Raw genomic sequence first — 72,089 nt, forward strand, 5'->3', positions numbered from 1 at the left:
ATGGAAGCTTGATCTATGTGTTGTTTTATGAACTTCTGGTACATTGCTTCTTCTGCCTCCAGCTATTCCTGAAAATGAAACTACATATTTGGTGGACACTAAAGAAACACTTTGTGATCTAGCTAGGATAGGTGACATAATCTCTTCAACTGGTCCTCAGATTCTACACTTAAAATATAAGAATTTTAGGACATGATTTAAACTACATCCCCAAACCTAAGATTCTATTGTTTCCTCAAATTCGAATGAGTTGACTCCTTTAGCAGTTATTTCAACTGTTTTGGAAGTGTACTAAAGTAAATATGTTTCCATTTTTAATGTATCAATACTGTCAATATTTTATTACATCTAAACACAGAAAGCAAATAAAGAAAATTATTTGTCCAAGTCATTTGCATGGCATTTTAATATATGTAGTTGCACACATTTTCCAGTTCACTTTACCATGTGTCCATACTTTGAAACCAAGAACTTCATCTTTACTTTCTCTATAACAAAAAAATTCTGATTAGTAGTCAAAGTTGAAATTCTTTTATTTTCAATAAATAAAGTCAGAGTTCTTCAATATTATTTCTTTAATCATCAACTTCAAATATTCTTCTGTAATTACTTTAAAAAAAATCACACAAAACTTATCAAATTCAGAGCTCTAAAGACTTATTACCTCTCAAAGGTTGTCAAAAACAAAGAAAAAAGCTAATGGGGGGAAAATATTCTATCACCAAGACAGAATATTCTATCACCAAGAAGGTGCCAGTAGAGAAAAGCTAACTACACATAATATTGTCACATTTCCAACTCCTCCCTTAAACAAGATGAGATAATATTTTAGGCAACACAATGTAAATGGGAAGTAGGACGAGTGGTGATCAACTTTAAAGTTTCTTTTGTTGTTGTTATTTTCTACTTTCTTCATAATCAATAATCAGTTTAAATGAGGTTGTCTTTTTTGCTTTTTTCTACAAAAATGTCTAAGAAAGTATCTTTAAACTTCTCTGTTTTATCTCATCATCCATTAGCACTTAGGTATGGCATATAATTTGAAATTCCAACTCATATCTTCCTTTTATTTCCTGAGATTTCAAGTTTTATCATCTCATTTTTATGATCTTCTATTAGTTACAACTTATACAAAATAGATGTTGTCAAAAAACAGTAAGGTCCATAGGTTACTCATCACAAAAAATTTGTCCCCTGAAAAATTAAGGCTAGTGGGTAATCGTGTAAACTCCATCATTTCCCAAGTGTTCTGATAGTGACTTATTCTGGAATTTGGAAATAATCCACACAGTAGTAAATTAAACATTTTATATTAAGGATATATCACTTCTTTAGTGGTTGCCTAGACAGTACAATACTAAATCTCAATTTATTAAGTTTGAATATATTCTACTTATCTATCACTGCATAAAAAACTGTCTCAAACTTAGTGGTTTAACACAGCAGTGATATTTCTTAAATTCTGTGGATTTACTGGTTGGTTCTGCTTGTCACACTGGGGCTAATTAATTCAGCTTCCCTCACCTGGTACATGGACAATGGCAGAAGTTTCACAAGGTTCCCACTTACATGTCTGAAGTCTTTGTGCTTGCTTTTTGCCAGGGTGCCTCAGTTTCCCTCAGTGCAGCCTCTCATCTCCCAGTAGGCTTGAGAGGGTTTCTTCACAGCAGGGTTATCTCAGAGTCCCAGGAGGGTGAGAAAGGAAACTCAGGGCCTTATAAAGGCTGGATTTGCACTCACACAAGGTTATCTCCACAACATTCTATTGGTCAAAGCAAGACCTAATGCCAAGTAGGTTATTGTTACAGCATCTAGCCAACGCTGACCAGTATAGATATTTTGACTTATAGTCCAGTACTACCAAACAAAAACATATGGTGACAGAAATGACAGGTTAAAAGAAACTGATGCATTGGAGAGACTTGTTAGCCAAATATTTGAAAAAAACTATAGCCGATGATAATTTGAAAGGCAGAGTACATGTCTACCAGCTCAAGGGGGAATGTTTGGAAAGAATCATAATAATTATAGTGTGTGTTGTTTATGACTAGCTGACTTTAGTGATGTATCATCAGAAAGAAACCAAGGAAGAGGACTGGCTGGTTTGCAAACAAAAATGAAATAAAATAGAATTGAGAAAGTTGGAGCCCTGAAGGTTTTGAAAAGCTGACAGTTTCTATACCCAAAAAGCATGAAATAAGAGTTTAAAAAAGCCTTTGAGCAACAGGGTTTATTAAAACTAAGTGTTGCAGCAAAGATCAGATGGAGAGTGGCCTCTCCACCTAAGCTGGAAGATATCACAGTAGGCTTCATTAAGTTAAAAGAGATTTCTAGAGGTGAAAAAGCAGAGACATAAATCAGCCTTGAGAATTATGCGTAGAAGACACTTTGGGTATGGTTACTGGAACACAGAGCTAACTGGAAGTTAAAAAAGATTAGGACTGTACTACTTTTCAAAGGAATTTATTTCTAAAGATACTATATGCTTAAAACAAAGTTTTTGTCTATTGTCTATTCATGCCTATTACGGGTTGAATTGTGTCCTCCTAACATTCATATGTCCTAATCCCTAGTACCTCAAAATGTGGCCTTATTTAGAAATCAGGTCATTTAAAGTCATTGCAGAGGCAAGGAGTTAAGATGAGGTCATACTGGGTGCCTATTCCAATAAAACTGTTGTCCTAGGGAAAATGTGGACACAGAGACACACATAACAGGGAGAATGCCATGTCAAGATGAAGGTAGGTATCTACAACCAATGAACACCAAAGACTGCCAACAAACCAGAAAAAGCTAGAGGAAAGGCATGGAACAGATGCTCCCTTACCACTCTCAGAAGGAATCAACTCTGCCAGCACCCTTATCGCAGACCTCTGGCCTCCAGAACTATGAGACAATAAATTTCTATTGTTTAAACCAACCAGTTTGTGTGGTATTTTATTACAGCAGCCCTAGCAAACTAATATGATGCCTTAAACATACATGCACACACACAAAACAAAGCAAGCAAAAATCAACACACTCTCAGTTCACCATAAATCCAAATATCATCAAGAATCTCCACTTAGTTCCATGTGTGGGGAACATACATGATTCCGACCCAAAGAAATTACCAAATTGTTATGGACAAATAATTGTTATATGCCCCGTCCTTATTTTTATGAAAAGCAAATTTCTATTACTGTTATCCTATCACTGCTTGATTTTTTTTTTTTAATAGTGAAGCAGATAACTTGTCTTTTTAGTTCACAGGCTGCCAAGGGACCATATTGGGACCTGATGCCCATCATCCACAAATCTTGGATTTTTGGGGCTGGATACATTATTAGTTGAGGCTTTGAATCTCTCTCATGAGGAGGTGTTCTATGTGTGGAAATATGTGAAATCCATTTTGGTGAACAGAAGAGTGGATTTTTCAGACACTGCTTCTATTCTCTAATATTCTTATTTCCTTATTCTTACAAGGCACTGATAGATTATATTTTTCAGCTTTACTTACAAAAAGGTGCATAATAAAATGTTAACAGAAGTGATATGTGTCACTTTCAGATTGGCTTATGAAAACCTCCCTTGCACGGCTCTGCTTGTCTTTCTCCATTTACATATTGAGTGGAGAGGATTCTGAGGGCTAGTGTGAACAATCTCCCTGGTGTGCCTGGGACTGTTCCAGTATCGGTAATGAAATTTTGTGACCCAGGAACATCCTTCAGTCCTGGGCAAACTGGGACATTTGATCACCCTGCAAAGGATACTGATTAAAGATCTCTCAAAAGCAAAAGAGGAAAGAAAGGCAGCTTTAATCATCTGTCAGGACCAGAGAATATATCAGTAGTTAGACTGTACGAGTCAAGTAGGAACCGCCAACCTCTTTTGTCGTCTTCTTCCTATTCCCTGCCCTTTTCCAGAAAAGATCAAAAACTTGTTAAACAAGCTTAGGTAGGAAAAGGAAAACCACCAAAATGAAAAGAAAAGGAATCCAAGCAAGCCTTTCCCTCATCAGCAGTTCCAGGCAAAATCATGCCTTATCTACCACTGAAGAGGAATATTTAGCACTTGAGAATGAGGAGGAATTGGCCTACATTTTCTCTAGAGAAGTACAAGCCCACTAAGCAGGTTTGAAGAGACCAGGCAAAAAAGTTAAATCACTTAATAATAACATTCCACAAGGTTTTTTTCCCCTAAGAACTTGTTTTGAAAAATACATAAATATAATTTTATAGAAACTAGAGTCCTTGTTCTCTGGCCATAGGATCAAATGATCAATTTTTAAATACCTGCTGTGACTATCTGTAACAAGAAACAAGCAGAAATTAACAAATTTTCCCAGTTTCATCAAAAAAAAAAAGTCTATGGCAAACTATATAAAGACTCAATATACAAGTGAACAAAGCATTTTCTAAAATATCTCACTATTCCCTTTGGAAAAGATGAAAAAAACATGTGAATTAGCTGAATTATAATGTGGATATAATTCATAGCCAGTTTTATAACCATACCTAAAGTGTTGAGCAATAAAAAAATAGCAACCTGGAGAGAAAACATTAGCAGAATAACATAGAACATTTTTGTAGATGTACTTTTGAATATTTCTGTATGTTATTTAGATGAAAATATACATGGCAGGACCATCAAATAGGGACAATAGAGCAGTTCTGAATAATATAGCTAGTATGCTAGATCTACATACCCTCCATCAGGCAGGGATAATCTCCAAAAATGTATAATTTATTTGGAAGAAAAGTAAAGTTATACATTTGGGTTTAAACATTTTAGTTCATGAGGACAACAAAATATTTTTAGTGAGCCATAATAAAAATAAAACTTATTTTGTGCTAACTATGTGGAAAGTTCTTTGTTAAACATTTTATATATAGTATCATATTCAGTCCTCACAACAACACTATCCAACAGATAATGTTTACCTTCTTTTAATGTTAAGAAATTATGGCTTAGATAAGAAAAAAAACTAGGACAAGCTCCAGATTACAATATTTGGGAAACAGTATTTTGGAGATTTAGTGGCCTAAGAGTTCAATTCACCAGCATTGCCTGTTTCTCCAATATAGCTTTAGGATAAATAATAAGTTGCTCCTTGAAAGAGAAGCACTCAGCTCATACAATTGCAATTGTCCTTATTCTCGCCAAGCCACATCCTCTCTTTGTTGATTACAAAGCCAGAGAAGCAAGCTCTGTTTGCTTCCATAAGTGTATTGAGTCCACAATTAAAAAAAAAAAAAACCTCTTCTTTTGACTCTTGGCTTCGCTACTCAGAGCGCATCTATACAATTGCACATAGTTTCTATCTAAAAGGATGCTGGTCACATGGTTTTAAGTTGAATATGGAAAGAGAGCATGGAGAAAAAATGGGAAGTGGAAATTGAAGAGTGGCATTTCAGGTTTGTGTGTGTGTGTGTGCATGTGTGTGTTTGGTTATTCTAATGCCCATCTTGCCTTTCTGAAATTACAAGCTCAAAGGGCATTCCAAGCTCTGTTGCTCTTAACTTGTTCTTTCATTTTACATTGAGCATTACATAGTTTATGATTAGAGACTATAGGGGGATAAACATTTAGCTTGATTTTATTATATCATTTTAAGCCTCAGGAATGTATAATGTAGTTGATTATGAGCAAAGGAATAAAATACAAAAGTAAGCTTTCATGTCCCCTCTATCTTTCATGAAATATATACTGTCACTTTCTCATTTCTTTATCATCCCAAAGCTGCCACTAAAGATAGCATCATGGAAACGTATTGGGAGAAGTGCTGAAGACTGTGGAATCAACGTTTCTACCTGACATAGTCTTCCAGCTCAGGAAAGCCAGCAAGGACCATGGGTTTGTCACCTGCAAAGTGAACTGAATTTTTTCTTTGACAGCTCTACCTGCTGTAAAATACTTTCTAAAACAGGACCAAAATCAGCCATATTCTACATCCATTCTTTTCCTTAGCTCTGATCTGTAGCACTACACAGCCTAAGCCTAATCTCTCCTGCACAAATTCACCCTTCAAGTACTTGAAGGCAACTATGCAGCTCACATTTATCTTCTTATCAACATAACTATTCCTCAATTGATGTCATTTCCTCCTTTACACACATTTCCTTTATTGATGTCTTTCATAAAATGGAAATAGAATCTAAAAAAGAATGGATACATGTATATGTATAACTAATTCACTTTGCTGTACACCTGAAACTAACACAACACTATAAATCAACTATACTCCAATAAAAATGTTTACAAAATGTGAAATACATAATTCAGTCTAATGGTGACCTCCCTATAAAGTCTGACCAGAGGACATTATAATGTGATTAGTGCATCTTAGATTTTAGCCTTTCAACATTACAGGATCTTTCTGGGACCCAATACACATCATCCCTAACACTTAGCATTCCTGCAACTAACTTTACTTGACATGGAATGAATAACTCTAAATAAATTTTCTTTAAACACATTAATTCAGCTTTATCCTACAATTTAAAATCCTACAGATTTATTAAGAGATTGCTATTGCTATTTCCAGATCTTTGTCATTACTGTTACATCACTTGATGCAAAAACATCAAAAAGAGAAGCTCATCTCACACCAGATGAAAGTCAGAGGTTATATTCTGGTAAAGAATATAATATAAGCAATTTCTGACTGAGAAAATTATATACCATGGAAAAAAATGTTAGAAAATTTTAAAAACATCATATAATCTAATGCAGAGACTGAATCACACTAGTTACATAGTACTCTAGAAATCATTGTTCAAGAACAGTATGCCAATAATCATAAAGCATGAATGCCACAAAAAAACCTGAAAAATTATACTATTGTAAGACATTATATGTCATTTTTTGTTTACATTTTATTTATTTATTTATACAGCAGGTTCTTATTAGCTATCCATTTTATACATATTAGTGTATACATGTCAATCCTAATCTCCCAATTCATCCCACCACCACCACCACCCCCATTTTCCCCCCTTGGTGTCCATACGTTTGTTCTCTACATCTGTGTCTCTATATCTGCCTTGCAAACCAGTTCATCTGTACCATTTTTCTAGATTCCACACATATGGGTTAATACACAATAATTATTTTTCTCTTTCTGACTTACTTCACTCTGTAGGACAGTCTCTAGGTCCATCCACATCTCTACAAATGACCGAATTTCATTCCTTTTTATGGCTGAGTAATATTCCTTTGTATATATGCACCACAGCTTCTTTATCCATTCATCTGTCAATGGGCATTTAGGTTGCTTCCATGACCTGGCTATTGTAAATAGTGCTGCACTGAACACTGGGGTACATGTGTCTTTTTGAATTATGTTTTATTCTGGGTATATGACCAGTAGTGGGATTGCTGGATCATATGGTAATTCTATTTTTAGTTTTTTAAGGAACTTCCATACTGTTCTCCATATTGGCTGTATCAATGTATATTCCCACCAACAGTGCAAGAGGGTTCCCTTTTCTCCACACCCTCTCCAGCATCTGTTGTTTGCGGATTTTCTGATGATGTCCATTCTAACTGGTGTGAGGTGAGACCGCATTGTAGTTTTGATTTGCATTTCTCTAATAATTAGTGATGTTGAGCAACTTTTCATGTGTTTGTTGGCCATCTGTATATCTTCTTTAGAGAAATGTCTATTTAGATCTTTGGCCCATTTTTTGCAACCACTGCGCCACCAGGGAAGCCCTGTTTTTGTTTTAATATTGAGCTGCATGAGCTGTTTATATATTTTGGAGATTAATCCTTTGTCCGTTGATTTGTTTGCAAATATTTTCTCCCATTTTGAGGGTTGTCTTTTCATCTTGTTTATAGTTTCCTTTGCTGTGCAAAAGATTTTAAGTTTCATTAGGTCCCATTTGTTTATTTTTGTTTTTATTTCCATTACTCTAGGAGGTGGGTCAAAAAGGATCTTGCTGTGATTTATGTCAAAGAGAGTTCTTCTTATGTTTTCTTTTTTTTTTTTTTTTTTTTTTTTTTTTGCAGTACGCGGGCCTCTCAATGTTGTCTCCTCTCCCGTTGTGAAGCGCAGGCTCAGCGGCCATGGCTCACGGACCCAGCCGCTCCACGGCACATGGGATCTTCCCGGACCGGGGCACAAACCCGCATCCCCTGCATCGGCAGGCGGACTCTCAACCACTGCACCACCAGGGAAGCCCTATGTTTTCTTCTAAGAGTTTTATAGTGTTCGGTCTTATATTTAGATCTTTAATCCATTTTGAGTTTATTTTTGTGTATGGTGTTTTAATTTCACTCTTTTACTTGTAGCTGTCCAGTTTTCCCAGCACCACTTATTGAAGAGGCTGTCTTTTCTCCATTGTATTTCCTTGCCTCCTTTGTCATAGATTAGTTGACCATAAATGGGTGGGTTTATCTTTGGGCTTTCTATCCTGTTCCATTAATCTATACTCTGTCTTTGTGCCAGTACCATATTCTCTCAATTACCTTTGTAGTACAGTCAGAAGTCAGGGAGTCTGATTCTTCCAGCTCCATTTTTCTTTCCCAAGATTGCTTTGGCTATTTGGGGTCTTTTGTGTCTCCATACAAATTTTAAGATTTTTTGTTCTCGTTCTGTAAAAAATGCCATTGGTAATTTGATAAGGATTGCACTGAATCTGTAGATTGCTTTGGGTAATATAGTCATTATCACAATATTGATTCTTCCAATCCAAGAACATGGTATATCTCTCCATCTGTTTGTATCATCTTGGGTTTCTTTCATTGGTGTCTTATAGTTTTCTGAGTACAGGTCTTTTACCTCCTTAGGTAGGTTTATTCCTAGGTATTTTATTCTTTGGCCTGTTTCCTTAATTTTTCCTTCTGACCTTTCACTGTTAGTGTATAGGAATTCAATAGATTTCTGTGCATTAATTTTGTATCCTGCAATTTTACCAAATTCACTGATTAGTTCTAGTAGTTTTCTGGTGGCATCCTTAAGATTCTCTATGTATAGTATCATGTCATCTGCAAATAGTGACAGCTTTACTTCTTCTTTTCCAATTTGTATTCCTTTAATTTGTTTTTCTTCTCTGATTGCCATGACTAGGACTTCTAAATCTATGTTGAGTAATAGTGGTGAGAGTGGACATCCTTGTCTTGTTCCTGATCTTGGAGGAAATCCTTTTAGTTTTTCACCATTGAGAATGATGTTGGCTGTGGGTTTGTCATATATGGCCTTTATTATGTTGAGGTAGGTTCCCTCTATGTCCACTTTCTGGAGAGGTTTTATCATAAATGGGTGTTGAATTTTGTCAAAAGCTTTTTCTGTATCAATTGAGATGATCATATGGTTTTTATTCATCAATTTGTTAATATGGTGTATCACATTGATTTACATATATTGAAGAATCCTTGCATCCCTGGGATAAATCCCACTTGATCATGGTGTATGATCCATTTACTGTGTTGTAGGATTCTGCTTGCTAATATCTTGTTGAGGATTTTTGCATCTATATTCATCAGTGATATTGGTCTGTAATTTTCCTTTTTTGTAGTATCTCTGTCTGGTTTTGATATCAGGGTGATGGTGGCCTCATAGAATGAGTTTGGGAGTGTTCCTTCCTCTGCAATTTTTTGGAAGAGATTGAGAAGGATGGGTGTTAGCTCTCCTCTAAATGTTTGATAGAATTCACCTGTGAAGCCATCTGGTCCTGGACTTTAGTTTGTTGTAAGAATCTTAATCACAGTTTCAAGTTCATTACTTGTGATAGGTCGGTTCATATTTTCTATTTCTTCCTGATTCAGTCTTGGCAGGTTGTGCATTTCTAAGAATTTGTCCATTTCTTCCAGGTTGTCCATTTTATTGGCATAGAGTTGCTTGTAGTAGTCTCTTAGGATGCTTTGTATTTCTGCAGTGTCTATTGTAACTTCTCCTTTTTCATTTCTAATTTTATTGTTTGGAGTCCTCTCCCTCTTTTTCTTCATGAGTCTGGCTAAAGGTTTATCAATTTTGTTTATCTTCTCAAGAAACCAGCTTTTAGTTTTATTATCTTTACTATTATTTTCTTTGTTTCTATTTCATTTATTTCTGACCTGATCTTTATGATTTCTTTCCTTCTGCTAACTTTGGGTTTTGTTTGTTCTTCTTTCTCTAGTTCCTTCAGGTGTAAGGTTAAATTGTTTGAGTATTTTCTTGTTTCTTGTGGTAGGATTGCATTGCTATAAACTTCCCTCTTAGAACTGCTTTTGCTGTATCCCATAGGTTTTGAGTCATAGTGTTTTCATTGTCATTTGTTTCTAAGTATTTTTTTGATTTCCTCTTTGGTTTCTTCAGTGATCTCGTGGTTATTTAGTAACGTATTATTTAGCCTCCATGTGTTTGTGTTTTTTATGTTTTGTTCCCTGTAATTCACTTCTAATCTCATAGTATTGTGGTTGGAAAACTTGCCTGATATGATTTCAATTTTCTTAAATTTACCAAGGCTTGATCTGTGACCCAAGAAATGATCTATCCTGGAGAATGTTCGTTGTGCACTTGAGAAGAAAGTGTAATCTGCTGGTTTTTGATCGAATGTCCTATGAATATCAATTAAATCTATCTGGTCTATTTTGCCATTTAAAGCTTGTGTTTCCTTATTAATTTTCTGTCTGGATGATCTGTCCATTGGTGTAAGTGAGGTGTTAAAGTCCCCCACTATTATTGTGTTACTGTCAATTTCCTCTTTTATAGCTGTTAGCATATGTCTATATATTGAGGTGCTCCTGTGTTCGATGCATATGTATTTATAATTGTTATATCTTCTTCTTGGATTTATCCCTTGATCACTATGTAGTGTCCTTCCTTGTCTCTTGTAACATTCTTTATTTTAAAGTCTATTTTATCTGATATGAGTATTGCTACTCCAGCTTTCTTTTGATTTCCTTTTGCATGGAATGTATCTTTCCATCCCCTCACTTTCAGTCTCTATGTGTCCCTAGGTCTGAAGTGGGTGTCTTGTAGACAGCATATATATGGGTCTTGTTTTTGTATCCATTCAGTGAGCCTGTGTCTTTTGGTTGGAACATTTAATCCATTTACATTTAAGGTAATTATGAATATGTGTGTTCCCATTTTCTTAATTGTTTTGGGTTTGTTTTTACAGGCCCATTTCTTCCCTTGTGTTTCACACCTAGAGAAGTTCCCTTAGCATTTGTTGCAGCGCTGGTTTGGTGGTGCTGAATTCTCTTAGCTTTTGCTTGTCTGTAAAGCTTTGATTTCTCTGTTGAACCTGAATGAGATCCTTGCTGGGTAGAGCAATCTTGGTTGTAGGTTCTTCCGTTTCATCACTTTAAATATATCGTGCCAATCCCTTCTGGCTTGCAGAGTTTCTGCTGAGAAATCAGCAGCTGTTTACCTTATGGGAGTTCCCTTGTATGTTATTTGTCATTTTTTCCCTTGTGGCTTTCAATATCTTCTTTGTCTTTAATTTTTGTCAATTTGATTACTATTTGCCTAGGTGTGTTTCTCCTTGGGTTTCTCCTGCCTGGGGCTCTCCATTCCTCCTGGATTTGAGTGGCTATTTCCTTTCCTCTGTGGAGGGAATTTGTCAACTATAATCTCTTCAAATATTTTCTCAGATGCTTTCTCTCTCTCTTCTCCTTCTGGGACGTCTATAATGCGATTGTTGGTGCATTTAACGTTGTTGCAGAGGTCTCTTCAGCTGTCTTCATTTCTTTTCATTCTTTATTCTTTTCTGTGACAGTGAATTCCACCATTCTGTCTTCCAGGTCACTTATCCATTCTTCTGCTGCAGTTATTCTGCTATTTATTCCTTCTAGTGTATTTTCCATTTCAGTTATTATATTGTTCATCTCTGTTTGTTTGTCCTTTAGTTCTTCTAGGTCTTTGTTAAATATTTCTTGCAGCTTCTCAATCTTTGCCTCCATTCTTTTTCCAAGTTCCTGGATCATCTTCACTATCATTATTCTGAATTCATTTTCTGGAAGGTTGCCTATCTCCACTTCATTTCATTGTTTTTCTGGGGTTTTATCTTGTTCCTTCATCTGGTACACAGTGCTCTGCCTTTTCGTTTTGTCTATCTTTCTGTGAATGTGGTTTTCATTCCACAGGCTGCAGAACTGTAGTTCTCCTTGCTTCTGCTGTCTGCCCTCTGTTGGATGAGGCTATCTAAGAGGCTTGTACAAGCTTCCTGATGGGAGGTGGGTAGTGGGTAGAGCTGGGTGTTGCTCTGGTGGACAGAGCTCAGTAAAACTTTATTCCACTTGTCTGCTGATGGGTGAAGCTGGGTTCCCTCCCTGTTGGTTGTTTGGCCTGAGGTGACCTAGCACTGGAAGCTACCCGCTCCTTGGTGGGGCCAATGGCGAACTCTGGCAGGGCTCATACCAAGGAGCTCTTCTCAGAACTTCTGCTGCCAGTGTCCTTGTCCCCACAGTGAGCCACAGCCAACACCTGCCTGTGCAGGAGATGCTCCAACACTAGCAGGTAGGTCTGGTTCAGTCTCCTATGGGGTCACTGTACCTTCCCTGGGGTCCTGATGTGCACACTACTTTGTGTGTGCCCTCCAAGAGTGGAATCTCTGTTTCCCCCAGTCCTGTCGAAGTCCTACAGTCAAATCCAGTTAGCCTTCAAAGTCTGATTCTCTGGGAATTCCTCCTCCCATTGCCGGACCCCCAGGTTGGGAAGCCTGATGTGGGGCTCAGAACTTTCATGCCAGTTGGTGGACTTCTGTGGTATAGTTGTTCTCCAGTTTGTGAGTCACCCACCCAGTGGTTATGGGATTTGATTTTATTGTGATTGTGCCCCTCCTACTGTCTCATTGTGGCTTCTCCTTTGTCTTTGGATGGGGGTGTCATTTCTGGTGAGTTCCAGTGTCTTCCTGTTGATGATTGTTCAGCAGTCAGTTGTGATTCCGGTGCTCTCTCAAGAGGGAGTGAGCACTCGTCCTTCTACTCCGCCATCTTGAACCAATCTCTATATGTCAAGTCTTAACATAAAAGTGTTTAGTAGGATTTCCCTCTTAAAACAGTCATTGTTTCCAACTACAGTTTTTTTTTTTTAAGTGAAAAATTTAAGCTAAACAGGAAAACGTAGTGGAAAAGGCACCACGCCAGAGCAGAGTGTTTGGTTATCATTTGTTCCACTGTCCTGACATTAGGCAGGCATTTAAACTTCCTAAAAATAAGCAATTCCCTTTTTGTATATGAGAATCAACTGTGCTCATTTCTAATCTCTTCTAGACTCAAGTTTCTATTGATCTATTATACTATTTCAGATTAAGAATGTCTCAAACTCTGTTGGGGTTTAAAAGTTGCTGGTTAACATAGTTTAATTTCTAAATTAAAAAAATTATTTTGTCATAAAATTCACATTGAATCATTTTTTTAAAAAATGAAGTACAGTTGATTTACAATATTCTATTAATTTCAGGCATATAACATAGTGTGATTCAATATATTTATAGCTTATAATTCATTTAATGTTATTATAAACTATTGGCTATATTTCTTGTGCTGTATAATATATCCTTGTAGCTTATTTATTTTATACATAGTAGTTTGTACCTCTTAATCCCCTACCCACTTTGCTCCTTTCCTCTTCTGTCTCCCCACTGGTAACCACTTGTTTGTTCTCTATATCTGTAAGCCTGTTTCTGTTTTGTTATATTCATTTGTTTGTTTTATTTTTGAGATTCCACATATAAGTATCATATAGTATTTGTCGTTCTCTGTTTGACTTATTTCACTAAGCATAATACCTTCCAGTTCCGTCCATGTTGTTGAAAATGGCAATTTTTTTTTCTTTTTTATGTCTGAGTAATATTTCATATATATATATGCCACACATCTTTTATTCATTCATCTATTGATGGACACTTGGGTTGCTTCCATATCTTGGTTACTGTAAATAATGCTTCTATGAACACTAGGATGCACGTTTCTTTTTGAATTACTGTTTTTGTATTCTTCAGATATATATCTAGAAGTGGAAATGCTGGATTGTATAGTAGCTTTATTTTTAGTTTTTTGAGGAAACTCCATATCGTTTTCCACAGTGGGTGCACCAATTTACATTCCCACCAACAGTGCACAACGGTTCCCTTTTCTCCACATCCTCATCAAAACTTGTTATTCATAGACTTTTAGATGATGGCCATTCTAACAGCTGTGTGGTTATCTCATTGTGGTTTGGATTTGCATTTCTCTGATGATTGGTGATGTTGAGCATCTTTCAAATAAGCAATTGCATCAAAAAGAATAAAATGCCTAAGAATACATTTAATCAAGGAGGCAGCAGACTTATACTCTGAAAACTGTAACACTGTTGAAGAAAATTGCAGATGACACAAATAAATGGAAAGATATCCCATGTTCATGGATTGGAAGCATTAATATTGTTACAATGTCCATACTACCCAAAGCAATCTATAGATTTAATGTAATCCCAATCAAAATACCCATGACATTTTTCACAGCACTAGAACAAATAATCCTAAAATTTGTATGGGACCACAAAATACCCCAAATAGCCAAAGCAAGCTTGAGATAAAAGAACAAAGCTGGAGCTATCATTCTTCCTGACTTTGGACCATACTACAAAGCTACAGTAATCAAAACAGTATGGTACTGATACAAAAACAGACAGACAAATCAATGGAACAGAATAGAGAGCCCAGAAATAAACCCATGCACCTATGCTCAATTAATCTATGACAAGGGAGGCAAGAATATACAATGAAGAAAAGACATTCTCTTCAATAAGTGGGGCTGGGAACTGGAGAGCTACATGTAAAAGAATGAGATTAGAACATTTCCTCACACCATATACAAAAAACCTCAAAATGGATTAAAGACGTAAATGTAAGACCTGAAAAAATAAAAATCCTAGAAGAGGAGGCAGAACATTCTTTGACATAAATAAGTAGAACATTCTTTAACATAAATAGTTGCAATACTTTTTTGGATCTGTCTCTTAAGGCAAAGGAAACAAAAGTGAAACTAAACAAAAGGGAAGTAATTAAACTTGAAAGCTTTCTCACAACAAAGGAAACCACTGACAAAACAAAATCACATTTGATCCTATTGCACGTTTACCTAGGACAATGCTTAAGCTTTTCTAAATAAAATTATGAGGTCAGAAGAGTATCTGTATTTCCCTGTTTCCAAATCACTGTATAGGAAGACATCATAATTCCTTCAAAAAAAATTAATGCTAGTTTTAAGTGTTTAAATCTAATTTATTTCTCATTTCTCTGTACCTTGAACCTATACAATGCTCTTTACTAATGATCTAGGCATGTGGAATTGTGTCTCCTCTCCTCATGTTCCTGCCAGAGCAGAAAAGGAAAATTTGCCAAAATTTGGAAACACTACTTAGGAGAGAGCTCTTCTTCTCTCTTCACAATTCCTACTTCTTCCTCTTGAAATTGGTAGTGATTAAGCTACTAAAATAAAGGAACAGTTTAAAGATCACCTTTTACTCATGACACAATCCCTTATCTCATCTCCCTGTTTAAGTCAGGGCCTGGTTTCCTATAGGTCATTCATTTTGGCAATGACTTCTCTTATAATAAGCATGGGGGGTGGGGGGTGGGGGGGGAGAGGGCTCTCCTTATAAACAGGTCTTCTTTTTCCAGTTTGTTTGGTTGTAAGTCAAGTACATGGTCCCTGACTGGATCCTTGGCTTTATTCAAATGGAGTGAGTGTGTTGTGGTAGTAAAACAAATCATTAGGTGTTATCCACAAATTTGGAGAACTAGTGGACATTTATCTACAGCTATTAATACAGATTATCCTTTCACCCACTGAAAATCCTCTCTATCTCCATTGGTTAGAACCCATAGGAAAGAAGGAAGATAATTATAATACTATCCCTTACAAACTATAATGTTCTGTTTTTAACCCTGGGATATTTTAGGCTTCTGGGGTACTTTTGATATTCTAAAAGAAGTACATTTTCTATAGCACTTTATGTTTTGCAATAAACCTCCTGTTTAATGGCTTCATATTGGATACTATTTCTCTGCTCTGAGAAGTATCACTGAAGAGATATGAATTACATTGTTATAAATTAACAGATATTTTATACATCATCCAACATTTTAATAACTGGTAAATACAAAATATACTTGTTTAATTTTTTAAGTGAAATGACTTTTAAATATCAGAAGTGGGGCCTTTTAAGAAAAGCATAATAAATTCTCCACTAGTGAAATGTGAAGCCTACCATTCAGTATTAAGAAACATTACCATGAAGGGACTGAATTATGCAGCTGAACAAAGCCCAGAAAGTGAATCAGGCTATCAGAGTGACCTTATTCCAAAAATTCATTTCTAAAAAAATAAGCATTATCTTTCCAAAGCTTAATTGTATTAATAAAAGATCATTGAAAGCATTCAAAAATATTTCCCAGAAAAGAGATTAAAGTCCATTAAATTGGGAAGAAATTGTTCAACGGTCGTTTTTTAAATGACAAATAGCTTTCCTTTTTATATGTAAAACTTTTAAAGTTATTTCTGTCCTTCAATCACATTCTATATTTTCAAAATATTTGGTGATAAACCTGGATGATATTAACCTCACAATATCAACTAAACAGGGGGAATAAGAACATTATATCAAAATCTGAAAATATTTATGTCAGTGATTTATAACATACAAATAATGATTCCTAAGCCCTTTACATAATTTGGTTAGTAAGAAAGGTTTGCAAGATTCTTAGTTTGGCAGAAACTTTGCCTATTTATGAGAGCCCTCAACCTTCCCATCTTGTTAAAAGAAACTTTTTTTTTTTCCAAGAACTTATTTATTTGACACATAACTTAGGGGTGGTGACTTCAAATTCCAACTCTAAGGAGACCCTGATGAGCTTAGGTCAGTCACAATGACTGCATTCCTCTTTGTTAGTGATTGGTTTAGGGATGGACATGTGTACTTAGTTCTGGCCAATACTCAAAGGGAAATTGGTTTTAGGCTTGGGGACTTTCTTGTGAAGACTGCTGTGCACTGGTGTTGGGAAGTGCTACAGCCATTTTGTAACCCTGCAGAGAGCCAGCCTAGGGGCAAAGCCAAAAAGATGCCTGATCCCAGAAATGAAAAGAACCTGGATGCTATATACAATATCAACAATCTTGCTACCTCCCATACCTCAAGACTTCCACTTACTTGAAAACTATGTATTAAATATCTGGTATCTTTGACTTCTGGTTGAAGACATAATACCTGATAAGCTGAGAATATAGCTGATTGTTATTCAACAAGTGTTATCGAACACCAAGTCCATATGCCCAACACAGTGAGTCCAAACAACACCAAACCATTGGAGTTTGGAGCAGAGAAAGGTTTATTGCAGGGCCGTGCAAGGAGACAGGTGGCTTATGCCTTAAAAACCCTCAACTCCCCGAAGGCTTTCAGCAAAGCCCTTTTATAGTAAAGGTGAGGGAGGGCCTAGATTAGTTGTTGCAGACTTCTTGGTGTCAGATCCTTTACACCTGAGGTCAGGTCACAGTCAGGTCACAATGTTCTTGTAAACCTCCACCAAAACAAATGTTATTCTTTGTTCTGACAAGAAAGGGCAAGGTCCCAAGGCTCAACTTTTGCCCCACAAGGTCCAAGCCCTGGCTAAGCAGAGGGGGTCCCTACGAGGGCCGGTTATCCTGCCCTGGAGCGTTCTTCCAGCACCCAGTCTGGGTCTTCCTGCCAGAGCCCAGGCCCGGCTGAAGAGGCAGATCTCAGCTGGTGGCGCCCTCAAGGCCAGGTCCCCAGACTGTCATCACTGAGGGAGCCAGGCACCCAGGACTCAGCAGGCTCCCAAGCTTTTCATTTAAACCGAAGAGAATCATCTGTATAGAATCAACAGGAATACATGTTGTAGCAAATACCAGCCAGGTGAATTTCCAGCTCACAACTGCCCTTCTTTGAGAATAGTCCCAACCACAGAGGTGGACCTGAAATAATGATGTGCAGTGTCCTTGCAACTTAACCCTGACCTCTAACCACCTCCTAGGGGTAGACAACTGATCTAAGTTGCACCAAGTTTTGAAATATGAACCGAGAGACTGAAGCTGGTTGAAGCTCTTACCTTAATGGCAGTGTCCACAGACTCCAGTTGCTGAGGCCTCCATGGACTGAGACCCACAGAGACTGGCGCCACCATTAGGTGGCAGAGGTAAGGATGGGAGAGAGGTTCACTGCTGCTTCAAGGCCTGGGCCCGGCAACTGGGAGGCCATGGCAAGAGCTCTGGAGCTCTGCAGGACACAGCCCTCAGCCTGTCCCCGGGCCCCCCAGCTCACCTGCTGGCCCTGAGGCTGGAGGGTCTGGAGGGTCCAGGGGAGAAGGCTGCGATCCGCCTCTCCCTGCACTCTCTGCCATAGAGACCACTGCCATGTTGACTGTTGGCAGAGCTGGACCTCTAACTGCGGTGCTAAGGGTCTCACACTAAGGGCTGCACGTGGGCTCCACCCTTATTACACAGGAAGGGTTGCAGATGCAACAGCACTGTGTAAGTAATGAATCATTTAAAAGTTAATAAAATAAGAAATAAGGAAAAGAAATTCTTAAAAATATACAATGTGTTTATCAAGTAATATTAATAAAGTAATTTCACCTTGACATCTTCATTAGAAGAATTTTTTTTAAAAAAAGACAGTGGTCAGATTATCTCACCTTCAGTTTCACAAAAATGCTACAGATTTTAACATTGCTTAGTGTAGGTGAGTAAAATTTGCCCCTCCAAAATGTGTCTCTTTGGCATGAGGATTAACTTAGGTTGATTATTTTTTAAAAAAAGGAAGACTCAGGAAGTCTTTCTTTTTAGCTCCTCCTTAGCTGCCTAATTTAGATAGAGGGTCTGTTCCTGGAATAGACCTATCACCAGAAATATCTGCAAAGAATACAAGCTGGGTGTGGTATGGGAAACTGGGCAGGGCCTATAGATCAGAGTCCACTCTGTATCTCATTCTCTCTGTAAGGCCCAGTAAACATTTATTTACCAAACATTTGCTTTTCCATCTCCCTGTGAATTGCCTTCTTCCTTTCTGAAGTCCCAAACCACTACCCACAACATCCTCCTTTGTCTTTAGCTAAAGATTTATTTAAGGTGAGGTGTTCGGCCATTTTGGCGAGTTACTCAGTTCTCCTGGGTCTCTCCCACGTATACATGTCATTAAACTTTTGTTAGATTTTCTCCTGTTAATCTGTCCCATGTCAATTTAATTCTTAGACCAGCCAGAAGACTGATATGGGTAGGGGAAAACTTCTTCCTCCCTGACATTAGTCAAGTTCATTTGACAGTGTCTCAGCTAAATAAAGATTTAGTTGAGAATGAATTACCTAATCCATTAGAGATGTCTAGATAAATGATAGTTATGATTCAGAGTTTTAAAATCTAGACACAATTCTTGAAAATGTTCAGGAATGTTTAATGAATGTTTTATTCATTCATTCATTTATTCATTCTTCACCAATTTATCATTCATGCAGTCATTTCTTAAGTATTCACTGAGGATACTACATATGTAAGACTCAGGATATGAAGTACATTGGCTACACTGGAAAACCTGAAAAAGGCTTTGCTTTCTTTTTTTTTTTTTTTTTTTTTTTTTTTTTTGCTGTACATGGGCCTCTCACTGCTGTGGCCTCTCCCGTTGCGGAGCACAGGCTCCGGACACACAGGCTCCGCGGCCATGGCTCGCGGGCCCAGCCGCTCCGCGGCATGTGGGATCTTCCGGGATCGGGGCACGAACCCGTGTCCCCTGCATCGGCAGGCGGACTCTCAACCACTGCGCCACCAGGGAAGCCCAGGCTTTGCTTTCTTAAAGCTCATAATGTAGAGGGTGAAAGGTGTCACATGATTAATCAAATATGTAATTAATTATTCTAGTTGTGGGAAGCACTAAGATAAAGCTTAGCGTTGTAAGGAAATGGATGATTAGAGTATCTCATCTAATCTGGGTGATGGAAGAAGTCGTCCATGAGCAATGGCTTACCAAGAAGGATGGCTAACTGTGGGAACAGCCTGTCCACAGGGGAGAAACATTTATCAAGACATTATGCAGAACTGTCAGTGCATGGTGATAATAAAAAGTAGACCACACTTTTAGTTGGCTTTATTACTGTTTTAAAACTTCCACATTTTCCACAAATAATAGGTAATTTACTGCCTGCAGCATAGGTAGGCCACTATCACTGTCTTGCCCTTGATAAAAACTGTCCCTGAGGTAGTGACTTATATATAAAATGACATTTTTACAGAACTCTTAACCATGTGAAGTTAGTCAAAACCCAGAATCCATGTCACTCATCTATTCACACCAAAGGGATTCAGTTGAAGAGCTACAAATTTTAAATGTGGATATTGAGACTATTTAATTTCTCATACTCTACTTTTCCCTAATAGTTCCTTCTCTGCTTCTCCATCTCACCCTTTTTCAGGTTGACATAGGTTCAGTGTACAATATGACCATGATGGACATTAAGAGGACACTTGCATATACATACACACACATACACATGCCTGTTCTAATTTGAGGGCAAAATACACACACACACACACATACACACACACAGTCTTTTGAGGAACTGTTCTGAGATGTTAGAGAGATTTCAATTCATTCTGATCTAGAAGCTTCTTATATAAATGTTTGTTTGTGGGATTGGTCCAGTTAGTGACAAACATTAAAACTATAGAGATAAAGGGATGACTGACAATTTCATTTTTATTAAAATCTAGAATAAGGATTATATTCTGCAGAAGAGTTCTTATTTTTGAGACACCTTGCCTTGTCATTTTTGACTTTGACTGACAAAATTTTCTGTATAATACATATTGTTCTTAAGCTAGTGCTAATTTTCTCAAATTTGAATATAAAATTTTAGTTCAAAATATCATTTCCCTTTTTTTGTTAATACAACTTTTAGATCTGCGTCACTCCTACATTTTTAAACTGTGCCTAATTATAGTTTTTAAACATTCCCAAGTTGACAATTAAAAAATATGTAATGGTCAACTATGTTTTTAGTCAGGAACATGAATATTGATGCCAAAAGTAGGACTAATATTTTACATATGTGAAATGAAAGACTGTTTTCGTAAGGCTCTAATGCTAATACATATTAATACAAACAATTTTAAAAGTTTAAGTGTACATGTGCAATCAGAAGGAAAAGCAATCATTTTTATATTGAACAAGAAAATCAGTTTTGTTAAAAAAACTTTATGCAAAATGAATTTTTAGTCCTATTTTTAGCTTTTTTATAATTAGGAGACAATTTAATCAGCACGAGTAAGTCATACTATTAGTGTCAATCTCATTATATATTTGCAAAAAAATGGAGCTAATTATGGAAAGGTGCTAAGTGGAATAGAAATATCTAAGAGTTTTGAGGGTGTTAAAATTTCTTTAAGTGCTAGAAACCTATCTTAAAATCTGTTTTTAAAGATCAACTATGTTTGATAGATCAAATACTGTGTATAAAATAAGCTGCCAGGATATCTTATACAACACAGGGGATATAGACAATATTTTATAATAACTATAAATGGAGTATAACCTTTAAAAATTGTGAAGCACTATATCGTACACCTGTAACTTATATAATATTGTACATCAACCATACCTCAATTAAAAAAAAAGAAGGTAGTCGACAAATACCAACAAATCACAAACCAGTTAAGCACGCAGAGACATGTATAAAACATTCAAATGATATAATCTCTCATTTTGCATGAAACGACCATCATTTCATATATGTATCTTTTGTCTTCACCCTTGGAGACTCTTAGTCATTCGTTTCCTCCTTGGAGTTGATTATATATATCATAGGCATTTTAGTCAGTGAAGAACTAAAATAAATCACACCCCCGAAAGTACAGAGTATGATAGGAGCTAGAATTGACCAACTTCAAATGTCCTTCCATTGGACCATGGCTGCCTCTACAGATTTATCTATTTCTATCAGTTCATCAGGTAATTGCACATAATTCATGACCAAGAAGAGTAAAAGCGTGGAGATACAGGTATAAAGTGAGATTTCTGGACAATGAGTCCTTTGCAGCGAAGCCCTAGGAGCAGAAGAGGCTCCTCCAGCCAGCTGCCAGGGACAAAGGACAGCTGATGGAGGAGACAAAACGCCGAAAATGCCACATCGCTCCTGTCAAAGCTGTTTTGTGAAGGCAGAGGCTTCACTGCTTTGATGCAGAAAGCCTTTCAAAGGGATGCTCTACCCCAGATTCTCTCAAGCTGAGCGTTCATTTTTCAATGGAGTCGTCTGTAAGCTCTGGGCTTGGCAGTCCTTGGAGACTGGGTTCTGTGGGTTTGGGTTGCTCAGTGTGAACTCTGTTCCCCTCTCACCTGGGAAAGAGAGGTCTGCACACACGCTGTGTGGACATTGAGACTTGCCGAGCCGACTCTTTCCCAGACAAGCCCTCCCTAGCTCCCTGTGACGTTTCCTTCAAACATGTTGGGAAGTCGCTAAACAGCTCACTGGCGATGGCTTTTGAAGTCAGTCCTAAGGATAGGTGAGCCTCTTCTCTAGCAGACTTCTAGCACTGTCCTCCTGGGACATCAGCTCCTACGGACCATCCAGTGTCAGGATCAGCAACTCCTATCTTCTGTGATTAACAATGTTGGCTTCAAGGTTGTGAATCTCATCACTTCTACCATGCTCTGGTTGGGAAGCCTTGGCATCTCTCTCTACTGCTGAGAGCCGGAACCAGATGTCTCTCCCTGCATCTCAGTGACACGGTCGTTAACGTCTGGAACTCTTCAGTGGCACCAGTCCCACCACATACTGCCGTGATGAACTCCTCCAAGGCCACGTGATCCCAGAATTGAAAAGGTAGGAAAATGCTCGGTTAAAGTGGCTCATGCCCATGTAACCCCAAAACATTAAAAACCTTGGAATTTTGTAAATTAAAATCACTAATGAAAAAAATTCACTGCATTGTCATTCCCAGTGATTCGTACTAAAGATTCTGTTCCTAACACAGGTGAAAATAAATAAAGATCAACTATGTTTTACTATGGGGTGGGGGGGAAAGGAAGTTTGAACATCCAACCACCTTTACACAAATGTTAAATCTAAAATAGAATTTTAAAATCTTTTCATTTTAAGTATTTGCTAATTGTATTTCTTATATAGTAACTGAACTCCTTCCTCTAAATCAACAGTACCTTTGACATTTCGAACTGGATAATTCTTTGTTATGTGGGACTGTGCATTGTTTAGCAGCAGCCCTAGTCTCTATCGCCAGATGCCAGTAGCACTGCCCCGTCTCACATGTGACAAGAAATATGTCTCTCAACATTGCCAAATGTCTCCTAGAGAGGAAAGTCCCACTTGGCTGAGACTGACTTCCCTAAGTGCTTTGGGGAAAGATAAGAAAAGAGGGGGACACAAACACTTGCCATAACAAGAGACTGACTCTATGTCTTATCTATAAAAAATAGTCGGCGATGAATATTTTAGATTTGTTTTTCTTTTTGTCTTTCAGGCAACGTACAAGTCTCCATAATGAGTATAATTGAAGGAAACCAAGTAGAGCATTAAAAAATGTTGGGATAAGAAGGCTCTGAAGGAATGTTCTAACTTCTGACCTAAAGGCAGAATACTGAATAGGGCTTTAGAAGGAGGTTTAAAGTTCAGCCAAAATTCAGCTAGTTTGGAGAATAGAGGTATTATCTTGCAAGTGGCATTTATTGTTAGGACAATCTGGATTTTAACCAGAGGAATGGCAAGTGATAGTTAGGGACCAAGTGTCAAGAGCAAATGTGGGTAGAAAAGAATAGCTGCAGAGGATAAAGACATCAGAGGGCCACAGTGGAAAGTATTCAAGCCTTCAATCCACTGTCTCAGCATCTCAAGTTAACACTGTGCAGTAATGTAGTCTCCAGAGGCTGCAGTGTATTTTACTGGTAGTAAGTTACAGCTTTGGGTTCTCCTTTCAGTAATATTGATAGCTTCTGTCTGAGCCCTACAATCTCTGCATATTTGGTCCCCTTACTTGCAATTAGTAGATCTGCTAAATACAGAGTAGGCGTTTGTTTTGAAGGAATTCTTTTTTCAATCAATCTGAAAATGGTAATGTGCTAGTAAGATCTACTGGACACCCAGGTGTAATTAATTTTTATTAAATCAAAATTCTGTACTATCCATGACAAGAGGAAGCATGTTTTTATGGTTCACAATTTCGTATATCATCAGCCTGTTTCATAAATAAATGAGTGAATGAATGGAAATATCAGAGCATAGCCCTATTTGTCAGGTCTTCCCACTCTGGGCCACAGAATTTTGGTTCAGGTAGAGTAAACCTAGCCATGTTGTATGTATTAAGAGATATATAGATATAAAACAACATCTGAGAGTTTTTGAAACTTAGAATTTTATCATCATGACAAAAAATTTCTTATGAACAATTGTTAAGGAACAACTGTATCCTTACTCTCCAATCAGGACTACACATTATTTGCTACTCAAGTCACATACAGTAAGTTGAGAGGGATTTGATTTGCTTCTCCTATACTTTTAGGCAATACGATCTTCTGACTTTGAGAACAGGCTCATAACTCAGCCACTTGTTTTTTGTTTGTTTCTTTGAGTACGTTTCCCTTTTTCATTTTACTAGAGATTCTGTATTCTATCACACGATTGTTTTGAGAATCAAATAACATAATGTGATATAATGCAAGTAAAATACTTAGTTCACTGCTTACCATACTGCCAATGGTCATTCAGACATGAACAAATGTTTAGTAACGGTTTAATCTGTTAATACTTTACTATCCATCTGGAAGAATGAAAACAACTGATAATCAGTGCTGCCACACCTGATCATAATCAAAATTGCAGTTTTCTTGCTTGAAATTCTGTAATGCCTCTTCTGCAAGCCCACAGTGTTCTTCTTCCTTAGTGTCTGGGCTGTTTGGTTTCTATTGTCCCCATATTGAGGTTCTTACAATGTTCTCAGTCTTTAGAGCCATAAATGCTAGGTAAATGGTCACTTTATTAACTAAAACTTCGTTTTTGATTTTCAAGGAAAGCTTCACATTATCCAGCTTGTGTTATAAAACCCTCTTGCCTTCCTGGGCTTTGACTATCTGTGAAACACTTGCACAATGCTGCATTACTCACTCTCTCTGCTCTTGTCTGCACCTGCTCTCACACCCAGATGGGCCCCTCCTGTACAGGAGCAATCCCTACTCTGACATCAGGTCAAGAGGCTGATGCTCAGGTATTTCACTGTCTCTCCACATAGCTGCACTGGAATCTCCAAGGCCTTTAATGTCAGCCTAACTATGATGAAGAAAACTCCTCTTCTATACATTATAATTTTACCGATGTCTATATAAGTAAAGACAAGAAGAATGAAAAGCAATTTCATAACTCAGAACAGGTCACTACAGTTCCTTGTACACAGATTCATTTATAAGCATAGTAGGACTCCTGTCATCATGCAGCACAGTACTGACTGGGTCCATGAGAACGGAAATCAGTTTTGGGGGGACTATAGAGCTCAGTATAATATGTTTTCTAGGGAGGGAAAAGGAACTATACTGTCATAGATTTAATTGAAAAGTAGTAGAATCACAGAAATTGTAACATAAACACCACACAAACATCAAAATGATTTTAAAATGCCTCTTTGTATGTTCTACTGATTTTTCATTATTATGACCTTATTCTTAAACCTACTTGGTTGTGATCCTAATTTTCTACTCAATCTTTGTTTAGATCCCACTAGGATAGTGATATAGTGTGATTATTCAGAGGCAAAGGAAAGAGGTTAAGACTCCCTGCTAATGAGAACAAGGGAAGGAAAAAGAAATGTGCCAATCTAAGTGTTCTACCTGTAAACTGAGCTGCTAGACAAAAGGAAATAAATAATGCTTCATCACAAATCTCTTTCTGATGAAAAATAAAAGGGGCTAAAAATAAATATAAAGCAAAACAAACAGAGCAGATATACTGCAGGGAAGCAGTATAAATTTATAATACTGTATCTTTAACAATAATATTATAAATGTTAAAATACCTTCAGATGATTACTTTATACAGCTATAAACAGTATCATTTTCTGAAAAATGTAATTACATTTGTAAGAATCTAAATATGACATACTTCAGAAATACATGTATTAGCTTCATTTTAATTATGGTATTTAATTTATTATATTGTGTATAACTATGAATGGAAAGTTAATTGTAAAACAGTATTATTTATACTTATATGAGAAATAGTAAAATAAATTATTACAAATAGTAACATACTATGAGTCATTTAATAGGTAATGAAAATAAACAATGACATTAGAATTTTATGGCTTCTGAGGGGACCATCAAGATGGCAGAGGAGTAAGACGTGGAGATCACCTTCCTCCCCACAGATACATCAGAAATACATCTACATGTGGAACAACTCCTATAGAACACCTACTGAATGCTGGCAGAAGACCTCAGACCTCCCAAAAGGCAAGAAACTCCCCACGTACCTGGGTAGGGCAAGAGAAAAAAGAAAAAACAGACACAAAAGGATAGGGATGGGACCTGCACCAGTGGGAGGGAGCCGTGAAGGAGGAAAGGTTTCCACACACTAGAAGCCCCTTCTCGGGCAGAGACTGCGGGTGGCAGAGGGGGAAAGCTTCAGGGCTGCGGAGGAGAGCGCAGCCACAGGGTGTGGAGGGCAAAGCGGAGAGATTCCCGCACAGAGGATCGGTGCTGACCAACACTCACCAGCCCGAGAGGCTTGTCTGCTTGGCCGCCGGGGTGGGCGGGGGCTGGGAGCTGAGGCTTGGGCTTCGGTCGGATCCAAGGAAGAGGACTGGGGTTGGCGGAGTGAACGCAGCCTGAAGGGGTTAGTGCAGCATGGCTGGCCGGGAGGGAGTCCAGGGAAAAGTCTGGACCTGCTGAAGAGGCAAGAGACTTTTTCTTCCCTCTTTGTTTCCTGGTGCGCAAGGAGACGGGATTAAGAGTGCTGTTTAAAGGAGCTCCAGAGACAGGCGCGAGCCACGGCTATCATCACTGACCCCAGAGACGGGCATGGGACGCTAAGGCTGCTGCTGCTGCCACCAAGAAGCCTGTATGCGAGTGCAGGTCACTATCCACACCTCCCTTCCGGGGAGCCTGTGCAGCCCGCCACTGCCAGGGTCCTGGGATCCAGGGACAACTTACTCGGGAGAATGCACAGCGTGCCTCAGGCTGGTGCAACGTCACACCGGCTTCTGCCGCAGCAGGCTCGCCCTTCCCTCTGCATCCCGCCCTACCCCCGGCCTGAGTGAGCTAGAGACCCCAAATCAGTGGCTCCTTTAACCCCGTCCTGTCTGAGCGAAGACCAGATGCCCTCCGGCGACCTACACACAGAGGCGGGGCCAAATCCAAAGCTGAACCCCAGGAACTGTGCGAACAAAGAAGAGAAAGGGAAATCTCTCCCAGCAGCCTCGGGAGCAGTGGATTAAATCTCCACAATCAACTTGATGTACCCTGCATCTGTGGAATACCTGAATAGACAACGAATCATCCCAAATTGAGGAGGTGGACTTTGAGAGCAAGATTTATTATTTTTTCCCCTTTTCCTCTTTTTGTGAGTGTGTATGTGTATGCTTCTGTGTGAGATTTTGTCTGTATAGCTTTGCTTTCAACATCTGTCCTAGGGATCTATCCATCCTTTTTTTTTTTTTTTACTTAAAATTTTTTTTTCTTAATAAGTATTTTTTTATTTTAATAACTTTATTTTATTTTACCTTACTTTATTTTCTTTTCTTTTATCCTCTTTCTTTCTTTCTTCCTTTCTACTTTTTCTCCCTTTTACTCTGAGCCATGTGGATGAAAGGCTCTTGGTGCTGAAGCCAGGAGTCAGTGCTGTGCCTCTGAGGTGGGAGAGACAACTTCACGACACTGGTCCACAAGAGACCTCCCAGCTCCACATAATATCAAATGGTGAAAATCTCCCAGAGATCTCCATCTCAACACCAGCACCCAGCTTCACTCAACGACCAGCAAGCTACAGTGCTGGACACCCTATGCCAAACAACTAGCAAGACAGGAACACAGCCCCACCCATTAGCAGAGAGGCTGCCTAAAATCATAAGTCCACAGACACACCAAAAGACACCACCAGATGTGGACCTGCCCACCAGAAAGACAAGATCCAGCCTCATCCACCAGAACACAGGCACTAGTCCCCTCCACCAGGAAACCTACACAACCCACTATACCACCCTTAGCCACTGGGAACAGACACCAAAACAACGGGAACTATGAACCTGCAGACTGCAAAAAGGAGACCCCAAACACAGTAAGATAAGGAAAATGAGAAGACAGAAAAACACTCAGCAGGTGAAGGAGCAAGATAAAAACACACCAGACCAAACAAATTAAGAAGAAAAGGCAGTCTACCTGCAAAAGGATTCAGAGAAATGATAGTAGAGATGATCCAAAATCTTGGAAATAGAATAGAGAAAATGCAAGAAACATTTAACAAGGATCTAGAAGAACTAAAGAGGAAACAAGCAACGATGAGCAACACAATAAATGAAATTAAACATACTCTAGAAGGGATCAATAGCAGAATAATGGAGCCAGAAGAATGGATAAGTGACCTGGAAGATAAAGTAGTGGAAATAACTACTGCACAGCTGAATAAAGAAAAAAGAATGAAACGAACTGAGGACAGTCTCAGAGACCTCTGGGACAACATAAAAAGCACCAACATTCGAATTATAGGGGTTCCAGAAGAAGAAGAGAAAAAGAAAGGGGCTGAGAAAATATTTGAAGAGATTATAGTTGAAAACTTCCCTAATATGGGAAAGGAAACAGTCAATCAAATCCAGGAAGCACAGAGAGTCCCATACAGGATACATCCAAGGAGAAACATGCCATGACATATATTCATCAAACTGTCAAAAATTAAATACAAAGAAAACATATTAAAAGCAGCAAGGGAAAAACAACAAATAACACACAAGGGAATCCCCATAAGGTTAATAGCTGATCTTTCAGCAGAAACTCTGCAAGCCAGAAGGGACAGGCAGGACATATTTAAAGTGATGTAGGAGAAAAACCTACAACCAAGATTACTCTACCCAGCAAGGATCTGATTCAGATTTGATGGAGAAATTAAAACCATTACAGACAAGCAAAAGCTGAGAGGGTTCAGCACCACCAAACCAGCTTTACAACAAATGCTAAAGGATCTTCTCTAGGCAAGAAACACAACAGAAGGAAAAGGCCTACAATAACAAACCCAAAACAATTAAGAAAATGGGAATAGGAACATACATATCAATAATTACCTTAAATGTAAATGGATTAAATGCTCCCACCAAAAGACACAGACTGGCTGAATGGATACAAAAACAAGACCCATATATATGCTGTCTACAAGAGACCCATTTCAGATCTAGAGACACATACAGACTGAAAGTGAGGGGATGGAAAAAGATATTCCATGCAAATGGAAATTAAAAGAAAGCTGGAGTAGCAATTCTCATATCAGACAAAATAGACTTTAAAAAATGACTATTAGAAGAGACAAAGAAGGACACTACATAATGATCAAGGGATCGACCCAAGAAGAAAATATAACAATTGTAAATATTTATGCACCCAACATAGGAGCACCTCAATACATAAGGCAAATACTAACAGCCATAAAAGGGGAAATCAACAGTAACACATTCATAGTAGGGGACTTTAACACCCCACTTTCACCAATGAACAGATCATCCAAAATGAAAATAAATAAGGAAACACAGGCTTTAAATGATACATTAAACAAGATGGACTTAATTGATATTTATAGGACATTCCATCCAAAAACAACAGAATACACATTTTTCTCAAGTGCTCATGGAACATTCTCCAGGATAGATCATATCTTGGGTCACAAATCAAGCCTTGGTAAATTTAAGAAAATTGAAAATGTATCACGTATCTTTTCCAACCACAACACTATGAGACTAGATATCAACTACAGGAAAAAATCTGTAAAACATACAAACACATGGAGGCTAAACAATATACTACTTAATAATGAAGTGATCACTGAAGAAATGAAAGAGGAAATAAAAAAATACCTAGAAACAAATGACAATGGAGACACGATGACCCAAAACCTATGGGATGCAGCAAAAGCAGTTCTAAGAGGGAAGTTTATAGCAATACAATCCTACCTTAAGAAACAGGAAACATCTCAAATAAACAACCTGACCTTGCACCTAAAGCAATTAGAGAAAGAACAAAAAAACCCCAATGTTAGCAGAAGGAAAGAAATCATAAAGATCAGATCAGAAATAAATGAAAAAGAAATGAAGGAAACGATAGCAAAGATCAATAAAACTAAAAGCTGCTTCTTTGAGAAGATAAACAAAATTGATAAACCATTAGCCAGACTCATCAAGAAAAAAAGGGAGAAGACACAAATCAATAGATTTAGAAATGAAAAAGGGGAAGTAACAGCTGACACTGCAGAAATACAAAAGATCATGAGAGATTACTACAAGCAACTCTATGCCAATAAAATGGACAACCTGGAAGAAATGGACAAATTCTTAGAAATGCACAACCTGCCAAGACTGAATCAGGAAGAAATAGAAAATATGAAAAGACCAATCACAAGCACTGAAATTGAGACTGTGATTAAAAATCTTCCAACAAACAAAAGCCCAGGACCAGATGGCTTCACAGGCAAATTCTATCAAACATTTAGATAAGAGCTAACACCCATCCTTCTCAAACTCTTCCAAAAACCTGCAGAATAAGGAACACTCCTAAACTCATTCTACAAGGCCACCATCACCCTGATACCAAAACCAGACAAAGATGTCACAAGAAAAGAAAACTACAGGCCAATATCACTGACAAAGTTAGATGCAGAAATCTTCAACAAAATACTAGCAAACAGAATCCAACAGCACATTAAAAGGATCATACACCATGATCAAGTGGGGTTTATCCCAGGAATGCAAGGATTCTTCAATATATGCAAATTAATCAATGTGGTAAACCATATTAACAAATTGAAGGAGAATAACCATAGGATCATCTCAATAGATGGAGAAAAAGCTTTCGACAAAATTCAACACCCATTAATGTAAAAACTCTCCAGAAAGTAGGCATAGGGGGAACTTACCTCAGCATAATAAAGGCCATATATGGCAAACCCACAGCCAACATCGTTCTCAATGGTGAAAAACTGAAACCATTTCCACTAAGATCAGGAACAAGACAAGGTTGCCCCCTCTCACCACTGTTATTCAACATAGTTTTGGAAGTTTTAGCCACAGTATTCAGAGACAAAAAGAAATTAAAGCAATCCAAATCGGAAGAGAAAAAGTAAAACCGTCACTGTTTGCCGATGACATGATACTATAAATAGAGAACCCTAAGGATGCTACCAGAAAACTACTAGAGCTAATCAATGAATTTGGTAAAGTAGCAGGATACAAAATTAATGCACTGAATCCTCTTGCATTTCTCTACACTAATGATGAATAATCTGTAAGAGTAATTGAGGACACACTCCCATTAACCGTTGCAACAAAAAGAATAAAATACCTAGGAATAAACCTACCTAAGGAGACAAAAGACCTGTATGCAGATAACTATAAGACACTGATGAAAGAAATTAAAGATGATACAAACAGATGGAGAGATATACCATGTTCTTGGTTTGGAAGAATCAACATTGTGAAAATGACTATACTACTCAAAGCAATCTACAGAATCAGTGCAATCCCTATCAAATTACCAATGGCATTTTTCACAGAACTAGAACAAAAAATTTGCATGGAAACACAAAAGACCCTGAATAGCCAAAGCAATCTTGAGAAAGAAAAACGGAGCTGGAACAATCAGGCTCCCTGACTTCAGACTATACCACAAAGTTACAGTAATCAAGACAGTATGGTACTGGCACAAAAACAGAAGTATAGATCAATGGAATAGGATAGAAAGCCCAGAGATAAATGCATGCAGATATGGTCACCTTATCTTTGATAAAGGAGGCAAGAATATACAATGGAGAAAAATAGCCTCTTCCATAAGTCATGCTGGGAAAAGTGGACAGCTACATGTAAAACTGTGAAATTAGAACACTCCCTAACACCATACACAAAATAAACTCAAAATGCATTAAGGACCTAAATGTTAGGCCAGATACTATAAAACTCTTAGAGGAAAACATAGGCAGAACACTCTATGACATAAATTACAGCAAGATCCTTTTTGAGCCACCGCCTAGAGAAATGGAAATAAAAACAAAAACAAACAAATGGGATCTAATGAAACTTAAAAGCTTTTGCATAGCAAAGGAAACCATAAACAAGATGAAAAGACAACCCTCAGAATGGGAGAAAATATTTGCAAACGAAGCAACTGACAAAGGATTAATCTCCAAAATATACAAGCAGCTCATGCAGGTCAATATCCAAAAAACAAACAACCCAATCTAAAAATGGGCAGAGGACCTAAATAGACACTTCTCTAAAGAAGATATACAGGTTGGCAACAAACACATGAAAGGATGCTCAACATCACTAATCATTAGAGAAATGCAAATCAAAACTACAATGAGGGCTTCCCTGGTGGCGCAGTGGTTGAGAGTCTGCCTGCCGATGCAGGGCACACGAGTTCGTGCCCCGGTCCGGGAATATCCCACATGCCTCAGAGCGGCTAGGCCCGTGAGCCATGCCTGCTGAGCCTGCACATCCAGAGCCTGTGCTCCGCAACGGGAGAGGCCACAACAGTGAGAGGCCCGCATACCGCAACAACAACAACAACAACAAACTACTGTGAGGTATCACCTCACACCGGTCAGAATGGCCATGATCAAAAAATCTGTAAACTTAAATGCTGGAAAGGGTGTGGAGAATAGGGAACCCTCTTGAACTGTTGGTGGGAATGTAAATTGATACAGCCACTATGGAGAACAGTATGGAGCTTCCTTAAAAAACTAAAACTAGAACTACATTACTACCCAGCAATCCCACTACTGGGCATATACTCTGAGAAAACCATAATTCAAAAGGAGTCATGTACCACAATGTTCATTGCAGCACTATTTACAATAGACAGGACATGGAAGCAACCTAAGTGTCCATCAACAGATGAATGGATAAAGAAGATGTGGCACATATATACAATGGAATATTACTGAGCCATAAAAAGAAATGAAATTGAGTTACTTGTAGTGACCTGGATGGTCCTAGAGACTGTCATACAGAGTGAAGTAAGTCGGAAAGAGAAAAACAAATACTGTATGCTAACACATATATAAGGAATCAAAAAAGAAAAGTGTTTCTGAAGAACCTAGGGGCAAGACAGGAATAAAGATGCAGACGTAGAGAATGGACTTGAGGATACAGGAGGGGCAAGGGTAAGCTGGGACGAAGTGAAAGAGTGTCATGGACATGTAAACACTACCAAATGTAAAATAGATAGCTAGTGGGAAGCAGCCGCATAGCACAGGGAGATCAGCTTGGTGCTTTGTGTCAATCTAGTGGGGTGGGATAGGTAGGGTGGGCGGGAGACGCAAGAGGGAGGAGATATGAGGATCTATGTATATGTATAGCTGATTCACTTTGTTATACAGCAGAAACTCACACACCACTGTAAAGCAATTACACTCCAATAAAGATGTTAAAAACAAATTTTTATGGCTTCTGAAATACATATATGCACATATATTTCTAAATCATCTGCCTGATCATTTTTGTATTTATTCTTGTTTAACCTTTAATCTTTGTTTATTTTCTTTGATCCTCTCCAAAATATCAGTTATCTAATAATGTAATGTAAATAGCTGCATTTTAAAAACAGATTTTACTATAAGGAATACATTTTAAAATCTTGCAATTATTCATATATAAATAAAAAATATTTAAAAATGTTAATTATATTGAGAAATTATATTCCATTTGGTCCCTCAGTTTTAAATGAGTATTATGTGAATATTAATTAAATCCAACTGTTCAGCTGTATTACTCAGTTTTCATTTCCTCTCAAAATTAAGTCTTCATTGGCATTTATCTGACATTTAAGAAAAATTTAAATCACTTTAGCCACTTTCTTTGAATGGGTTACAAAATTAATAGCTATAACAGGATGTGAGTTGGACTGGACACAAAGGTCCAAGAAATATACTTTTGTGATATATTAACTTCACATATGTCAGTGGCCCAAACAATTTCAGGAAGCTTCTGCTTTTGTAGCAGTATGGTATGGTTGCTAAGAGTGATGACTCTGCAATGGGATGGATTTAGGTTTAAAACCACTCTGATGTTTCCGAGATATGTGAACTTGTCAAGTTACTTAATCTTTCTAAGCCTTGGATTTCTTAATCTGTATTGCTAAAAATAGTATCTACTTTGTATGGAAGTTATTAAGCTGGCAGGAGAAAATACACTTCACTTAATTGCTTATTATGATGATATTATAGTATTATTGTGAGGCAAGGGATGGTGGGAATTCTTTCACAATATGACATAAGTGAAATCTCACTGTACATTTTAAATATCTTATAATTTTTGTTTGTCAGTTATACTTGGAGAAGGAGAAGGAGAGAAAGAAAGAAAGAGAGGGAGAGGGAGGGAGGGAGGGAGGAAGAAGAAAAAAAGAGGCATTCTATTTTCAGTAAGATTTTGACACCATTCTGGAGTGCTTGAATGTGAGGGTAATTATGGATTGTGGACTTTTTGGACTGGGTAAATACTTTGGGCATAACTGCTAAATCATGGGCTATGTATCTATATGTAGATTTATAGCTCTACTAAATAATGAGTTGTAGTGAGGTTACAGAAGGCGAGAGAGCTTTTAAACTCTGAAATGGTTAGAGTGATATCCTAAGATAGTTAATATTTTACTAAAAAATTCTGTAATAACAGCATTTTATAGCACTTATTAGTGTGAGATGCCATTGTCAATACTTTCAATATAGTAACTCATTCTGTTTCTACAATAGTTATATGAAGTATCACAATTTTACAGACAAAGAAACTACGGCAGAGGTTAAGGAACTTGCCCAAGGTTACACAGGTAGGATGTGGTGGAATTAGGAACTGAGCCTATAAGACTTAATTTCAGATTTAATTGTACCATATGATTTTTTTTAATTTGTTTTTATTTAACTTTCTCATTTAATATTAAGGGAAAAGCAATTTAAAAACTAATATCAAAATTGTATTTTGAATTATCTACATCTCTATCTATATATCTATCAGACACTTGTAACATATACTGGCTTACTGCATATTTAACCAGTCAACATTTATTAAGCTCTTAATTTTGGTTCCCAAATTTCAGTGATGTATATGGGAAAAGAAAAGTCTGTTGTCCTTATTCTTTGTGAGGTGTAGCTAGTCTAAGATCTTAAATAGTGAACTATAAAGTAAGCAGCTGTGTATGGAAGAAATGGAAAGCCAGTCTTTGCTCTCTAATAATTTTAGAACCTAACATACTTAGGATAAAAACAAATTCTAAAAAATCAAGTGATACAATTAAATTTTAAATTAAATCTAATGGGCTCAATTCCTAATTCCACCACATCCTACCTGTGTAACCTTGGGCAAGTTCCTTAACCTCTGCCGTAGTTTCTTTGTCTGTAAAATTGTGATACTTCATATAACTATTGTAGAAACAATGAGTTATTATAGTGAAAGTATTGACAACAGCATCTCACACTAATAAGTGCTATAAAATGCTTGCGGTTATACAGAATTTTTTAGTAAAATATTAACTATCTTAGGATATCACTCTAACCATTTCAGAGTTTAAAAGCTCTCTCGTCTTCTATAACCTCACTACAACTCATTGCTTAGCAGGGCTTTTGAAAGTATAATGCCAATAACTGCTGACCACTACCTGCATCCTGCCCACCCATAGCAAAACTGGTTAAAACTTATTTCTTCCCATACACTTTGAATGCAAATTCAAACTCCTAATTGTGACATACAGAGAACCCTGTGTGATCAGAGCTCTGACTACCTTCCCAAACTCATCTCTTCCTAGTCTTTAGCTCAGTTTCCAGTAGGTCTCCTGTGTTCCCTAACTGCTTGAAGGCCTTTCAAGCTTTTGAGCCCATGCACTGGCTAGTCCCTGTGCTTTTCCCTGGATTTATACTTGGTTTGAACTCTCACCGTCTTAAGGACTCAGATCAAATGCTGCATCTTCAGAAAGCCTTCCACTGCTCAGCATATTTAAAATTTATCCTGCTTCTCCACTCCTGCCTTGACAAATACACTCAATGTATAGTTTGTTAATATGAGTATGCTTTAGTAAACACTGTATTTGCCAATTCTATAGGTATATTTATATATTTACTTATAGATAAATATTTAGGCCCAGAAGACACTAGCTAAAAACTGCACTCAACATTTTGGTAACCAAGTTGAAAAGATCAGTTAAAATGCCTGAATACTATACTTCAACCAGCGCAGCAGTGAATGAAGGCCACGTAAATTTAAAAAAAAAAGAAAGAAGTAGTACCTGAAGCTTTTTATCTCATTAAATGCATAATTGCTTCAGCAAAATTTAATATTCCCTTCAGCACACTTATAGAGATTTGACTAATGAAAAAGAAGAAAAATAATGAAACAAAACCTTTCCATTTTAACAAATTCCTTAGATGCTTTATAAAATAATCATGAAGATATTGCCCATACATTATTTAATACTTTTTATTTAAGGACTTATCAGATTTATTCTTGATTTAATTATAAGAAAAAAACTATTTTTTCCTTGCAGATGAATGTAAATGATTATTCCTACTTATAAAGAAGGGAGGTTATTTTCTCAACATACCATTATTAGAAAAAGCATAGGGGGACTTGGTATGGTTATCATCCATGGGCTCTAGGAGTGCAGGCTTCAGTAGTTGTGGCTCATAGGCTTCAGTAGTTGTGGCTTGTGGGCTCTAGAGCACAGGCTCAGTAGTTGTGGCACACAGGCTTAGTTGCTCTGTGGCATGTGGGATCTTCCCAGACCAGGGCTGGAACACGTGTCCCCTGCATTGGCGGGCGGATTCTTTTTTTTTTTTTTTTTTGTGGTACGTGGGCCTCTCACTGTTGTGTTCTCTCCCATTGCAGAGCACAGGATCCGGACGTGCAGGCTCAGCGGCCATGGCTCACAGGCCCAGCTGCTCCGCGGCATGTGGGATCTTCCCAGACTGGGGCACGAACCCGTGTCCCCTGAATTGGCAGGCAGACTCTTAACCACTGCGCCACCAGGGAAGCCCGGCAGGCGGATTCTTAACCACTGAGCCACCAGGGAACTTTTTCTGAGGAGATACTCAAGGAAAGAATGTGTAGGATGATGGGTGATGGGAAATAAGAACTTCACTTCCAGGGATTGCTTGAAGTAGAAATAATCAAGACATGTTTGTGGAATGGCAAAGAGAACTATATTTACTACAGAAAATGTTCAGTTAAAGTTGCTAGGAAGTACCATTCTATTTCTTACTATGTCTGCATTTATGATCCTCTACAGTCAAGCTAACATTCACAGTGATGACTCGGGCATTGTGAAATTTTCAGCCATCAAAGAAAGACTGAATTATATTTAGTGAATTACATTTACAAAGAATACCATTATATTTCCAATAGGTTTTCCATTATAAAGTTTAAGGTCTTTTATTAAATATTTAAATTAAAAATTTTAAATTATTTATTTATTTATTTATTTTTAATTTTTTTTTTTGCGGTACGCGGGCCTCTCACTGTTGTGGCCTCTCCCGTCTTGGAGCACAGGCTCTGGACGTGCAGGCCCAGCGGCCATGGCTCACGGGCCCAGCCGCTCCACGGCATGTGGGATCTTTCTGGACCGGGGCAGGAACCCGTGTCCCCTGCATCGGCAGGTGGACTCTCAACCACTGCGCCACCAGGGAAGCCCTTTTTTTTTTTTTTTTTAATAAAATATATTTTTAATTTATCTGAGGAGAATATTCAATGAATTCAATTTGGGGTTGACTAACAATTTTCGTTTAACAGCAATTTTACTCGACTGTGACATCAACAGTAAAGGAACTCAAAACCTAAAATTTTTAAATGCATATGTCTCAGGGTCCATTCAAGTTACCAAAAACTTGCACCTGTATTTTATAAATGAAAATAAATTTTCACCTTCATGATTTTTTTTGGATCCTGAGTAAGGGCATTTCCTTGGAGCGTATAATATCTCCTTAACAGAGATTAAAGAACAAAAGTAACAGATCTAACAGTCACTGTTATTCAAATATTAATTCTTTAAATGTTATCATGTTAAAGACAACCCAGAATTTTAAAAATAAATTTATTTTTGCCATCAATATGCTCAATAAACAGAGGTTGGAAAATTCAAAAAAGTAGAAGGAAGGACATAACCTAAAAGCCCAATGCTCAGAAATAGCCACTTTTAGTTTTATAGTACATTTCCTTCTCAACTTTTGACTCTGTGTATTTTCTGTAATAATTAAGAGCATGCTGTATACACATAAATGTATAAAGATATTTTTCAAAATAATTTCCAGTTTTTGTTTTTACTAAAGTAACACATAGCATTGGAAAATATTAAAAATAAAAAGGTGAAAACCATCATGAACATGTTCACTTAAAATTTAGCACTATTATTACATTGGTGTATATTATTCATATTTTTAAATCCCTATGTTTTTCATAATTGAAAATACACAGTTTATATTGATTTTTAGCATTATCATTACAGGAAAATAAAAAAGTCTTAGAAGATTCTAAAATATTGTTGCCACAAGTTATTCATTAAACATTTCTAATTTTAAAATTGGTGAATTATCAAAACACATTTTGGATGCAGAAACATCTTCTTAATCTCAAAGGCAATGATTTTAGCTTATGTTCTTTATCATTATTCTGAGTTTGGTGAAAATTTTATTAGTAAATCATTACATATATTCTTGGAAGGTAATTAATTTTTAAATATATTTACCTACACAAGTGGTTGAAATACAAAAATAAGTGAAAAAGATGCATGATCACTCTATTTGTTCCTGGCATAGAAACAGTCATAACACAATTTCAGCAAGATTTAAGTTCTCCAAAATGTAGATAACTGTGCCTCTTCAGCACTGGGAGTATCTTTGTGTCTCTATACACTCACATGCCTTGAAATCTAGTTGGGAAATTCATCTAAAGACTTGGTGAACTTCCACGTGAACCTTCACTACAGAAGGACACGCTGCTTGTCAAAGTGTTGTGGCCAAGCATTAGGTCAAATTTGCAAAATTTGCCTGCATTTTTATTCTACATTTCACAGATTCTGATAGCACAATAAATCAATACCAGTCATAGCACATTTTTCAGTTTGATTCGGAGCATTTGATTTTTCTATAATTATTTTTAAAATTTCAGACAAATTATATTTATTTACCTCAAAAATCAGTTTTCATTCCTACATAAAAAGTGTAGCATAGTTATATAAAATTATGACATGGTGTGATAAGTCATGTTTCCTTTAAAATATATAAACTAAATGTAGATTTTAACACTAAGCTTTATATTTTGATTAGAATGAAGTTTTTATAATAAGCATCTAAATAAGTCATACACCTTTTTACAAAGAAATAAGGCCTGGATTATATATTGTATGTATCCTGATGAATTTATATTGCCCTAAGGGTCCATCATTTTACTCATAACTGATTATGGAATATGATATGGAATTACCCTAGAATTTCAAATGGGATGATTGGGAAATTTGCAACCACTTAGCTCACAATCCATAGTTTGTGAGCTATATTTTAAAGGCTATTAATACCCCAGTTACTTAGGTTTATGGTATATTAAGTTTTAACTTACTTAAAAGTAAAACAAGAAAAAAGAGAAACATTTATTTTAATTACAAAAGAGCTAAATTGTATTTGTATTCATTTTCTATCATTTTAAGGCCAAAAGAATATTTCATGAGGAAAATATTCAAATTACCATAAGCTTACATATTTTGTTTATAGCTATAAATTACACATCATCTACAAGCAAACTGCATTTTAAACATTAATTAAAAACTGCAGACTTACAGTGGATGGCAAAAAGGGCTTCAAGTTAATTTAGCTGTTTAATTCAATCTGACTGACTTAATTATACTGCCATACTTGGTTGAAACAGAAATACTCTTTCTTTCTTTTGATGAATTTAAAATATATGAAACTTCACTATTCTTTCCTGAAATAATGGCACAATTCACAGATTTTAAACATTATTGACATTGTATGTAAAGATGCAGAATGATCTAATTTATTTGCTAAATTCCACCATGGATTAATTTCACTTACATTTAGAAGCAATTTTCTGCAGGCTATGAATTAAGGGCTATTTGTAGCCCAGAGAAGGTCTGTGCTGTGGCATAATGAATATAAAAATTAGCAATGTTTGTATCCATATATATTTTTTAAAATTTGTTCATGTTCATTTCTGTTCCATTTATTGGCCAGGCTGAGAGGCTCTATGCAGAAACATATTTTATCCTAGGCTGGACCCTCTCCATAGTATGGCCAAGCATTTTAGGTTGCTTACCCCCATCTTTTCTTACCTTTCCGTAAACCAAGTTTCATTACCTTAACCACCAATGATACTTTTTAACTTATCTCAGAGACAAAGTATCCAATGTATCCTAGGCTGGCCATGCTTGTGTGCCAATTATGTTTCATGAAGGAATTAATGCATTACATTCATTATTACTGATAACTTTTCTGGTTCAAAGCAGAGGTCAATGGGAAAATACCTGAAATTTGGTACTGTTAAGCTTCACTCCAAACTCCATCAGAGACAGCTGTTTAAGCTTTCCAGCTCAGAGAGTCACATTGGAATCAGATCAATACTACATTTTAATGAGCATCACATCTTCATGACACTAGACAGGGAAGTCAACACTTATAATCAGGACTTGCATGTAGAGAACTCTGTTCACCTGGATCACCCTCTATTAGCATGGCTAGAATCACAGAGCCTTAAAGAGAGAAGAAAATTTAAAGATTTCTTCTCACAGGGGAAAACAGGAAAACTCAAAATTTCACCATAGTGAATGTCCCTAAGTCATGTAGCTTGTTAGTGGCAGACAATAGGAATAAAAACTGCTTAGGGCTTCCCTGGTGGCACAGTGGTTGAGAGTCCACCTGCCGGTGTAGGGGACACGGGTTCATGCCCCGGTCTGGGAAGATCCCACATGCCGCGGAGCGGGTGGGCCCGTGAGCCATGGCCACTGAGCCTGCGCGTCCGGAGTCTGTGCTCCGCAAAGGGAGAGGCCACAACAGTGAGAGGCCCGTGTACCACAAAAATAAATAAATAAAAATAAAAAATGATACTCATATGCAAGGATTTAGAGGAGTTAATCACAGAGGTTAATTCCATCGTTCTTACATGAGTGTCTCTAATCAGATGACTTTAAACACATTCTCCTTCCCATTCTGAACGATCCATAAGTTATTTACTCATCAGATAAGCTCTGCCATGAATCCAATGAGAAATGCCATAAAAGCACCATTAATTCATACTATACATCCCTCTCTCTTTCATACCCATTGTCGTTATCCTCCTACAACATTCAGACTACTTCTAATTGATGTATTCCATCACCAAATTAAAAAACAATACTCTCTAGACTTCAGTGATGAAAAACATACAGAGTAAAACAGTATGTTCTTTGGAAATGCAACACTTTGTTATCTTTATGGTGCAGAGTGAAAGATAAATTAAGAGAAGAATGCTGTGCAAGCCTTTTTTTATTGCTTCTGTGATAATAAGTAGATAGCCTTTATTTGTTTTGATTGGGTGGTGCAAATACATTGTCCTGCTACAATTTATTGATTTGGTTAAAAATCAGTGGATAACTGACTGAAAACTTACAGGTGTTTCCTTCTGATAGTTTACCTTTGCAATTTAAATTGCATTTATAGGCTTAAATGGCTCATGAACAACTACTTGGTTCACTTCTGTAAAGAATAACCTACATTTCATGAAGTAATTTTTTATTAGCATTCAGTTGTAATTCATACAATAATCTTTTTTGATAAGAGATAGGTGACATTTATTGTGAAGGAAGTTAGAATTAGAAACTGATTACAAAGTAATATTTATTGAAGGCAAGGAAGAAATTACAACAATATTTTTACATGTTCTTAAAGTTTGAAATTAAAATCAAACCTTTCCATTGTGACATACAGGGTGTAACTAAAAGCACTCTCCATTTTTATATAAGTTTCCCTTTGTGGTGCCTCTTTGTCCAAAATTCAGATCTGAGGTGTAAATTTAGCAGAACTACTCAAGAAACCCATTAATAAAAATGATTCATTGCAAATGCGAAAAATATCCAAGTGTTTCCAAATACTCAGTGTCACAAGCCTGAGATAATATTGGATCGCAAACAACATCCACTCTTCCTAAGCCAAGCTGCCACAGTGATTTTTAAAGAAACCAGTCTTAATTTGTCTCTTGAATCCTTCACTAACAATGGAAATAATCCTACTGAATGCTGAAAAGTGCTTCTCATGCTTGTTTCAAGTTCTGGCATTGGCTGGAAAGCACCACTGTAAGACTAAAAGATGTATTTTAAAACTTTATGTTGTAACTCTGAGTTTAAGCGTACCTGAGTTATCACTAATAATCTCATTAATTGTGGTGAAGAATGATGCATAAATAATGTTGGAAAAATAACCTCATTTCAAAACATCCTATCTTTCTTTTGAGGTGCTTTAACCAAGAGTAGCAGAAATGTTCTTCTCAACACTATTTAAAATAGTCTTCATCCCTTTACTCCCTATTTTTCTGACTGTATAGTTGCCTCATTTGAATTGAGTTTGTTTCTCAATTGAATCCTGTATCCCCTTTCCAAAGCCATTGATTTTTCTGCTTCAAAAAAGAAGTTGAGTGTGGCAAAGAGCAATCCTCAAATTTTCCTCCATTGTATGCCATACATATATGTACATTTTAACTTGAATGGCAGGATTCTGCAGCTATTGACAAAATCCGTAATAATAAATTGGGGAGGGCAAGGAGTGGAAAAACTATTTTCTAAGTTTCTGCCTATACATAGAGAAGTTTGAATGAATACTATAGGTGGGATTATAATTTGTTCATGGTTGGAAAATGGTAATATTTCTTTGTCTTGGTCCTTCATGTCAAACTTCTCCATTTTCATCTGCCATATTCATTATGAGGCTTTGAGAACAGAAGCATTCCTCTCTTTCTTAAGATGTTACCACCAAATCTCACTTCATGATGTCTGTTTCTGGGAAACATTTCATAGTAAAAATCAACCTGAACACTGCATTCCCCTGGCATCTTTAAAGATCCAGATTAACAGAGTTTAAAGGGGAGTTTTCAGACACATTTCTAATTCACATTCAAAGAAATGGCATAATATGATAATGATATTTTTCTGGATTCTAGATCATCTGAAAACATTCATAGACACTATCTTTCTGGAGCATCTTTATTTAGATCACTTCCATCTAAACTGAAATCTTGTTTCTCTTATCCTTCTTGAGAGCCTGGTATATTTAAAAATCATTGATTTACTGGCAGTACTTAAACATAAGAAAAAAGATAGCCTGAGGGGATGAAAATTCCTGGCGACAAAAATATGAAATTCTGTAGTTTTAATTTCTATGCCTACAACTAATTATTTATAAACTACACTCAAAGTGTACAGATCCAGTGTGTATTTCTTTAAATAAGTTCCCATAAAGTGTCATGTCATAGCAGAATAGAGTGACATAAAACTTCAAGTTGTTTTGAATAAAATTAAAACACAAATGCAAACAAGATAAAACACAGAGCACATGTTTTCATTCCTGATTTAGCCTAGCATTGTAAATAGTAGAGCAGTTCTTGTCTTTTTATTTCTAAATGGATTTTTTAGTAGTCACAAGTAGCCTAGAATAAGAAGTTAGGTGAGTGACAGGCTAAATCCAAGAAAGTGGGAAACTGAACTGTCACAGCTTTAACTATCAACTTCCATAAATCAGTGACTTGAACCTACTCATAAGGAATTAGAATTCTTACCGTTTCAACAGTATTATGGACCTGGAACCTTCGAGCTTTATGCAGTATGTATTAAACTTCTTACCATTAGGTAGTCTTTGTTCCAACTTGGTTGTTATATAGGAAAGTAAATTGTTAAAAAAAAATCAAAGGGAATTAAGAAATAGTCAAAGGATAGCTATTAACAACCTAAGTCTGCACCAAACAGTTTACAATTGTGAGAATTACCAGGAGCCATTCAAGAGATTTGAGAGAATGTCAGTGGGTTGCTAACTCAGAGGCACAAGAGTCATTTATTGATTAAAAAAAAAAATCACAAAATTGTAGGGGGTTTTAAAGCTTCCAAGTCACCCTGCTAGGAGCCACAGGCAATGAAACTGCTAGACGCTATCAAAGGGTGAAACAGCAGAGTTGGAAGCCTGGCAGGGAGAAAAGCTGGTAGTTTCAGGTTACAAGTGAGATTAAGAACCACAAATGTTCAACTTAATTTTAGTAGCATATTAATATTTCATGAGGGTTCTCTAGCACTCTTGTTTTTAAAAGAAGGATTCCAACAACTATTGGCCTTTCCCCACCTCCTTCATCATGGAATTCCAAAATCATTCGTGACCACTGTGACACAAAACATCTTTTTTTTTCTTGGAATCATGCAACAGGTCAGACAAATTTACAGGCAGAAATCTGTGTCTCCTCAGCCCCCTTTCTGAAGTGAGCAACAGCAGAGCCCAAAGAAAGATGTGGAGGTAGCCCTACACTCTAACTCCATGAGTCAAGCTATGGGAAGGGTCACTAACAGACAAGACAAAGGCCCCGGCCCCAGGCTTTGCCAATGCCCTTCCACTGGGGCCATTCCCAACAGAGACTCAGGGCATCACTTACATTTCTACAAAAACATAAGAAATAAGAAAAGAAGGATTCCAATGAATACATTATTCCTTTCGATACAAGTCATTAATATAATTGGAGGACTTTAAACATGGTTAAAAAAGCAAAGATGGGACCCTAATCAAACTTACAAGCTTTTGCACAGGAAAAGGAAACCAGAAACAAAACAAAAAGAACCTATGGATTTGGAGAAAAAAAACTGGAAACGATACAGCTGACAAGGGCTTAATTTCCAAAATATACAAATAGCAAGTACCCCGCAATATCAAAAAAACAAACAATGCGATCAAAAAATGGGCAGAAGAGCTTCCCTGGTGGTGCAGTGGTTGAGAGTCCGCGTGCCGACGCGGGGGACACGGGTTCGTGCCCCGGTCCGGGAAGATCCCACATGCCGTGGAGCAGCTGGGCCCATGAGCCATGGCCGCTGAGCCTGTGCGTCCGGAGCCTGTGCTCCGCAACGGGAGAGGCCACAACAGTGAGAGGCTCGCGTACCACAAAAAAAAAAAAAAAAAAAAAAAAAAGGGCAGAAAATCTAAATACACATTTCTTCAATGAAGACATACAGATGGCCAACAGGCACATGAAAAGATGCTCACATCACTAATTATTAGAGAAATGAAAATCAAAACTTCAATGAGGTATCACCTCACCCTGGTCAGAATGGCCATCACCAAAAAGTCTCCAAATAATAAACGCTAGAGAGGGTGTGGAGAAAAGGGAACCCTCCTACACTCTTGGTGGGACGTAAATTGGTGCAGCCACTATGGAAAATGGTATGGAGGCTCTTTAGAAAACTAAAAATAGAGTTACCATATGACCCAACAATCCCACTCCCGGGCATATATCGAGAAAAGATGAAAACTCTAAGTCGAAAAGATACATGCACCCCAATGTTCATAGCATTACTATTTACAATAGCCAAGACATGGACGCAAACTAAGTGTCCATCTACAGATGAATGAATAAAGAAGATGTGGTATTTATATAATATATATATATATATATATATATATATAATATATATAATGAAAAGAATGAAATAATGCCATTTTTAGCAACGTGAATGGACCTAGAGAATATCATACAAAGTGAAGTAAGTCAGACAAAGACAAATATCATATGATATCACTTATATGTGGAATCTAAAAAAAAATGATACAAATCAACTTATATACAAAACAGAAACAGACTTACAGACATAGAAAACAAACTTATGGTTACCAACGGGGAGGGGGCGGCGGGGGAGGGATAAATTAGGAGCTTGGGATTAACAGATACACACTACCATATAAAATAGATAAACAACAAGGTCGTACTGTATAACACAGGGAACTACATTCAATATCTTGTAATAATCTATAAGAGAAAAGAATCTGAAAAAGAATATATGCAGATTTATTGAGAAGTTATTGTGTGCTCAATGCATTTTTTGCAAATATGGAAACACCATGAAGCTCATTCCTTGGCCCTTTTCTTTCTACAATCTCTTCCTCTCTGTCCTTATAATATATATTTGGCTCCTGTTTATTGTGCTCTCTTTTATGCCCTTGACATTTTTGCAGTTGGAACATTCTGCCACCAGATATTAGCTGACTCATTCTTGCCATTCAGGTTTTTTTTTTGTTTGTTTGTTTTTTGCGGTACGCGGGCCTCTCACTGTTGTGGCCTCTCCCGTTGCAGAGCACAGCCTCTGGACGCGCAGGCTCAGCGGCCATGGCTCACGGGCCCAGCTGCTCTGCGGCACGTGGGATCTTCCCGGACCAGGGCACGAACCCATGTCCCCTGCATCGGCAGGCGGACTCTCAACCACTGCACCACCAGGGAAGCGCTTGCCATTCAGTTCTTGACTCAACCATCATCTAATGAGCCTGAGTCACAGTGACTGGAACTGGTGATAAAACAGTGGATGAAAGATAACCCCTGTCCTTGAGGCGAGTATAATCTATATGGTTCACCTTTGAATTAGAGAAGTGTTCAGACTATAAAATGTATTTCAAAATTTGAACAGAAGACTACTTACACAATTAAACAAACATTATACCCTACTAAGGAAAAATTATTTTTAACATGTTTTATTTTACAGCTCCACATCACTAGTGAATATGAGAGAAAGAGAGCGGGAATGGTTTGGTGTTTTTATTCCCACTAGAAATGACACGCATCCTCAAGTTGCATTTCTTTTTTTTTTTAAATTTATTTATTTATTTTTGGCTGCGTTGGGTCTTTGTTGCTGTGCGCAGGCTTTCTCTAGTTGCAGCAAGCGGGGTATACTCTTCGTTGAGGTGTGCGGGCTTCTCATTGTGGTGGCTTCTCTTGTTGCAGAGCACAGGCTCTAAGCACATGGGCTCAGTAGTTGTGGCTCGCAGACTCTAGAGCACAGGCTCAGTAGTTTTGGTGCACGGGCTTAATTGCTCCGCGGCATGTGGGGTCTTCCCAGACGAGGGCTCGAACGCATGTCCCCTGCATTGGCAGGCGAATTCTTAACCACTGTGCCACCAGGGAAGTCCTCAAGTTACATTTCTATTGTCTCCCTAAAAATCTGATGCTTAGGAACATGCTCTGCTCCTGAAAACAGACAAAGGTAAGTAGAAGATTTCCAGAACCAGAAAAAAAAAAAAAAAATCCATGAAGGATGAAGTTGACAGTTAATTAGCTCTTTATTCACAAGTGAAAATTGTGATTTTAACTTAACCACTTTCCAGCCTTGGCAAATAATAGAATCTACTACTAGAACATTCATTTCTACTTGAATTGTGTTACTATGTGTGTATTTGTATGTGTGCGTACGTGTGTGTACATATGGAGGAAAGTATTCGTGGATAGGTGGGTAGGGTAAAGGATATGAAATATATCAATACATAGAATAACATGTATATCTCATGGCAACAAGACCACATGTGTCTTATATACTACTGATACCCAATTAATAACAAAGTTTCTTGCCCAAACGGATGTTAATGAATAGTTGTTAAATACGTAAATATGTAATAACTGAGAAATTCAAATTTGTATATAACGTTTGGTTTATTTCATATTCCAAAATGAACTAGTTTTACACTGGTTTCATATACAAAGCAAAGACATATTAAGGAAGCCAAATATAAAATAAATTAGAGTTAGAAGTCTCATTTGTCCTATATAGGGCAGGAGGAAGATTTAGTATAAATACTGATGATAACGCATTGGTATGAGTTTAATAAGGATGTGAGTGTGAATATGAGTATGGCAGTTTGTGAATAAAAATAGATATGGATAAATAATGACAAGTAATATATCAATAGTTATAAATGGCACAGCCATAGATATGGAGAGAGAAAGAGGAGAGACAGAGAGGAGAGACAGAGCTTTATCAGAACTACTATTGATTTTAATATTTCATTCTTATGTTCATCAATGTCTTATTTCATAATTTGACCTTTGATCTCAGTTTTTTTAAAAAATAAAAATGTTAGGGAAAATTTCTGCTTCTAGAAAGGTGGAATAGGTATATTTCCCCATATTTCTCCTGCTAAGAACAACCAAAACACATTGACATTATATCTAAAGAAAAATTTTTTAATTAAAAAAAAAAACTCTGGGGTTTCCCTGGTGGCGCAGTGGTTGAGAATCCGCCTGCCGATGCAGCGGACACGGGCTCATGCCCCGGTCCGGGAAGATCCCACATGCCGCGGAGTGGCTGGGCCCGTGAGCCATGGCCGCTGAGCCTGCACGTCCAGAGCCTGTGCTCCACAACGGGAGAGGCCACGACAGTGAGAGGCCTGCGTACTGCAAAAAAAAAAAAAAAAAAAACTCTGTAAAGTCTATAGGAGGTAGACCTACTAGGGACCTCGTGATTCATGAAACAAGGTTTTCTTCACAAGAAGGCTGAAACCCAGAAACAATAGCCAGTGCAGATTAAAAAAAAAAAAAAAAAAAAAAGACCCAAGAAAAGCTTGCTGTCTCTAGCCAAATGACCAGAAAGAAAACAGAAAACTTTTTGACAACAACTGCCCCTCTTCAGCCCAACACCACAGAAAAAAATGGTGGTCCCATGACCATATATAGCATCAAAGAAAGAATGGATAATCTACATTTTCATTGTCAGGGAGACAAAATGAGGTGCCTCCTCACCTCAATGGTATGGAATTAGAGAACACCAAGTGGGAAGGTGAGAGTTGCACCACTGCCCAGTGGTAATGAGGCCACCACCACCATGTTGTCACCAGAGATCTCATGGGGAGTTAGAACTACGAACTCTGCCCAGCTGAAATGAGACGTTTGTACACCCAGGTGTCATATGGCTGCATGGGGAGGCAGAACGTGTACCTCCACCCAACTGTATGAAGTAGCACACACTTCCCTTGCCTGAGCTACACCAAAGAAAGTCATGTAAAGTAAGTTCTAAATCAGAATCTAAGTCTCATCGAATAATTTTTTTTTAATGTCCAGGTTTCAACTGTAAAATATTCATTATACTAGGAACCAGTTAGATCTAGTTGAATGAATTTGAACAAAAAAAGACAATCAATAGATGACAGCACCAAGATAATAGAGATACTACAATTATTTGACAAAGATTTTAAAGCAGTCATCATAAATTGCTTCAAGAAGAAATTATAAACATACTTGAAACAAGTGAAAAAATAGAAAGCCTTAGCAGAGAGATACAAAGTCTCAGACAAGATATAGAAGACATAAAAGTAATCAAATAAAAACTTCAGTTTTTAAAAATATAATAATCAAAATAAAAAGCTCATTGTATGGGCTTTACAGTAGAATGGAGGGGACAGGGAAGAATTAGTTAACTAGAAGACATAACAAGAGAAATTACTCTCTGAATAACTGAGAGAAAATAGACTTTAAAAAAATGAACAGAGCCTTAGGGACCTATGAGTCTATAACAAAATATGTGACATTCATGTCACTGTATTTCATGAATGAGAAGAGAAAGAGGGCAGGGCTGAAAAAAAGTACTCAAAGTAGTTATTACTGAAAACTTAGTTTGGCAAGACACATAACTACAGATTCCAGAACAAAACCCAAATAGAGTAAACCCAAACAAACAAACAAAAAATCCACAGCAACACACATCATAATTAAACTGCTGAAATTAAAAAACAACATTTTTTTAAACAGCAAGAGAAAACGGTTATATTACGTATATGGGGAAAAAATCAATTACAATGACACAGTGCATTCCTGATCAGAAACCATGGAGGCCAGAAAGAAATGGCACAATACTTTTCAGATGTTAAAAGGAAAGAACTGTCAAAACAATGTTATTTCTAGTAAAAACATCCTGGTAAAATAATGACATCAGTAGACTGTTATACATATATATTGTAAGACCTAAAGCAACCACACAAACAATATAAGAGGAGATATACTCAAAATACTATAAATAAATCAAGATGAAATCCTAAAATAATGTTCAAGTAACCCACAGGAAGGCAATAAAAGAAAAGGAGATGAACAAGAACCAGAGAAAGCAAACCTAAAACAAATAATAAATGGCAAACTTAGTGCTAACATATTGATAGTTACCTTACATACAGATGGTCTTAATTAACACAATTAAAAGACAGAGATTGGCAAACTGGATTAATAAACATGATCTAACTATATGATGTTTAAAAAAGACCTCACTTCAGATATAACAATATAGGCAGTTTGAAAGTAGAAGAATAGAGAAATACACATGTATCATGCAAACCTTAGTCAAAATAAATCGGGAGTGGCTATATTAATATCAGATAAAACAGACATCCAAACAAAGAAAACTATGAGAAACAGAGGACACTATATAATGATAAAAGTATTAATTTACTAAGAAGACAAAACAGTCCTATGTGTGTATTCACCAAACAACAAAACTGCAAATATGTAAAGCTAAAAGTAATAAACTGAAGGTGAAATAGACAAATCCACAATTACAGTTATAGACATGTGTGGCAACCTCTCTCCACATTGAAAGGACAACTAGACAGAAAATCAACAAGAATAAATAAGAACTAAAAAATGCCATTAAACAATAGGATATAATCAACAATTATAGAATATTCCACCTAACATCAGATTTCAGTTTTTTCAAGGACTCACATATAATACATCAATCTAAATGATATCATGGGTTATAAAATAAACCTCAAAAAATACAACAGACTTAGAATTATACAAAGAATGTGTTTTCTGACCACAATGGAATCAAATTAAAAATCAATAACAAAAAGATAAGAGAAAAATTACCAAATACTTGGAAGTTAAACAACATACTACTAAAAAACCCATGAGTTAAAGTGGAAATATCAAGGAGAATCCAAAACTATATTGAACTGAATGAAAATGAAAATACAACATATTAAAATTTAGAGGGGCACAGCTAAAGCAGTGCTTAGAGAAAAATTTACAGCATTAAATTTACACATTAGAAAAAAGAAAGATCTCTAATCTAAGATCTTATTTTGAGAACCTAGAAATAGGAGAACAGAATAAATTTAAAGCAGTCAGAAAAAAAGGAAATAATATAGGTAATGTAAAGAAATAAAATTGAGCATGGAAAAACAATAAAGTCAATGAAATCAAGGGCTGGTTCACTGAAAGATCAATAAAATTGACAAAATTCTACCTAGATCACAAAAGAAGAGTAGATATAAATTATCAACATCAGTAATGAAACAAAGAATATCTCTGTAGACATCGAAAGGATAATAAGGAAATATTATGAACAACTATAAACACAAATTTTATAAGTTAGAGAAATGGACCAACTTCTCAAAAACTCTAATCACAATACACCTAATATGAAATCTATAATTTAAATAGCCCAATAAGTACTGAGGAAATTGAATGTGTAATTTTACAACTTCCAAAAAAGAAATTTCTAAGTTTAATTGGTTTCACTGGAGAATTCTATCAAATTTTAAAGAAGAATTAGTATCAAATCCTATATAATCTTTCTCAGACAACAGAGAGAGAATGCTCTTCAATTCATTTAGTGAGCAAACAATACATTAATACCAAAACCAGACAAAGAGTACAAAATAAGAAAACTACATTCCAGTACCCCTCAAAAATACATTAAAATTCTTATCAAAATATCAGCAAATAGAATTCAACAATATATAAAAAGAATTGTACACTATGGCCAAGGGAGGTTTAGTCCAGGGGTGCAAGCCTAGTTTTAATTTAAAACTCTATCTATGTAACCTACCACCTTAACAGGCTAGAGAAGAAAAATCACATAATCCTACCAACGGATGCAAAAAGAATTTGACAAAATTCAAATCCCATCATTCACGATAACAAAACAAACAAAAACCCAAAAAACTCTGAAAGTATTCACGATAACAAAACAAACAAAAACCCAAGAAACTCCGAAAGATAAGAATAGAGGTGAAGTTCTTCAACTTGATAAGGAGCACCTACAAAAAACCTACTGCTAATCTACATTTAATTATGACATACTGAATGCTTTCCTCTAAGATCAGACCACTCTCCCCACTCTTATTCAACATAGTGCTGGAATTTCTAGCCAATGTAATGAGGCAAAGAGGAGGAAATAAAATTCATCCATATTGGAACTGGAAACAAAACTGTCCCTATTTGCAGATGACGTGATTATCCACATAGAAAATCCCAAGGTATCTACAAAACGAAAACCTCCTAGAATAATTGATTATGTATTTGAGACTTTACTCTTTCCTAATGTATGCATTTAGTGCTGTAAATTTCTCTTCAGTAACGTGGAAACCACATGGGAACCACTGCTTCATAGGAAAAACGTTAACTGTGATGGAGGAACTGTTGGTGCTCAGTGTTGACAGCTTTGTGGGTTAAAAACTCCGGAGGTAACCAGTAATGGGGAGACCTTACTATTATATTTTTCTTCAGGAGCTTGACCAAATTCCCATAGTAAATATCAGAAAAAAACCTTTCTTCTGCTTCTAGCAGGGGAGGGGGAAAAACCACTTTGAAGTCCATCAGAGCACTCTGTTCTTCCTAACAAGGCCTGTCCTCAGGGGAAACCCCTTAACCATAGCCTAACCTGCTGGGGTATTATATTATCAGAGGATAAGTGACCGGGGGCTGGAAATACCCAACTCTGGTCAGCTGTAGCCATCCTGTCCCACCTAAGGGGGAAGAAAAAAACTGAGAAACTGTTATAAGTTTAAAAGTACAGATTATTAACTCACTGAAGAGTAAGACCTAATCCTAGGTTAGGTGACCTAATCCTAAGTTAGGTGACCTAATCACAGAACAATTTCCCTCTCCTTAAAAATAATTTCTATTTAATAAAAAATGAATCTCAACCTAAACTTTATACCTCATATAAAAAATGACTCAAAACAAATCAAGCACTTAAATGTAAATTACACAAATAAACATTTTTAGAAAAAAAATTACAGGAGAAATATTCAGGATCTGGGGTTACACAAAGAGTTCTTGAATTTCACACAAAAAAACATAATCCATAATGGAAAAAATTAAGAAATTGGATTTCATCTAAATTACAAGCTTTCATTCCGTGAGGAATCCTCTTAAGAGCATGAAACAATAAGCTCTAGACTGGGATAAAATATTTACAAATTACATATCCAACAAAAGACTAGTATCTAGAATATATAAGAAACTCCCAAAATTCAAATTAGAACCAGGCAAAAGAAATAAAGGGACATGCAGACAGGACATAAACTCAGGAAAAAACTTCAAACAGCATTAGCTATTAGGGAAATTCATATTAAAACCACAATGAGATATCATAACACACATACCAGAATGGCTAAAACAGAAATAATGACAACACCATTTGTTGGCTAAGATGCAGAGAAACTGGATAATTCATATATTGTGGGTGCAAAGATAAAATGGCACAATCACTCTGGAAAGCAATTTGGAACCTTCTCTCTAAAAAAAAAAAACCTAAACATACAACTACCATATATCCCAGCAACTGCATTCCTGGGTATTTATCCCAGAGAACTTAAAACCTCTGTTTAAAAAAAAAAAAAAAACTGGATGCAAGTATCTATACCAACTTTATTTGCAATGGACAAAATTGAAACAATTCTGATGTCTTTCAATTGATGAATAAACTGTGGTAGATCCATACCAAGGAATAATACTTTGCCCTCCACCAAAAAAAAGAATGAAGAATAAACTATTGATAGATGCAGCAACCTACTTGAATTTCCAGAGAATAATGCTAAGAGAAAAAGCTAAAGCTAAAGCTTAAACACTATGTGATTTAATTTACACAACATTCTTAAAATGACAAAGTTTTCAACATAGGGATCAGATTCGTCACTGCAGAGACTTTGGGAGGTATGGTGGGGATAAGGAAGTAGGTGTGGTTTAAAAATTATAGCATGAGGGATCTTTGTTTCAATAGAAATGTTCTTTATCTTCAGTGCATCAGTGTCAATATCCTGGTTGTGATATTACACTATAGGTTTGCAGTATGTTAAACAGTGGGGGAAACTGGGTAAAGACCAGTTTCTCTGCATGAAACCTCTGGAGTTTTTCTGTATTATTTCTTAATATTGCATGTGAATTTACAATAATCTCAAAGTAGAAAGTTTAATCAAAAACAATTTTTAAAACTGTGATGGTTATTTTATGTGTCAACTTGACTGGGCCTCTGGATGTCCAGACATTTGACCAAACGTTCTGGGTGTATCTTTGAGGGTGTTGCTGGATGAGATTAACATTTGAATTGGTAGACTGAGTAAAGCAGATTTCAGTCGCTAAAATAGGTGGGCTTCATTCCAACAACTGAAGACCTGAATAGAGCAAAAAGACTGAGTAAGAAGGAACTCTTCCTGCCTGACTGCATGCACTGGACACTGGTCTTTTCTGGTCTTAGGACTAGGACAGAAACATCAGCTCTCCTTGACTCACAAGAAGAGCTGGTATTCGGACTAGAAGTACATCACTGGCTCTCTTGGTTCTAGGGCCTTTGGATGGACTGGAACTGGCTCTTCTGGGTCTCCAGTTTGCTGACTGCAGGTCTTGGGACTTCCCAGCCTCCATAATTGTGTGAGCTAATTCCTTATTTTTATATATAATATTGGTTCCATTTCTCCGGATAACCCTGACTAGACTAATAAAAAAACTATTAGGGGACCGTTTCAAGTATACAACTTAGGTGTGAAAAGGAAGTTTGCATATCACTTTTTATTGACATTCACATAGAAGAAAGAGAGAAATTAGAACATTCTCTTTAGTTTATCAACATTGTGCATACATGTTTGTGTGTGTGTGTGTGTGTGTGCATATAAAGCCTAGTAACAGATGTTAGTGGTGTGGAAGCAGAGGCAGATAACAGGAAGTGGATTTCAATTAATAAAACACACAACCAAAGAAACTTAAAATAAAAAAGGGCAATTGATCCCTCTTAAATGAATGCCTGTGTTCATTTCCTATTCAGATCAGCATGTGGTAATTTTTATTTGTCAGTAAAAATCAATCAACTTCTACTTAAAAAGGTATTTTGGGTCATCAATATGATTCAAGTGGTATTCTATTTTAGAAGAGTCATTTCTTTTTAAAGATGTTTTTAATATTCATGATTTGAACATTTAATTATGGTTGATATTAAATAAAAAGAATGAGAGCACATTTTGACTTGCAAAGTTTGTAGCTCACTAAGAATTCATTAGGCCATACTTAGTTTAGGAGTCAATCTTCAGTTTTTTGAAATTCAGGAAAAGCCTATTTAACTATATATAAACATAACTGTAAAACTTTTTGAACTTTTTTTTCACTAAGACAAGACTATTGTCTACAGCTCTAATAAAATGAGTCCAATTTATACTTAAGCACTGTTCTTATTTCTTATAAAAATTTAAATCAAACCTTCACACACAATATCCACATAAATCATAAGATACCAAACTCAGGTTTTCTTGAAAAATATTGGTAAAAGGGGTTTCAAAGTCAGAGAGATTCGAATTCAAATCATACACCCCTACCTACTATGGTCAGTATAATGACAGTAACACAAAATAACTACTATTTGTTTTGAGTGTCTACTGCATGCCAGATAATTTATACATAGTATCTTATTTTACCCTTATGACAGTTCAGAGATGAAAATATAGCTGGTTGCATTTTATAGATACAGGATCAGACTCAAACTTGTTATAAGGCCTTGGACAATTACCTACATTTTCTTAATTTTAGTCTCCTCACTAATGAAATTGGGAAAACTATACCTACCTTACTGTTAGGAATTTTAGGCAAGATAATATATGTAATACATCAAACTCAAAGCTGTTAACCTAAGAGTCACTAAATAATGTAATCGCCCTTCAATTTTAATTAAAATAATATTCAGGTTCACTTCATACACAGAAGTAAGTCAGGATTACTCAGATAAAAGTCAGAGTATCCAAGATGTGGCTGATCAGAGTGTTAGATATAGATTATAGATTGAGCATCAGATACAGATTACCTGATTGAGTCAACTTCATATGTACCAATATTTCCGCTTTAAAGAAAAGATGTGTGAAGAAATAAGTTGTTCATTCAGGACTTTATTTTTCAGGCAGAGAAAGTTTGTTTCTTTTGGTATGCCATCTGTAAGAAATGGCTGACAAGAAATGGCATTGTGCCTTGCACATTTATCAAATTAAAAATAAAGGAGAAGTCTTGGATTTGGATTCATATTAAGATAAAACAAAATTTTTAAGCTTCCCAAGATTTGAATCAAAAGACTTTTCATGCTTTAACATTCAGAGCAGCACTAAATGACTCCCCGGGGTTCACTGCTAATTTTAAAACTATTAGATAAAGGGGCTGGATTTCAAGGGAGGTATGGTACTGAATTCATTCTTTTTCCTTTCCAGAGGAAAACCCATGAGGCTTCAAGATTTAAAGCCTGTCAGCTCAATAGACCATGACAAGACTTGAGTCTTCTTGATAAATACAAAAAACACATTAAGAAGCTGTTTGATGGGGCTGTGTAGGGAATGGCTTTGAGCGAATCTTTGATTATCTAAGACATCTAATTCCTAAACAAACAAAAGCTCTTATTTATCTCCATATTTTGAAATATTCAATTTAAAAAGATACCTTAAGAACATTGGGAAAGATATTTTCAACATCATTAGCTGGATCTCTAATTACTGACATTCTACATAGTAACATATAATATCGTCTAATGACATAATAATATGCATTTTATATCATTATTTTTCCACCAATTGGATAACGAGTGTGTAACTTTTTAATCTTAACAAATAATTTAAATGACCTTTCTATCTGTAATACCATATAATATTGCTTACATAAACACGATGCATTATAAGTGAGGCGATACTGCACACTTGGCTTTAAATTATTATTAATATTATAGAAGTCACTGTAATTTGAAATGTAAATTAATATCAAGGGGATTCTCTACCTGAAGATAATTAATGAAGTTTTTTTACTATAATAATTTATTTTGTATGTCTTTCAAAGTACAGTTATTTCAGCTCAAATAAAATGGCAAGAAAATGTGGTTTTAATCACATAATTAAGTAAAGAACTGAGTCTGTGATTTGAGCAATGCAAGCTAATAAGAATCAAAATTATTTTGTGATCCCCCCCTTGTCTTGCCTCTCTGGAGATTTTAGACAACGTGCCTTTGTACTAGATTTGTATTGGAGATTACCACAGTGTGAAGACATAAGGGATATTCTAGTTAATGTGAATTAGCTTGTCTTTGTCACTGAAGATTCTATTTGTTTCTGAAATATGTAGGCACATTGAATAGACTGATCATGGTAAATCTGGCTAAGGAGTGTCCAGAAAACAATAGCAAAAAAGTCCCTTGCACACAGAGACAAAACCAAAACAAAACTAAAAAAGAAAGGAATATTAGCTTATGGAAAATTACTGGGTATTCCCTCCTAGGTAGTCATTGTCTTTATAGGGCAATCAGAGTATATTACTGGCTGCATTATCTTTAATTTCCCATAGCAGTGATTCATTCATATTCCCTGTTCCATTCTGAGATGAATGGTATGAATCAGAGAGATGCCTTGAAGTATGATTAGGAAAGCCTTTTGCCCACGAACACAGTGACATGTTCCTTGAGGTACTGAACTCATGTCCTTAGCCTCTTCAATATTAGACTCCAAAGAACCTTGATAACTGACCAAATATTACCTTCCTACAAAGTTAATTAAACAATTATTTCCTATAAGACCTTACAAAGACTCTTTATAGCTTCATTTGTCCTCAAAGCCCTCTGAATCTGATGACAAATTTTAAGAATATTACATGTACTAACATTTCCCTTTAATTCTGACAAGTGATATACTTCATTCTAGGCTTTGGCCAGGTAAAAGGCAGTCAGATCACCATTAGGATTTTTTTTTTTTTTTTTTTTTTTTTTTTTTTTTTTTTTTTTGCGGTATGCGGGCCTCTCACTGTTGTGGCCTCCCCCGTTGCGGAGCACAGGCTCCGGACGCGCAGGCCCAGCAGCCATGGCTCACGGGCCCAGCCGCTCCGAGGCATATGGGATCCTCCCAGACCGGGGCACGAACCCGTATCCCCTTGCATCGGCAGGCGGACTCTCAACCACTGCGCCACCAGGGAGGCCCCACCATTAGGATTTTTTTTTTAAAAGACCAAAATACTTCTTATGCTAGGTAATCTTTCCTTAGTGTGGCTTTATTTTCTTTACTTCAAAATAAAAAAAAAAATTAGAAGATACTCTTTCCTAATAATTGTAATATTCTTTCATTGTCTTTTTTTCTTTGTCTTTCAGCAGGCATTTTCCATCTGTTGGGCTCAAATTTACATAGGTGTGTATGTGTCTGTATATATATATAGTTTTTTTTCTATATATACATATATGTGTATATATATAATCTATTCTCTGGAGCACCCTGACTAGTGTAAATGCTAAAAAATATAAATGTGTTTGTGAACCCCAAGTACTGTTCCTTTATTGTATTAATTCTTTTTCGTATCCTATTTTCTTCCTTTTCTTTTCCCTCTTTCTCCTCCTTCTTCTACTTCTTCTTTTTTGTAAAGAACAACATGATTTTGTCATGGAAAGTAACCTCGTGACTTTTTTTCTCATAAAATCTCCATATGTTTATTTCATTACTTATCCTCTAATGCTTTCCTTTTATAGCAGAGGTAACATTTATATCCTATATTTACAAGCTATATTTTACCCTTTAATTGAATAAATTATCATATCAGTCTCTTTTAAATCTTCAGTCAAATATTTATCTCTAGTCCTGACATTTTTTCCAACCTGCATTTCTAAGCTACATTCATATGAGGGCCTTGGTCGAACTATGATTTTCTGATATGTAGTTTCTTCTGTCTCAAATGGAAAGTTCCTATCTGCCTTATCTAGTTCCCACATAGTTCTATTGTAGGATTCTAATTGTAGGCAGGAAGTCTTCAATAAACTGCCCATAAAATAACAAGGTACAAGCTTATTTTGCATTGACATGGCCAACTCATCCATCTGGAAAATCTTAGGTCTTCTCTATATTTTGATCAAGACCCCTGCCACCAGCCCAAAAGGGAGGTCCTAATAATTTCGGATCTTATTTTTTATTTTCATGGATAGGTGCTTTATCTCTCTGGGATGGTTGACAGTGACTAAAATTAAAGAAAGATCCTGAATATTTTCTACTAATCTATTCTCCTAAATAAAATAAAAGTCTTAGTACTATTATAGGAGAATTTCTATACTTATATTTGTTCACATTTTTTTCTGATGCATTGACATTTCATAACAATATCATCATCTATAAATTTTAAATTGTCTCAAGATAAAAAGCTGAATAAAAAAGAATTTTGACACTTTCCAAGAAACTATTTTTTTTTTTTTTCTTTTTGCGGTATGCGGGCCTCTCACTGTTGTGGCCTCTCCCGTTGCGGAGCACAGGCTCCGGATGCGCAGGCCCAGCGGCCATGGCTCACGGGCCCAGCCGCTCCGCGGCATATGGGATCCTCCCAGACCGGGGCACGAACCCGTATCCCCTGCATCGGCAGGCGGACTCTCAACCACTGCGCCACCAGGGAGGCCCTCCAAGAAACTATTTTGATAAAATTAAAACACAACCAAAACTAGTTTTCAGGTTTATTTTGTCAAACAATAATCAGTATCAAGGCTATAAAGAACAAAGAGCTTTATTTAGGGTCTTAGGAATTGCAATTTGGGAGACACAGATTTGGGTAAAACCGAAAAAGTGTTCTGGGGAAGAGAAAGGGTCAGGGGCTTATTAAAACAAATCCATAAGGTTATTAAAGTTGTCTGGCAATAATTATGACTGCAAGAAAGGAAATATTTGTCCTTAAGGGATTGGCTGTCACAACCTATTTTAGGGTAAGGGTCCATTAAGTATCTTGAATTTCTAGAACATTGGGCTGATGTTCTGGGTGCCTGAGGTAAGACAATAAGTGGTCAAAAGATCAAATTCCACCTGGGCTGAGACGGGCCTAGTCCCACTTCCTCAATGGCCTCCCGGATCCATTTCAGAGAGTTCTCTTAGCAATACTGACTCCACTTGAATTTCTTTCACAGTTTTAAATAAATCACTTCAGCCTCTGAACTAATCAGAATGTGTCTTGGGTGACAGATATTCCTAATTCAAACCATTATGATGAAGCAAGTCACTGATGAAAGAGGGGCTATTAGTCTTTAAGTCTTCCTAAGGAAAGCTATTTCGCCTTTTTTTTTTTTTTTGGTATCCTCAACAAATAACGTGATCTGTAAGTATATTTAAAGGCATAACTCAAAGCTTTCCCATTCCTCATGCCTACTTCACAAGTCTTTCTCTATTCTACTTTATTCTACATACTATGCTAAGTTGAGAATTAATCAAAGACCCAATCTAAAATCAACTCAAAACCTTTAATATATTTGCTAATCACTTTCTTTAGACCATCAAAGATAAAAAGGTAATTGAGCTTGCAATAGAACTTACTTATTTCCAAGAGAATGGAAAGTTTCAGAATCACTAGACCAAATCCTTCATTTTCCAAACAATGAAATTGAGACACAGAAGGCTCAGGTTATACTTTTTAATTTGGTAAAGTCAATATTAGAGGCCATTGTCTTTTGCTTCTAAGCCTTTATACATTACCTAACTTACTACCCTCTGCAACACGAGGTATTTATCAGGAAAACAAAAGACTCTGTAACGTACTTTTTAATCAAATAACTAGGAGCCAATTACCTGATTACTTCTTGAAATAGAATATTGTTCCACAGTTTTATAACTTTGTTAAAGTTAATAATTAAAATTCCTTAAAAGCAAAATTGAATATTTGCCAATTCAAGTTCTGATTATGTTAATTTAAATTATGAATGCATTTTTTAGTGTTATGATGTAGTTTTAAAACATTCTCATAGATACAGTGTAAAGATTTGGAGAAAAGATAAGTATACTTCAAATGGTAATGCAATTCACATTTTAATATAATCCTTTAACCCAACACATTTATCTTTAATTCCTTCATAATCTTTTAAAAAATAAGTTTATGATGTGTTAATAATAAAATAGTTTAATTGCTTACAAGTTTGTATGTTTTAAAATTGGATTTTCCCATATTTCAAAAGCATTTCTTTCATAACTCCTGTTAAGTTACGAACATAAGGACACCTTGTGCAAGTAATTAAGAGAATGGAAAGTATGTACATTTATTTACATTCTAAGAACATTAAGTTGAATGAATTGTACATCTAGCTTATATGTGACCTTTGGAAAAATTCACGGTGAAGCAAAGCGGTCGAGAAGAAAGCTGTTTTTCAGTGTGATGTAATTCTCAAGGTTATGTAATACTTTTAACATATGAATAATTTACTTAAATAAAAACTGGCATTCTCTCTTTCTGTTCAATTTTGGTTACAATTATACTTAGCCTTGGCCTCTCAAGCTGCCAGTTAAGAAAAATTCAGTCTTTGCCTGACTGATTCCTGATACTTTACGTGGCTGAATCAAATAAGCTGGAGAGTTAGGAAGCTACCCAGCAAGCTCAATGAGAGACAAGGAGAGAAAGAGAGAAATAGAGTAGATAAAGGAGAGGACACGGATTTATAGAAAAGGAAAAATGTTAGTTTCAAAAATGAAAAAAATGGGAATAAGGGAACAGAGAAAATATCAAGTTCATATTGGACTGATAGCAACATGTGAGATAGTAATAGTGACCAACATTTATGGAATGTTTATTTGCCTTTGTTCTAAGTACTTTCAATGCTGGAAGTCATTTAATTTTCAGAACAATCCTAAAATACAGGTATAAATATTTCCATTTTTCACATAACAAATTGGAAGCACAAAGAAGTTACACTAAGTGCCCAAGGTCACAACTTCTTACCTTGGTGGAATAAAGAATTCTCAGTGGAAAAATTAGGAATCAAATCTAGATATTTTTGTTGATGTAACTGACATATTAGCTTAAGGTATAGAACATAATGATTTGATATTTATAAATATATATTGCAAAATGATCACCACAATAAGCAAATCAAGACATATGACTCCAGAATTTACACCAAGTCACCAAGGAAGAGAAGATTTTAGAAAAAAACAAATCTGTGGTATTGTAAGTATAATTCTTCTTTGCCACTCTGAGAAACTAGAAAAAATTAATTTAAAAAGACTTTTTGATTGGTTATGGCCTATTTTAACTTCAGAGCATGCCAATACTGTGTAACATGGTGGTTCATCTTTATAAGGATTACATATAAGTGTATTAGTTCATGCAATTTATTTACTCAGTAATGAAAATACACACTTCCATCCATTAGTTGCACTTGTCTTTCTAATAGGAAAATTTTTGTAAGAAGAATACAGGTATTTAATATTAGATTAGAAATTAGTAATTACATCAACCAATCTCTCTCTCTCACACACACACACATGCACACACACAAATAATAAAAAATGACCCAACTCGGATTGATGAAACTTAAAAGACTGTGTCAACCTAAAAAAAATGCACAATGTGCATTTGGGGCAAAATGAGGACTGCAGGCTGGGAGACAGCATTTCAGATAGCTCTGAGAAACTGCTCCAAAGAGCCAGCAGGGGAGGTCATATATATGTGATTTTGGTGAAGAGGGAGCATATGCAATCAAGCACATACTTTTTGTAGAAGGTTTCTGCTGGTCTTGTGAAGGGTACTGCTAGTCACGAGGAGCAGTCGTCACCATGAAGGATTTTAGTGCTTTTCTAGATATGAGGAGATACAAGAATCGGGCTCATAAAACTAGCTCCTGAAAATATCCAACTATCTGAAGACCTGTTCAGCCAGTTTTTCCCAGAGCACAGAGTGCCTCATTTCCGCTCTCCACCTGAACTCCTTTCAGGGGGGTGTTGAAAGTCAGCAGCTGTAGTGGCTCATGATTTAATACTTGTAGAGGTAGATGGCAAGTGCCAATAGAAAATGCCAATTTGTAGTTGACAATTGCTTGAGAATGGTTTTAATGTTTTCTTTGCTAATGTATAAATTTTATCTATCGCATCTGCTATATCTATTTCATTGTATAATTTTTTAGGGACTAATTTACTGTCTCTAGTCCTATGATTTCAAAAGCAACCTTTTATAAAAGGACACAATTAATGAATCAATTAAACAAGTTATGATATAATGTCTTGTTTTTAATTGTGAAAGAAGTAAGTTATTCATCACTATTCATAGGAATAAATACAGTAAAAATTACAAGGCATTTTGGTAAGATTAACTAAAATTGATTTGATTAACTTCACTGACATATCACATACACTGTAGAAACTAAAAACACTTTGAGTTGTTAAAATAAGAAAAAACACGGTGGTATGTGCCTATATGTACTTGTGTCATATATGACTACATATGTAAATATATATATATGCATAAATATATTTTATCTGTTTGTATTATTAACTCAGACTGAATTTTAAAATATTTGAAGGGTGTTTTCACAGTTTCCAATATTCAATTGAAGATTGATTTATGAAGAACTTTAGTTTTTCCCATCATAGTAGGTACTGTAATATAAAAAACAAAACTAAACAAATACAGTTCTTGGTATTTCTTTTTCTGTTAGATTGTTCTACGCATATTTTACTTTTATTGCCTTTTTGCTTTCATCTTCTGTTAATCCTGTTTACTTGATGATGAAAATTTGATTTTCATCGGGTAGTCATATAAGTCTTTGAAGGCTTGTCCTTGATTATTTATCTCCCACAGATATTGTAGTGTATTAATTTTACTATTTGTTTTTCATCTTGAAATGGATTTATCCTTTATCAGTCTGTGGAGACAGCATCATAGTATGTAAGCAATCTCCCGGTAGGGAAGGAGGCTGTTACATGGGGCTCCCAGCATCCTGACCACCCTTTTCCCCTCTCTTGCTTGTTTAATTTTATAGCAAGAAAAGAAACTGTTAGGCTGCCTTCCCAGTCTGTACTGCAGTGTAGGAAGTATAAACTTGGGTAGATTTAGAGTTTCCCAAAGAGTGACTTGAACTCCATTGTTATTTCGGTAAGCCTATTGACTAAGCATATAATGGAAAAATGTTGTGTCTGAAAAGAAAGAAATAAGCCTTTTTTCCTGTCATTCACACTAATTTCTCACATATATAAAACAAAAATGACTGGGTGAGTTGGCACATTCATCAAACAATTAGTTTGTATCAATGAAAAATATAAAAACTAAGAAGTTAAATCAAATATTTTACATTGCGTAGATAAGGAAGTGAGAGAAGAAGTTACTGAACTATTTAATTATCGGAGTTTCTTCTCCTAAATTAAAGAAATTTTATACTTTCAAACTCAGCTCACACACTTACACATATATATGTATGCACACACACAAACCCTCACTCTCATGCACACATCAAATATATGTCATTAATAATGAGTAATTTTACTCACTTGTCCCACTGAACCTACAAGAAAACAAAAAGACTTGCTCTTAAGATATCCCCGAGGCTTGGTAGGAAAAGGCTACTACTTTATCTGTCTACAGTTGAAGACATCTAACCACCAAAATATTGCTTCATTTTAAAACCACAGTTTAGGTTTACTTCTTAAAGATACAGACATTACAAGAAATTCAACAATAAATAATGTCTTGTCATACTTCCTGAATTATCTCTATTTTGCCAGCACTGCTAAATTAATGCCTCAGTTATATTACACTATTATGAAACTGACCCCCAAATTACTTGGTGCTCTTATTTCAATATTTTCTCATTTATTCAAGTGACAATTTTGTTTTTGATTCTAGGGACATAATTTAAAGGTATTTTTATGTTCTGTGTGGTACAACCTATCATTACATAGATACAATTATGTAAATAAAATGCAGTCTAAGAATTACAGATCAATCCTCTTATTCTGCTTTGGAAAAACAAAATCTTTGACTATGCCAATAACAAAAGAGCAATCCATTAGTGGGCCAGAGATACCAATGGATTTCTGGAAAACTGCAATAAGTAGAATTATACTGACAGATACAGGAAACAGAAAAAGGGACACCTGGAGAAAACTGCCAAGGTCAGTGACAATTGTCTAGGATGAGTCCCAGGGAGATATAACCTGGAAGGATGTAGGGAGAATCGAAATTAGCTGTGACAATCCAGTTAAAATACTGGAACATCAAGAAAACAGCTGGCGGATACAAAATGTTTAGCAACTGCCTAAAACATTCCAGTAGGAACTGGGAGAAACAGGGAAAGGAAGAAAATAAGACAGGAAAAAAAGAAAGTAAAACATTTTCCTGGGCCAAATGAAGGACACATCTTCAGACTGGAACACTTTCTACAGAGTAGTATCCACAATAAACAAAAAACAGCCAGCACCCTCATCCACCCTAGTGAATGTGTAGAAGTCAGTGCATTAAAAAAGAAGAGGTCCACCCACCTCACTACAAATAACTCAATTTCGTTTCTTTTTATGGCTAACATTCCATTGTATATATGTGTCACATCTTCTTTATCCATTCATCTGTCAATGGACATTTAGGTTGGTTCCATGTCCTGGCTATTGTGAGTAGTGCTGCAGTGAACATTGTGGTACATGTCTCTTTTTGAATTATGGTTTTCTCAGGGTATATGTCTGTCATACAGAGTGAAGTAAGTCAGAAAGAGAAAAACGAATACTGTATGCTAAGCGCATAAATATGGAATCTAAAAAAAAATGGTACTAATGAACCTAGTTGCGGGGCAGGAAAGATGCAGATGTACAGAATGGACTTGAGGGCACAAGGTGGGAGGGGGAAGCTGGAGCTAAGTAAGAGTAGCATTGACATATATACACTAGCAAATGTAAAATAGTTAGCTAGTAGGAAGCAGCAGCATAGCACAGGGAGATCAGCTGGGTGCTTTGCAATGACCTAGAGGGCTGGAATAGGGTGGATGGGAGGAGGCTCAAGAGGGAAGGGATATGGGGACATATGTATGCATATGGCTGATTCACTTTGTTGTACAACAGAAATTAACACAGTATTGTGAAGCAATTATACTCCAATAAAGATCTATTAAGAAAAAACAAAAGATAATAAAGGACAAAAAAAAAGGGGGGGGGAGGAGAGAAGATTACCTAATAAATGAAATAAGATTGGCTTAACACTTTGGATTTGCAAGGTACAAAAAGACAACAAAACTATGTCTCAGAGTTCTGAGGAAAGAAGATTCTAAATTAGGGATTCTATAGCTATCCAAAACAGTAATCTAATATGAATTCAAAATAAATAGTTAAAGAAAGAAGCTATTCAAGAAATATGTTCTTAAACATTTGAAGAGTAAGTAAGAAAATAAACGTGGATTTTCTTAGAATATTCTCAATAAAAAAAAATGGGATACAATATAATGACAAGAGGTTCTGTAGTGGAAACATTCTAGTCATGCAACCGAAGAATCTCCAATTTGTAAGTTGTGGTACAAATTTTTTCTTAAAATCTTTGTTCTACTAGATGTATACAATATAGAGACTTCACTTGTCCCAAATATTTGAAACATACTTTCAAGTAGTACAGATTTGGTGACATATTATTACATTTCCTTTGCTTGAGTTCAATCATAAAAATATTGGCACAGTCATAGCTTAAATACTGTTAATAAATGTTCAGCACTTAGAGTGATCAATATTAGCCTAACATTGAAAAGAATTATTGTACAGAAACAGAATATAATAAAAATTGGTTAAATAATTGACAGAAATCAGTGGATTTGTTGATACTGTATTTATTGATAGAATGATAGAGTTAAATGTTATCACCTGAAGTTAATTTACATAACAACTGTAATACATAAAAATAATAACCATGCTGAGAGGTCCTAGCTAGGCTACATATTCTTCATAACACCAATCACAGCAATATTAGAAGGAAGCCCACTGAAATTGTCTAAATTACTAAGACAAGTTTTCCCATTTCCTCAACATTGCCATCTGCTATAGACTGAATGTTTGTGAATCACTCAAATATAAATGTTGAAACCTAATTCCCAACGTGATAGCATTTGGAAGTGGAGGCCTTAGGAGGTGAATAGGTCATGAGGGTGGACTAATCATGAATGAGATTACTGCCTTTATAAAAAGAGCACCAGAGAGCTTTCTTACCCCTCTGTCATATGAGGACACAGTGAGAAGACAGCTGTCTATGAACCAGAAAGTGAACATTCACCAGATACCAAATCTGACTTATCTGGCCTCCCAAGCCTCCAGAACTGTAAGAGATAATGTTTGCTGTTTAAGCTTCTCAGTCTGTGGTAGTTTGTTATAGAAGTCTAAGTGGACTAAGAGAGTTATTAAACCTACACTTCAGTTATTACAATGTGTCCAGTACACAGCTTATTAGTTCTTTGTGATGTCTGCCTGACAATCCCAGGGGAGAAGAAGCAGAAAACTCAATATCTTGATAAGTAGAGCTATGTACTACTTAAATAAGGACTTTTCTCTTCTCTTTATAAATCTGCTTTTTCTTTATCCAACAACATCATTGATTGTCTACCATGAGTCAGTTACTATGTTGAAGGATATTTTATTTTATCTATTCTTACTCATAGCTTTTTTTTTCTTTTTGATAAGTACTTGGTGACATTGACAATAGAACTTGACCAATGTGCAAAAACATTTCTACATATATAAACGCCTCACAAAAGGGAACACTCCTTATTAAATAAGTGTATTCTTAAACAGATGAAGACATATAAATGCATCTATTATATAGAACTGATTAGACAATGTAATTACCTATATCATTGATAAAATACTGTTAATTGGGTCTATAAATTAGCCTTCATTTATTCATGCATTCAATAAATGTTTAATGATTTCAAATACTTGTCAGGTATCTGTCTAAGTTCTAAATATGGAATGGCAAAAAAATACAACAAAAGACCATGGCCTCAAAGTGCTTACAATCTAACATAAGTTATAAGAAATATCAGGCATTTAGAAGGAAATAATTATATATATAGGCGATTCCATAAAGCTATAAACAATGCCATACTACTTTAGCTCAATGTATTACTTTTCAAATTTAAGTTGAAATTAAGATCTAAAGAAAGTTTTAAAAATAAATTAAGCAGCAGTTTACATTTGATTACTAGATGATTAACATATCACAACCTTCCTGTATTTCTCTCTTTCACTGTTATCATGTCTAAAAATTTTCAAAGCACACCAATCAGAGATTTCTTTTCTGATGTTAATATAATGGAAAACATGTCAAAAGAATAAAAGAAAAACCACTGTTTAAAACATATTTCCCTCAATTACTTTTATGTCAACCGAACAAGTAAGGAAAATGTTAAATGTAAACTTAGAAAAATCATGAGCAGGTGAAACCAAAATATATTACAAAGCTCAATAATATAAAACTGATATCCAAGCAGCTGCTTTTGCCAATAGCGCTATCATCGAGAAAATGAGATGATTTGGCAAAATAGAGTCCCTATAACATAATAACTGAGATCAGCAAATTCACTTTCAAAGGAGGAATTACTGTGTATTCAACTGTGGTTTCTTTGTGTCTCCATGAATGGGATGCTGTCAGGCTGCTTCTATGTAACTACTATTCTACCCATTTTACCTTTGAATTGTTCATGCTTTTAAAATTAATTTCCAATCAAAGGAATAAAAATATAGTATTATTTCATAATTAAATAATTATTATAAAATATATATGACTCACCAATGCTGATACAGTAAATCTGGAGAGAGTAAACATTTTGTAGTCATTTGATAACCATTCAATAAGCAATGTTCTTACTTTACATTGTCATAAGTAGTCTTTGTGAAAAACTATTAGAAATGATGAGTTATGACTTCAAATTTAAAAGCATCACTACTTTACTGTCACAACTTAGTTCTGCTTCTGAACAGACATAAAATAATTTATTCAGTTTAGAAACTTTGTGTGATTTTAAATATATTCTAATAATCCTCCCTTGAGCAAAAGACTTTAGCACTTTTTTTACTATATTTTCCTTAAAAGGCAGTTGCCTTTAGAAATTTAGAAGGATTTAATCAGTTTTATAATACCCCACTTTCCACAAATTCAAGAAAACTAAACAATGAAAAACTTTTCAACCGGATTTCTTTTTTTAATTTATTTGTTTGTTTGTTTGTTTATGCCTGCATTGGGTCTTTGTTGCTGTGCACGGGCTTTCTCTAGTTGTGGCGAGCGGGGGCTACTCTTTGTTGCAGTGTGCAGGTTTCTCATTGCGGTGGCTTCTCTTGTTGTGGAGCACGAGCTCTAGGCACACGGGCTTCAGTAGTTGTGGCTCATGGGAACGGAGTGCAGGCTCAGTAGTTGTGGCTCATGGGCTTAGTTGCTCCGTGGCATGTGGGATCTTCCTGGACCAGGGCTCGAACCCGTGTCCCCTGCATTGGCAGGTGGATTCTTAACCACTGAGCCACCAGGGAAGTCCCCAACCAGATTTCTTAAATTATAGTTTGATACAGCCTACAGTTTGTGACTTTGCTGATTTCCAAGAAGATATGGCCAAAGTTTGAGAAAATCTACATCATAAGGAAAATTATTTCAGATATGCCAAAAAGTGCTCCAAAACCGAAAGAGGGGTCTGAACATGGAGAAATTAATGTCAAAGATTACCTTTATGTAAACAAGTACGCAATGAACTGAATGAGAGCAATTCCAATCTAAGGTGATCTTCCACATGTAAGAAGAGAAACATACTTTTCACTTAACAGTCGATAAATATTTTTCATGTGACTACGATAACCAGGTGCTATTTGTAGAGCTATATTTATAAGGAACCAAAACCAATCAAACAAAGTAAGTCCCTAACTCTAAATTTTGCATGCCAGTTTCAGGTGGTGGGGCTGGCAGGAGAGAGATCAAAAATAAAATTTATTAGTTAGTAAACTATGTAGAATAACAAATGGTGATGGGTACTAAGGAAAAATAAACAAGCTAGCATAGAGATAGGATATGTTGATGAAGGGTTGGCAGCTTTAAAGAGAGTCTACAGAGAAGTCTTTAGGAAGAAGTTGCCAACCAAAGGAATGAAAATATCTGAGGAGATGTGTGAACAAGATCATATAGATTTCTAGGGTAAAATTCTTGCAGACAATGAGACCGATTTGAAGCTATTGGAGGATTTGGGACAGAGCAGTAACTTAATTAAGTTACATCAGTACAGAAGCAAGAATGACAAATTGCTTGTGGACAAAAGATAGATAATGGGACAAGTAGGAAGATACTGCAAAAATTCAAGTGAAAGGGAATATTGTGACTTTAGGGTGCCAGAGGTGGAGACGGTAAGAAGGTTTCTCAATCTGGGTATTTTTTTAAACATGAGGTGGAGAGAACTGGCTGTTGTGTATAAGAGAAAGAATACAGTCAAGTCAGATTCTCAGAACCAAAGACTAAATACCTAGAAGAATAACAGAAATGGGTAAAACTTGTTGGAGTAAATTTTTGTGAAAGATGAGAGCTCAGTTTGGGACAAGTTAAGTCTAAGATCTCTATTAATCCTCCCAGTGAAGATTTTGAGTCAGCCACTGGGTATATGAGACCAGAAACGGAAGAAGAGGCCTGGAGACAGACACACATTTAGGAGTTATTAGCACATAAAAAGCTTATGGGGTATAAAGCCATGAGATTTGAAGACATCATGAAAGGATTTACTGTAAAATAAAATCACAGAGATAACACTGGCTAGACACTGAGGCAACATAATGTTAAGAGGTCTGGGACAGGAGGAAACAACAATGGACTGAGAGGGAGCTGTCAGGAACTTGGTGGAAAGTGAAGAGCCTATGGCATCCTAGGAATAAAGCAAGTAGCTCAAGGAAAAGGGGGATAATCAACTGTTCAGTGCTGCTGCTCAGTCAAGTAAAATAAACCAGGAGAAATAGCCACAGGTGACCTTGACAAAAGTAGTTTCCCTGGAGCTGTGGCTAAGATAGCTTGCCTGGTACATGTGAAAATGGAAAGATAGAAAATGGAGACAGTGATTATAGCAACTCTTTCAAAGGATTTTTCTACAAAGGCAAGGGGAAAAAATGATGCAATATCTAAAAAGAAAAGCAGGATTCAGAGACTTTATTTTTGCCCAAGATGACAGCATACTGGTATATTTATGAAGAAGTTCTAATAAAACAAGAACAAACAAACATCAGTGAGGCAGGAAAAGAGGAAAGAAAGGGGAGATTTTGGCTTGACTTCAGACACATCTCTCTAGAGGTGGAAGAAAAAGGGATACGACAAAATTTGAAGGACAGATATATCATTCATATTAAGAGAAGAAAAGGCATATTATATAAAAATGTATGCAGCTGGGTGAAAAATTTGCTGTGGAACTTGTGGAAATTCTCTTCCTATTATTTTGAATTTTTCAGTAAAATGAGGAACAAGGTCATCAGCAAGTATGGACAGGGGAAAATGTGTTGGAGATGTTGGGGGAGAGGAGAAGGCAATAAATAGTCACAGGGAGAGGAAAGTTATTGGCTTTAGAAGAATGATTTCCACATAGCATTAAGGAGCCAATTGAGGCTGTTGGTTGTAGTTTAACATAAAATTTCTCAGCATTACAGTGTGTTTTTTCCAGTATCATTTAGCTGGGAAATCATATGCATGGAGTAGACAGAGCTGCGGATTTGCCAAAGGCTCTGGTTTAGCTAAGTAACCCAGAACTTTAAAGGTCTCCTCTCTCTATGATTTCTTTTCTCACCTAGTTTGGAAAAAATGTATCTAATTTACTAGTAGGAAAGCTGACATTTGACCAAAGATCTTTCAAACTTACTGTTTATGCCCTGAGTTATCTCTTGACATAGGCTTAAAGGTAAAAAAAATTAGACTTTTACCTTAAAAAAAATTTCTTATTTTATTAG

This window comes from Mesoplodon mirus, assembly GCF_964341445.2.
Source record: "Mesoplodon mirus genome assembly, chromosome: 2".
NCBI lineage: Eukaryota > Metazoa > Chordata > Mammalia > Artiodactyla > Ziphiidae > Mesoplodon > Mesoplodon mirus.